Source organism: Drosophila willistoni (assembly GCF_018902025.1).
Source record: "Drosophila willistoni isolate 14030-0811.24 chromosome XR unlocalized genomic scaffold, UCI_dwil_1.1 Seg143, whole genome shotgun sequence".
Taxonomy (NCBI): Eukaryota; Metazoa; Arthropoda; class Insecta; order Diptera; family Drosophilidae; genus Drosophila; species Drosophila willistoni.
Window position 1 is genome coordinate 1595615 of NW_025814056.1, and position 72089 is coordinate 1667703.

General features: G+C 37.5%; 3 protein-coding genes across 4 annotated transcripts; 2 read left to right on the forward strand and 1 right to left on the reverse strand.

The window, feature by feature from the left end:
- The first annotated feature begins 3167 nt into the window (after positions 1-3167).
- LOC6646480 (zwei Ig domain protein zig-8) lies at positions 3168-46650 on the forward strand. 2 transcript variants are annotated; one of them, XM_002069052.4, is made up of 7 exons: positions 3168-3344; positions 36191-36405; positions 40177-40387; positions 42108-42245; positions 44095-44222; positions 45258-45426; positions 45837-46650. In XM_002069052.4, the coding sequence occupies exons 1-7, from the start codon at positions 3305-3307 to the stop codon at positions 46196-46198; spliced, it is 1263 nt and encodes a 420-aa protein (XP_002069088.2). In that variant the 5' UTR covers positions 3168-3304; the 3' UTR covers positions 46199-46650. The 2 variants fall into 2 exon arrangements, with proteins under 2 accessions (XP_002069088.2, XP_023033849.1); XM_023178081.2 differs by lacking the exon at positions 42108-42245.
- On the forward strand, positions 21234-22521 carry LOC124460646 (antigen 5 like allergen Cul n 1-like). The gene is made up of 3 exons (XM_047011891.1): positions 21234-21413; positions 21470-21885; positions 21947-22521. Exons 1-3 carry the CDS (start codon positions 21273-21275, stop codon positions 22176-22178), a joined length of 789 nt encoding a protein of 262 aa, XP_046867847.1. The 5' UTR covers positions 21234-21272; the 3' UTR covers positions 22179-22521.
- Positions 42921-43855, reverse strand: LOC6646481. The gene is made up of 2 exons (XM_002069053.3): positions 43708-43855; positions 42921-43622 (listed from the first exon to the last, which is right to left on the reverse strand). Exons 1-2 carry the CDS (start codon positions 43837-43839, stop codon positions 43008-43010), a joined length of 747 nt encoding a protein of 248 aa, XP_002069089.2. The 5' UTR covers positions 43840-43855; the 3' UTR covers positions 42921-43007.
- Positions 46651-72089: the final 25439 nt, after the last annotated feature.

Below are 72089 nucleotides of genomic sequence, written 5' to 3' on the forward strand. Positions count from 1 at the left end.
ATAATGGCAGGCGTTTGCGTTTGCCAAAGGGGCAAAAGTAGAGCTTAAGCGTTGAGCAACAAAGTGCAGACGTTTACAATTACACACACATATACATACAGACATACCACACACACACATACACGGAGGGTAAAAAAATGTGTTAGGGGGTCTTACTTCAAGCCAAAGCAGCAATTACAAGGCAGCCCAGAAGCCACCACACAACAAAACATACAAAAAGACAGAGAGAAAGTCAGAAAAAGATGGAGAAGGACAGAGAGAGACAGAGACAGAGCACAAAGAAGTTGAGTGCGTTAACACTTTTCAGAGACTTGGCAGAGACGACGACGACCAGGGCGATGTTGCTGACGTTGGCAGGAGTCCTGCTAAGCCCAACTACCTCTCGCATTTCCCCTTTCCCAAGTCTGCTCCTCAATCTGGCCATCCATCTATCCAAGCAAGCTCCAAGCCTCCCCTTCGGCTCTCTAATTCCATTAAGGAAGCAACAGTGACAAGTGAAGGACCCAGGAGGAAGACTTCTGTTCCTGATTGAAGCCAGCAAAACTCTGCCATTCTCGTTGTCACTCTCAGTCAATGTACCTTTGAGTTGAGTTGCCACCTTCTCCATGACTGCTGTTGTCCACTTCCTGTTTGTTAATTAGTTGCCATCTAAAGAAAATTTGCAATTAATTAAATTTTAATTAATTTTACACGCCATGATGAAAATAAACATGAACCAGAACCCCTCTGCACACACACACACACACACACACACACACACATTTATTGAGATATCCCAATTGGCGTGTGAAAAACGACATTGCTTGAACAACTGTTTAACAAATTGTATTTCATGGCAAGTGAAAGTTTTGTACTGAGAAAGTTGTGAGAAAGTTTTGTTCGTTGGAATTTTTCTTTTTGATTGATTTGATGCCAAACGGCCATCAAGTGTGCTGTCCCCCCTGTCTTGTCTCTCCTGCATAAGTAAATGAAAATGTGTATGAAAATAAATAGTTTTAATATGACGGATAGACAGGCCAGTCAGCTAGAACTTTGGCTAAAAAAAACTCCCTAACTCGACTCGATATATGTATGTATATTGTTGTGTCTTGAGGCGTGACCAGGACCTCGATCCCATAAAAAGAAGCAACGCCCTTCTCTCAACAACCACACCAATCCAACCCATACTTCACTTAATTTCATATCATGCCCTACCCCCATCTATTTTTCTCATTTCCGTGGCCATAGAGAGAGAGAGAGAGAGGGAGAGAAGTTCTATTTTTTGGGGAAAAACGAGATTTATTTTTGGGCACAAACCCAACCACACACACACACACACACACACACACACACACACACATGCGTGCCTTATGAATTATGCAGGGATACAGTTTATGTATGGCTTTCAGTTTTGGTTTCAAGTTTATGTATTAACAATTATTAATTATATGGGAAACAATCGACCCGAGGATAAAATTATGTTCTTCCCATCGCTTTTTGAATTTTTAGTTGGTTTTGTTTTTGTAAGTTTCTTTTTTATTTCCAATGGGTATTTCAAGAAAAAAAGGCTCGTTCTATACACAACTTTGAGTGTATATAAATTTCAAGAAATCCTAAAAAAAGGGTCATCATTTATAACCACAAAATACTTATTGATATTTAATTTATAATGAAAAATTACATACGAGAATATTTTTTTTTTGGTATTTACAATCTGAAATGTTTTGCAAAAACTGAACATCACCAAGCTAAAATACTTTATTCACTCTATTTCAGTTTCAACCAACGTCTCCGCTTTTTGCTAAAATCTTTTTCTTCTTACAAATTTGTGAATTCTTTCGTTTGATTTAAACTTGAATTGAGACAATCAGACCTGTTCTTATTTAATGAGTCATCTTCAAATGCATTGTTTTCTAACTTGTTGTTCTCAATTCCAAGTGGAATGTCAATCTTTTTCTTTTCGGAAGCTCGTTTTGAAACATTTTTGTTTCGCCCATAAAAAGGCATTCGAAATTCATATGTGAATCATTTTTAAACTAATTTGAATTTCTAGTTCTGGCAAATGAATTTAGTTTTCAATTTTCACATCGAATTGGTTAATCATTTGTCGGGATTCATAATAAGTGGTAAAAGCCATAATTTTATGACTAATGAATTTACATTAAAATTTGAAATTACTTTTCATTCCACTGACTTAAAGGCAAACAAAGCCAAATTAATTCAAAACATTTAAGGATTGCATAAACTTTATTTAATAAAGCACTTTTAATGAACCGATTGTTTATACGTGCCTATTCACAAGTATTTAATATCACTTTTATAGTTTTTTTTCAATTGTGCTGTATTTTAATTTGAATTCAGCATTAATTTCAGTTGAAACTATTTGCTGAAAATTAAATATCAGCAGTTAATCTCTGTTTATTAGATGAAAATGTTGTAAAAACCCATCAGACTGACAAAATTTAATCAATTAAAGTTGACAAAAAAATTTCAACAGAGACAAGGAGAGAGAGAGTGAGATACAGGGAGAATACCTTAAAAGCTTTAGCTGACACTCAAACCTGTGAGTGTATCTATACATATATATATATATATATATGTATATGTGTACATATGTATATATGCATATTTATATATAAATTTTCGGTAGGTCACTGGGAATCAAATAACACAAAATAAAAAAATTAAAAACGCGTTGAAAAAGGCAGCAACAAACTGACAGAAATGAAAAACAAAAATATTATTCCGGTCGTAGGTTCATCCGAAATGACAACAGCAAAATAAACCAAAGGAGAAACTTTTGCAAAAAAAGAAAAGCGTAGCAAACAACAGCAGCAACAACAAAATAAAATCAGCAACACTAACAGCAACAGCAGCAACATCAATGGCAAACGGCAGCAACAAGGATGAACCCAAAAAGGTTAACAAACGAACGTTAAAGGATTAAATTGTCTGACGTTGGAATTAAGTGTTTTAAATGTCATTGCAAGAGTTTAATTCATGTTGAATGAGTAAAGAGAGCGACAGCAAGAACGTAACAGAGGGAGAGAGAGAGAGAGACAGACAGACAGAGTGTCAGAGAGAGAGAGAGAGAGTGGGGGAGAACAAAACAAATTGCAATCATTCTTGTTGCTGTTGTGTGCTAATAATATTATCCTTTACAGAGACTGCAACAACAACAACACACAAAAAAGTGAAAGTGCAAGAACAACAACAACAACAGAAAAAAACGCAGCGAAAACCAATACCAATAAGTAGAATAACAACGGGAACAACAACAAAAGCCAAAGGCACACACACACACACAAAAGCAAGGGTCATCACAATGCTGACCCTTTGGACAGCGTTGCTCTGCTGCATGACGGGTAAGTAGTACATAGTTCTAGTTCCGCTCCCTGTCCCTGGCTTCTTCCCACCGACCATCCCACTACAATCCATTTCCAGTTAAAGCAGTTTTAAGCGATTATCAGTGGCATGCAGGCATCGAAGACCCCAACACTCACTCACATGGCCAAACTCGCAAACGACCCTGAAAGTTATTATTGTTATTGTTGCTGCTGGCGGGCAACGAGCTTGCTACTGCTGTCCCACGGAGAATGAATCCTTTTAAAAACATTTGTGGCCCGGGCGGCGAAAATCCTGATTTATGCTTGCCTGCTGCGTTGTCCTTGCATTTTGTTCTGTATGCTGGCGACATGGCCAATGCCAACCGCAGCATGAGCAGAACAAGGCAAACAACAAATGCGGTTGCTCCACCCCCACCCCACAGGCCAACCACTCGCCCCTTCATTCACTCTCGACTAGTGTCGCCTAAGGGCATATCGCATAACAGCAACGCAATGCTCTTTCACTCTCTATTGAGAGTGGGGGCCATGTCGTTGCACTTTAAATTTTTTAAGCGTTCTAAAACACACAAGCACACACAAATTGTTCGCTCTCCTCCTCTTCAAACTTCTTCACTCCCATCCACCTTTTTTAACCCTGAACCGCTCCTCCCATGGCTCTACACATAATTATGCATAATTGAAAAGTGTAATTATGCCTCAGTCTTGTTCTGATCTCGACTTTATGAGGCGCAACTGTAAGCTCAATCAAGCGAAGCAACAGAGCCAACAACAAACAACCAGCCAAACGAACCAACCAACCATCCACCCACTCACAATAGGTGGAGCAGAGGGCGTTGGGAGCCACCTCAAGCACAATGTTTATGGCTTGCAAGTCCTTTTAATTGCCGCAGCGGCATGGAGGCAGGCAGAAGCACTAGACGACGGGAAGCTCCTTCAAGGCGCTCGAGGAGACGAAGCAAAGAAAATGCCGTCGTCCCCGATGAGTGAATGAATGACTGACTGAATGAATGGCAGCTATTGCTATAGTCAAAGTGTCCTTGGCTGCTTTTTGTACAATTTTTCATGTTTACAATGAGCACAAGTGAAAGTACAAATGCAAATCGGAACTTGAATTTCTTAAACCTAAAAATTCAATAAACTCATTAATTAAACTAAAGTTCAAGCAAAAAAAAAAAAAGAAAATCAGATAATGAAGTACTTTAAGCCGTGAACAAGAGACACAATTATACAAGTTAACTTTGTCTCAATTTGTTTATAAACTTATCGGACATTTAAAATTAAATTTACAATAGAAACACAAGATAATGAGTGAGATACGGAATGAAAAAAGGGCAGCATAATTAAAGCTCTTAATACTCTTACAATTTATATACATCTCATTACTTGGACGGATTTAGCAAATCAATACTATGTGTTTTAAATAAATGAACATTTTTCGATAAAAAAAAAACCGAAAAAGCTGAAAACTATTTGTAATTTCTACATTTTAGGCGTCCAGACCCACCGGGACTGGCCTCTGGTTCGTCCGTGGAAGTGGTTAACTAAAAGGTTAAGAAAAATAAGAAGAGTAACTACATATCTTAGGCAAGGTTGCTGCAATGTTTTATTTTGTTTTGTTTGCTTCTGTTTGTTAGAGGAAACATTTAATACTTATACCAGGTCACAGCACATCATGTCGGTTTGATGGAGTTTTTCTACTGTTGTGTAATAATCAGCTCTAGTTCTTGAGATCTTGAATTTTGACGAATAACAAAATAATATTAAAGCTTTTTAGCCACTTTTCTATATTTTTTGGGTTGAATGGAGAAAAAATCGTCCTATCTTCCAAAATATCGCTTATTTTTCTAATAGAACTTGAAATCAATTTTTTCTTTTAAATTTTTTGACTTTAGTTTATATTGTCGACGAAATTTATTGTTTTTTATAGAAAATTTTTCGGCAAATGACATATTTTGATTAAATATGATTTACAAAACTATCTAACAAATTGATCTGAAAAACGCTACATTATTACTTATCTTTTCGAAATGAAATTTCGTTTTAAAACAGATGAATTGATTTTAATTTATAAGGCAATGATGAAAATCTTCATTTGGTCATGTGATTTTTAATGATGTACAAAGAAAAACACACATAAAAAGGATCAATAGAGTTTTCATTCTAAGGCCTTATGGCTATGTATGTTTAGATTTCGTTTCTATATATATGCCCTGTGCTGTAGTTTGCCTCGTGTGATAAAGAAGATTTTTACATGGCCATAAAAGCCGCTAGCTCACTATAGAGTATAATTCCTGGTAGAAAATTTACTACAAGTCGTTGAAGTTGCTACTTTTTTGTGCCTACTTTAGAGTCGCGGCTTATCCTTGCGACTATTCACAGTTTTGCGAAGCTCATTTCAATAGCAAAATAAAATTTTCGATTTTGAGTAAAGATTTTGATGTAGTCAATAGTTGGGTATTATGGTGTATTCAAAAGTGAACCCAAATAAACAATCAATAAACCAGCGGCTTCACACACAATCCCACCTCGAGTCCTTTAACCCCGCACACTACTCGCTCCGTCTAAGTGCTGTGTCCTACTACTTATTTTTAACTTTGAGTGTTTCTGTTTCTGTTTTTTTTTTGTTTTTACAAACTCACTTTTGTCGCATATTGTCCTTTTTGCATTGTTTTGCCTTGTGCCCTTCTGTGTGTGCCCCTCTTGCTTGTGTGTGTGTGTGTGTGTGTGTGTCTTGGTGCCATGTGTTTTTATTGCATTAATTTTTATGGTCGCTTACTTTTGTTCATGTTGTATTTCTGTTTTGCTGCTTTTGTTTTACTTTGCGTATGCCCCAAAGTAATAAAGTGAATTGGTTTTCTCAAATAATTTCCATTTTAAATCCAGTCAGCAAATCCGGCACACAGTCAAGCGACATTTTGGGTTTTCCTTTTCGCGTTGCCATTTTCCTTCTGGTTGCTGCTGGTCGGTGGGCCGTTTTGGGGTGGTGGGTGGTCTTCTTGGCTGGGCTTCTTAGCAGAAAGTGGCTTCATTTTCTGGCATAAAATTGTTTATAAAGTTTGCCTGAGATTTGTTGCCTAAAGTGGCAAGTGGCATTTGCAATTGTTATTGTTCTTTCGTTTTTTTTTGTATTATTTTCTACTGTTTTTGTGCTTATCCTCTTCTTCTTCTTCTTGTTCGGCTGCTACTCCTTGCTCTTGTTAGTCTTTGCTATATCTCATTGTGTGCGTGGGTGAGTGTGTGTGTGTTTGTGCGTGTTCTGCCTTTTCTGATTATCCTTCCGCCATTTGTATCGAATGCGGCTTGAGCTGTCACTTGTCAAAGAGGCCTCAAAAATTTAATTGAAATTTAGTGTAAACACAATGACAGCCAGTCGATTATCCTGCTTCTAACACACGCACTCACACAAACACACAATCGATATATACATATTTCCGCGAATAAATCCTTTGGCGCGCAAATCCTGTCAACTTTGGCTTGGCTTTCCAATTTGCCAGCCAGCAAACCAGCATATATAGATTCCGGCTTTTGTGTATGTCAGAAACTTGAAGAGCCAAAGAGCCAACTTCATCCCCTCCCCCACTCGCCACTCCCCGAAAAACACAGCAAACATTTCACACGTGTCACTGAGCAGTAGCTGGCAGCAGCAACAGCAGCAGCAGCAGCAGCAGCAGCAGCAGTGAGTTGTTCCCTGTCAAGATGGTACAAGCATATAGCCTCAGCTCCAGTTACAGTTTCATACTCTTTCTCATACCCCTCATATATTCCCTGGGCCCTGCTCTAGATCCATCTATATACTACTTAACTGAACTGCGCGACTGTCAAGGCAACGAACAACAACAAAGTTGTATCAACATATTGCCCAGAAATCCTTGCTCTCTCACTCGCACCCGAACCGACCGAGAATACAAAAAAAAAAGAAAAAAACACTTCTAAGCAAATTCAAATTGTTTACCTATTTGCTTTGTGCATATGGAAATGAAATGGCAAACATGAAAACTGCCAACTGAAGAAAAGGAAAGAAAAATTACGTTGACATACCGAAAATACCGAAATGTAAATGTGCAAAGCAAAGCAAAGAAACGCAACTCACAAAATAAACAGATGCCATCAGCGATTTGCCTGCCGATTTGCACAGCCTCTTCCCTCCCCCCTCCCGCCTCTTCGCCCTTCACTCAGTGAAGGTTTCGTATAGCTTTGTCTAGCAGTGTCCTTTCCCTTGCAATGATTGATGGAGCGTTTCAAGTTGCTGGTGGAGCAACAGTTAAATGCAATGATTTGTTGCCACGAGCCATTGCAAGTCAGCCACACGATATTCTCTTCCATAGCTCCACTTTACTCTTCTTTCTTTCCTTCTTTTCTCCTTTCGCGTTGCCTGTAATTGCTAACCACAAATTGCTTGAATCGTATCAATTAAAATTCTTTTTTTATAATAAGCTGGCAGTTCTTTTTTCTCTCTTTTTTCTTATGTAATTTATCTATTCAGCAATTAGCTAATGAACTTGGCAACTTAGATAAGTTACCAACATACACACACACACACAGTGACCCATAAAATGTCATTTTAGGATAGGGGAAAAATTTAGTGAAACTATTTTATAGCATTCTTTGTTCATGGAAGATATTCAAATATTTTAAGTTTCGTGCTCAGAGGCAAGCACAGAAATAGTATTCTTGGAAGTAGACTAAAATAATTTGTTATTTCTATTTTTGGAAAATGTTTCCAAATAAATTTCTTTTCTATAGGCCATAGACAAAACAAATGCTTATAACACAAGTCATTAATTATTTTCTTGAGTTATTGTTTGACTTTGTTTTAATTTTGAATATTAAGTAAGAGAGCAAAGCAAGTAAAAAAGTAATTAGATAACACCAAATATTGTGATCGTTACCAAATGAAAGTGATGCGGGTAAGATTTTATCGCCTTAATAAAGCATTAATCAATCAACAATATCTCGCAAGTCCCTGAAAAATAAAAGCCTAATGTCGTTGTAAAGGACATCCCGGCTATTTTAGCGGATAGCGATAAAGCATGGCTACTTGATGTCAAAGTTTAAATGTTATATTTGTATGAAAGACACATAAAGTTTGTGAAGTAAATATATTCATATTCTAATATGTACATCATATAAGTTTTTTATTTCTAGCAAAAATCGCATTAATCAATCCATTTTCTTGTTAAATGTAACACCAACATTGCACATTTCGGTGCAGATTTAGTTTAAAGTATCCAAAATTAAATATTAAGTTCATAATATAAAGGGAATGCATTATTTAAAACCCCTTTTAATTTTTAAAGGTACACCCTTATGTACATACATACATATTTTTGAGTAAAAAATCTTTGCATTTAATACTTTTTTGACTTTTATTATTCTTCCTTTATTCGTTTTTATTTATTGCCACAAATTGTCCCATGACAACTAACTATCCTATGACTCGAACTATTTTGACGTACACAATTAGAAAGAAAATCGAATCGAAGAGTGTTCAATTCTCATAGGTCTTGGTAAATAAATCCTGCAAGATTAAAGTCTATGATTGGAATTGGGCAATATATAGACGATTCTTTGTTAAAAAAGTTTTTTGAAACCACTTTTACTACTTAGAGATTAATTCAGTAAGGAAAAATGCAAATCATCCACTAATTGTAAATCTTGATATTCGGTTTTGGCACTTGATTGAAAGTCAATCGTATACATTTTATCATACTGTTCCCCCCCTTTTGGACTATATTGTTAAAGTCAACAGAATGAAAATAGGACTATATCATGTTACTTCTTCCTGTGCCACAAAGGGGCACAGTTGATATGTGAGAAACTCGTTCAACTATAAAAGATCGCTCGACACCTCGGAATCGGGGCAAGGGGCCTCCTGTGTAAAGGAATTGTAAAGTGGGCTAGAAACAAGAGTCTCCTCCTTTTTTTTTGTTGTCTATTTTGTTGAGGGGAATGTCAGTTCATTTGAATTGTTTTTTCCCCCATTTGCCCTCTTTTGCTTTCTTTGCCAGGCTTTCTGCATGGTTTAGGACAAAGAGGAATGGGAAAGGGTTAGGGGAGCGAGGGGATTGCCTATTTTGGCTGGCAACATTTTCAATTTCCCTGTTCATTTCTTTATTTTGCTTATCAAAAAATAAAAAAAAGGGCGGCGAGGGGAGGGAAAAAAGGGTGGCGAAAGGAAAAAACAGCGCATTGAAATAAATACAAAAAGAAGACATAACAGAGACCAAAAAAAAGGGCATGAACAAATTGTTTACGGATGTGTTTGTGTCCTCCTTCTAATCTTTGTTATTGGTGTTGTTGTTGTTTTTTCCTTATTTTTGTTGTTGTGTTGTAAAACGAAGAAGGAAGAAGATGTATATAAGGGAAAAGTAAAAAGGGAAGAAACCCCGAAACGAAAAAGGATGTAACAAAAATTCATAACAAAGTACATTTCATGGCATTGCGAGCAAGTCCAATGTAAAAGTGTGTGTATGTGTGTGTGTGGCTTGTGTATGTGTGCAAAAAGGAAATTCACTTGACTTTTGGCTATGATTTTCTTTCGTTCTTTCTTTCTTTATTTTTGTTCTGTTGTTTTTTTTTTTTGGTTTTTCATTGTTGTAGGTTCTAGCTTCTGTTGCCGTTATTTATTGTTGTTGTTGTTGTTGTTGTTGGTGCTGTTTTTAGTTCTCCTAAGGTTGCCGCCCGTTCACCCTTCTCTATCCAAGGGCATAAATAAGCTGGGGAGACTAGCTGCAGTTGTCGCCGCTTGGGTGACTTCACTGCAATTTTGTTTGGATGTTGGCCATAGACAAGTCTCTCTTTCTCTCTCTCTGTCTCTGTCTTCCACCACCCTTCCCGCTGGATGTGTGTGTATGTACGTGTGTCACTTATTTATGGCTATTTGTCATAGAAGAAGCCAACATAGGCATACTATATGAGTGGGAAAATGTTGACAAAGCCGTAAGTCGAGCAGCCAAAATCGAACTCGAACTCGAGCATAATCAGGCTTTCATGTGATTATGATTTAAGCCGAAATTCTTCGCTTACTTACAGTAGACACACACACACTCATACAAGTTTAGTCGATATTTTTTTTCATTTGCAGTGTGTTTTTGCCTCTCTCTCTCTCTCTCTCTTTTGGTTTCTCTGCTTTAGTCAGTTTTATTATTCCGCTAAATTGATTTTGAATTTAGTTCAATGTTTATGGTCAAATGGGTGCATTTTTGTGTCACCAATCGCCAATGGGAACAATATACACAGTTAGAGAAAGAAAGTGGGGGGCGGCTGTCGGGGAGGTTGGAATGGGGATAGAATCACATAGACATGGCTCAGAGGCTTCGCATTATCTTGTCGAGGCCAAGCCAGGAGGCCAGTTCAGTCCTGCCCTGTCCTGTGTCCTAGCAAAAGGTGAGGCTACAATTTTTGCTTTTGTCTACCTTATAAATCATTTGTGCGGCGATGCGTAAGCAGCCTACCCATAGGAGCTTAACGCCGCACTTTCCCTTGCCCTCCCTTCTTTTGCCAAGCTTTTCTCACCCTCTCTACATATATGTATGGCGAACGGGGGTTGGGGGGATAAGCCTCTGGGCAATTCATAGAGATGCCAAAGGCCGAAAATAAATATATACTATAAGGTAGGTAGATTGGGGTCTAACCCACTCCCCTTTACCGAAAATGAGTAAACGAAACGAGGTAAAAATGAAAAGCGGCGCCCAGAAAGTAATCCCCAATCGATTTTCGAACCCATTCAATGAGTTTCCGGTCGCCATTTTGTGACTTCACTTGAAGGCGCAACCTTTTTTTTTTTTTGCATATGTTTAGAACTTATGGGGGGAAGAGACGCAGACGCGATGAAGGAGGAGGCAAGAGGTATGGAAAGAGTCTAAGGCGAAAGCATCACCCTCAACGAAAGGTATATAAATTTTTTATTTATTTCATATCCATTAAGTTCAAAGCAAAATGTGTCGGGATGACAGGCAGCGTCTAATGTATTGGGCCCGGTCTGGGGTTTGGGGACCGTTCCTAAAACACACACACACACACATACTCAGACAAAGGCAAAGACTGGGATCTTGCCCCGGGTCCTATCAACGTGGCAATGTTTTGCCTTTGCCTTTGCCTTTGCTTTTGCTTTCGGTTTCTCATGGCTTGTTATTGCCCCGAATGGCAGCCAGAGTTGCCAGCGTTTGGCAGTGTTGAAATTTCAATTACTCAAGCAAATGATAAATGAACTTGTAGCCGCAAATTTTCTCGCTCCCATCTCCTCATTTGGCCAACAAACACCCACACACATACATCCATGCAACAAAAAACCAAAATCCATTATGAAGACACTTTGTTCTATGCCGCCCACAAAACTAAGTGTGTGGGCGTGGCCATATGTGCAAGCGGAAATGATGGCAACAACAAAAAAAAAATACGGTGAAAAAAGGAAGCAACAACTAAACTAGAGAGAAACTTTTGCAAGTTTTCTGTTGACAGTTTGTCTAAGAGAAGGAGAAGGGAGTGAGAGGTGGACGCATAGGGGACTTGAAAGCGGCCAAAATAGTCGTAAGTATGCAAAAGGCTTTGGGTCAAACCCACCAGATAGGTGGGGGGAAGGGTGGCAGGACTTTTACTCAAGCAAGTTGCTTTAAATGTTATTTGTTGGCGAAAAGTTGTCGTGACTTGGCAGCTTTTAGTGTCAGCAACAGCATAAGCATGAGCAGTATAGCAGGAGAATCTGGGTGGGGCGGGGGGTTAGCAATGGGGGGGCCCGTGTGGCATGCGCTTAATTAACAGTTGAAATATGTGAAGAGCGGGCGATTTTCAAAAATTAAGTTAATTAAGTAAGCTCAACACTGGCATGTCAACTGGTTATATTTACAACATGCACACGCACACACACACAGCCACATACTCCATTACACATATACACACATAGCCACATAACAACTCACACACTGAAACATCCACCTTGCAACATGAGCAGTAGGTGAATTGAACTGATTTCCGCTTTGGTGCCTCTATAATATTATCAATAGGTTCTTTAATCTGTCCAGTTGTCTGGCTCTGTACATATATCTGTCCTGCCACCTCACTCAGTCAGTCAGTCAGTCAGCCAGCCAGTCAGTCACACGATTACTTTCGTTTCGTTTCGTTTCATTTCGTTTCATCCATCTGTTCAGTCAGCCACTATAAACTTGCTTCGACATCAACTTAATTGCATTTCATTCATTGCTAAACAGTATCAGGATCGGGAGCAACTAAGTTGCTGGCTTAAGTGGCAAGGAGCAGAGAAGGGGAGACAAGATGACGGTGGAATCGGCATCGGCATCGGCATCGGCATCGGCATCGGCATCGGCATCGGTATTTGTGGCAAATGGTGTGAAGTTTTATTTCACTTCACTGCTGCCATTCGCTCGCCATGCGGGTGCTAAAGAAAAATGGCAAACGAAACAGAGAAAAAAAACTAGACTGAAAAAAGTGAAAAAACCAGCAGTAGCAGCAACAAGGAAGAACAAAAAAAAGTAAGGAACCAAAACCAAAATGCAATGCCAAGTGGTTGGAGAAAGCGTGAGAAGGGGTAAAAGTGCTTGAGAGTCAGGCACGAAGTCCGGGAAACTGCCACTCAGCATAGCAGAATCATTCACACAATGGGTTCAATGAGAGAAAATGGAGCAGCACAATATAAATTGTTGCCTTGCCATAAGTCTTTGTTCACACACACAAGCACCCACACCAATACTTTCATTATGTTTAAAATGACGAGATGAGGGTATGTCCCAAAAAAAAAAAAAAAAGAATGTATATACATATATATATAAGGACATCCGAATGGGAAATGCTTCTCTGGTTCACACTAGTTTCTTTTTCAAATCAATATGGATTCTACATAAGAGGATTTATTGAAATATTTAAGTGTCCATCCTTCATTCCATTTAACAAAATAAGATAAAATTATGTTTAAATTAACTTACAATTTACAGGAAATGTAAGTCAGATTAATATGCCAGCAGTTTTTGTGGTTCTCTTTAATTTTTGCTTATGTTATTACTTTTCCAATGCAGTTGCTTGTTCTCGACATGATTACCCAATGAAATGATTAGGGCTCTTCCTGCTTAAATTGCACCCACTGTAAGCTTGTCTAGCTTTTAAACCATTTGCCTCCATCCTACCAAATGGCATTGCCTTTTGGCATGCGGTGGCTTTGTTGGCTTCGCTGGAATGGAGACGTCACCGTCGTCGCATCGCACCGAATGAAACGTAACGGAATAGCACTGAACAGAAACGGAAATGCTAGAGCGTGTAGAGACGTCTAGTATGGAGAGTATGGAGGCAGATGAGTAGGGACGGATGAATGAGGGTGGCGAAAAAAAGAAACAGTAAACTTTTTTAATTGAATTGTATGGTGCACAGCTTCAATTGCAGGCAGACGAACGGGGCAGATGGAAAATGGCATAGAGTTTTTGCTCGATTTTTGGGTTTATCCTCTGCCTGTGATTCTGATTTCAACTTTGTTTTTTTTTCCCCCCTTCTTCGCTGAGTTGGCTTGCTGTTTGCTGATAGCTGTCAAGAGTGTGAGTAAAGTTTGAGAAAAAGAAAAGAAATTTGCTGCCAGTGTGTCTGTTTTTAGCGTTTTTGGTGTTTGGCACGTTTTTGGCGTTTTATCTTCTTCTAGCTTCCAAACACGGAACTTCAAACTCCGCTCTCTCTCTCTTCTTGCCTCATCGTCATCCCATTTGGATGACTAAATGCGCGTGCTTAGATCCAAACATGTAATGTAAACACTTACGACCGCACAGCTGCTGCCGTTGGGTTGGTTTTGGTCTTGTTTTACTGCTGGTTCTAGCTTTGGTTCTGTTTCTGTTTCAGTTGGTTGCCTGGCTCTCCCTTTATGGCTTTTATTAACACAAATATTAATTTTTGCGGCGCTGCATGTGGCAGCAGCAACATCGTACCAACCTTGTTTACACTGACGCCATCAGCAACACCATTGCCAACCAAGGCAACCCATTTCGGAAACGCAAAAAAACACAATCCTCCCTCCATTCACCCATCCATCCATCCATCCATCTATCCATCCATCCATCCATCCATCTCGGCCCCAGTTGTTAATGTTTCTGTTGCTGTTGCTTGTATATCATTAAAGTTGCCAAGGCGTTTGTTCATCTCACACCCAGTACACGCAACGCTCACACACTTCAATTTGCATGAACAAAGCTTTTGAGTTTGTCCTCCAAAAAATTATTTACCCTACCTAAACTCCCGACCTCCCTATCTACCTAGCTTCTCTTACCTTTTTGTCCAGGACTATGGCTTAATTTTTTTTTGTTGTTTCTTTTTTTTGTTGTCTCTTCCTCTGGTTTTTGTGGTCGCCCTTTGAATAACTTAACAAAGAATATTTTGAAACTCATCATAAAACCGACAATGAAGGATGGGAATGCATTTTCACTGGCCACTCAATGCTTGTTGTTGTTAGTCATCTCACTCAACGGACAAACGATCCAACCGAACGAACACTGACTGGCACTGAAAATGGCAACTTGTTTGCACCTGACCCAATTCAACGCTGATTTCACTGAACAAGTGAATGTAGCAGGTGAAGGTGAAAGAGAAGTGGGCCCTGAAATTATCATGGTACAGCACTCGATTGAACAAACAAAGTAAGAGAAGTTAGTGCCCATAAAAGTTTGGCGCTGATCTCCGTTACGGAGATTTAAAATTATTCAATATACCTACATATAGAACTATTGTAGATTCTTTTACGGAATAGATTGATTGACTTTGATTAATTTTAAATGTATGATAATGGACTAAAACATTGACATACACAAAAATTGAATAGGGAAAATACGAATGTTAACTTGAAATTCACGCTGAAAGTTGATTCCATTTCCTTTTTTTCACTTTTTGTTTTTGCTGTGTTCTGGCGATTTCATTGCCGTCCAGCTCTTGGCCGAGCTGTATACTCTGAGTTCCGTTGGGGTAAATAGCAGAAACAGAAACAGGTACAGCAATTCTCATTCGAGCATAGCTTGTGTAGAGAATGAAGAGAGAGAGAGAGAAAGTATCGAGTACTGAAAATTCTTTGGCTTGCCATCGAAGGATTGGCAAATATTTTCTTAATTAGTTCGCTACACATGGGTAACAACAACAACAACAACAACACAAACTCGAAAGATCCTGACCAACCTCACCCCTTTGGCTGGGGGCAATTTTCAGTGTTCTGGTCAAGTTGTCAAGTGTGAAAAATTGCAGCTCAAATTGCAGTACAAAATGGCTTCAAGTGCTCGTTAAAAGTCACGCAGCACGCAGGGGGTTAAAAAACAAAGAAAAACAAAAAAAAAAAAAACGTTTTAAATTTATGCGTATGAAAACAGAAATTATATTAATTACAACTGCAGAACACGAAATTGCGAAATTGCAACAAAAGTCAACAACGGCACCGGCGAAGGCAAAAAACAAGCGCTTTGAGGACGGTTCGTCACTTGACTTTTCGACCCCTTGTTGAGAGTTTTCCCTTCCATCCATTTATTTTCATTGTGGCATGCAAACCAAAAACAAAAAAATGCAGAAAATTTGCATATCAAAAGTGCGTCTCGGGTTGCCACTGTGTGGCACACACACAAACACACTCTTTGTGTGTGCTCATGGTCTCCCACCACTTGCCATCACATCTCATCAGAATTGTTGCAAGAGCGTTTTGGGGCTTAGCTCAGAGCTCAGAGCTCTTTCCATAAGCGTTAAAAATTTCGCAATCAACATAACAATTAAGCGACAACGAAGCGAACGAAAGAGTCCCCAAAAAAAAAATGGTCCCCAACTTGTAATATGACTTTGTTTACATAGAGGAACAATCTCTTTGTATGAATTTTTGTTCTTTTATAGTTCATTTAAATTTAAAGCTCACACAGCTAATTATGTGGCGTGTTTTTGCTTTTCAGCGGGGTGTTTAATGTCGACAAAAGAAATGATCATCATTTTTGCCACACATGCCACCGCTGTGGAAGATTGGTGGGTAGGGGAATTGGGGCAGAGAGCAGGGGAAAGTAATGTGCCATGGTTGGGTAACGGTAACTAAGGGACCCTAACATTGTCTGGGCGTCTGGTTGCCTTCCGTCTAAATAAGATAAGCAACAAAAGCGAATGTCAAAGCGTATTTAATGAGACACCGCACCCGTCCTCCCGTGGCACCTCCTCGTTTTTTTGCCCCCTCCCCCCCTTCACCACCTTTGTGGTTGTGATATTCTGCGAAAATCAGAAAATCAGTTGGCAAGAAATCACAATTCGAGTGACAGAGAGTAAAGATTCAGTTTTTATGTTCGTTGGTAGGAGAAACCGCCGCGGCAACATCGACATCGACAACGACATGATGTTGGCAATGTTTGTTGTCTGTTTGCCGAGGGGTGAGAGAAATGTGGAGAAATTGGGGGATTTGTGCTCTTTTTGTTGTTTCGTTTTTACGGCGGGGCGAGGAGAGAAATTGTTGTGGGACTGTCGGATTGACGACAAACAAGGCGAGAGCAAGCAGCTTGAAGCATATGCCGCGATGCGTGTCAGCGGCTGTCTGTTTCTGGTGTTGCATATCGAGCATGCCACAAGACGGAAGAAGGAGCAAGGAAGCAGAGAGTGGGAGGACTTGCTCCATGCTAAGTTGACAGCGAGGGTGAATTCTCTTAAGCAATGAGAGACAATGAGCGGCATGTGGTAACAAAGTGGGGCACAGAGGAAACACAAGTAAAACCAAAGTGTCGTGTCTTGTCTAGGTTGAGAACTTCTTTGCCTGTGGTCTGTTTCACTCTCGCGCTCTCGCTCTCTCTCACTCTCACTCTCTACCTGTGTGTGTGTGTGTTGTCTAAGTAGATAATGTCATCAATATGCCTGACAACATTTGACAAAATTGTGACCTTGAACTGTTGAGCGTTGATTGGCTTGGCTAAATACATATGTACATAATATAAAAGCTAAGCCCTCAAGTGAAGAATACACATTATTAACAAAAACCAGAGGGCCGGGGCTAACTTCGACCGCGTTAAAGTTTGTATACCCTTGCAACTTCATTGGTAACTATTTTCCTTACCTACAGCGAATCAAAGTCATCAAAGTGGAAAAACGTTTTATGTAAAAAGGCGAAACAACGGCCTTCAATCTTAGCATAGGAAATAACAAACTTATTAATCAAAGTTACTGTTTTCGACCGATCGTTTCTATGGGAGCTATAGGATATAGTCACCCGATCTTGATCAAATTTGGCACATTAATATTAAATTTCACGATAATAGCTCAGAAAATAAAAAAGTTATTGAGAAAAGTCACTGTTCGCGACCAGACCGACGGACGGGCGGACAGACGGACGGGCAGACAGACGGACGGACATGGCTATTTGAATTCGTCTCGTCGTGCTCATCGTGCTTCCTTCTATGCGTTGCATACTTCTGACCAAATTGAATATACCCATTTTGCAAGGGTATAAAAATGAAGAAGGAAAAGAACGGAATGGAATGTTTTGAGGTTTGAAGTTGGTAGCTGTGTGAAGCATTTCTAATTGAAAATTTTACATCAATGTCTGAAACCTCTTATTAAAACAAATTCCACACATTTTATTTATACAAAATTTTATATGTACATTCTTTCATTAATTTGCAATAGACACAAAAAAAAACAAACCAGCTGACAGCAATTAACTGGCCGTTCATGTGTAGATTTTCATTTAATTTAATCAATTTATTTGCATTTGAAAATCTTGGCGATTTCAATTCGATTCGATATGTACAAATGTACATGTATGTATATTGATTAAATTTAAATTTTACCTATAAATAAATGAAAAACATTTGTGGAAGTTGACATTTCCTAGAAAATTCAAGTGGTCTGGCTAACAGTTAAGTTGGCTTCTTCTCTTTTCCGGTTAGCCATGATTGTATGTAAGCCTTTTCAAGTGGTCCTCTCGCTCAACGGCTTGATTCATTGCAGCAGCAACCGCAAGAGTTTTTCATTAGTGCGAGTGCCGCACAGCTGCAGGCGCACTGACACACACACACACACACACACACACACATACCCGAAACACGTTCCATGCATTGCAGAACGTGCCAAAACGCATTGCATAAGCACAGGCGGACAACAAAAATAAATAAGGTACAAAAGAATGAAGAAAAAGAGAGTTGAGAATATTTTTGCTGCGGCTTACCCTACGTTGTGTCGTCGTCGTTGGCAAACAAATCTCAGTTCCAACACACACACACACACATGCAGTCGGAGACTGAGGGAGATAGAGAGAAGGAGAGTCAAGTCTCACACATAAATGACATTGAAATTGCATTGAGTTTAGCAATCAACTCACGACTCAGCATAGCCCAGTCCAAGCTGGAGTTCCTTCTGGTAGAGTTCCTTCGATATCCTTCTTCTCCCTTCATATTTCCCCTGGTACATTTCTACTTGGCATTGCGCATACGACGCGTAGCACTTGTCGTGCTCATCGACTGCCATTTGGCAGCTGGGCGTGTGTTAATAATGCGTGACATAAACTGAAGCTGGGGTACCATGCTTTCCCTTTCCCTTTCCCTTTTCCTCTCTCATGTCCTCTGCTTCTATCTGTGGATCTCCTCGTGGGTCGGAGAGTCCATTCAATGTGACAAACGAATTGAGTTGAGCACTTTAAGTGACAGTTGCAAAACTTTTGACTGACTTTGACTGCTACTACAGTGCAAATGACATTGTCATTGTTTTATTGACATAGCAACACAGTAACACAATTTAACACCCATACAGACAGAGAGAGAGAGCATACAAGAACATATAGATAAATGCAAACTCACTGACACACATGGCACACATTTATGTCTTTTATATTTAAATTTTTCTTTTTGCTTAAAATATGCAAATAAATGTTTCAGAACATCTCACACTTCCTTTGCGCTCTTACGCCCCTTTTTACACTCTTAAGTGAGTGCAAATGTGTGAGAATTTTAATTTCCTGCTGCGGTAGCAAGCAAGTGTATACACATACACAGATACACACTCATATACATACATATGTATGTGCATATTATATACATATGTGTGAGGCGCCATACTAAGCACCGCCAATCAAAAGAAAACCAAAGTCGAAGGACGAACAACTTTTTTATGTTCCTTTTTTATTTTTGGCCTGGCCCTTTGAGGAAATTGAATAAAATTGAAATTGATTTTAGTCAAGTTTGAAACTTGGCCAAGACAGAGAGAGAGAGAGAGCGAGGTAGAGAGTGGTAGGGAGAAACACCATCCATATAGCCTTTGTTTAGTTTTTAATATTTAAATAGAAAAGACACAAGCAGACTTATATATATGTATTTAATTGACATTTTGAAGAGTGAACTGGAAATCGTGAACCTCTGTGAAGGAGGAGGAACTCCTTCTATTGCTGCTGCTGCATGTCGCCATCTTAATCCTGGGCAAAATAATTACAAACTGCAATTATTAGCCTCGAAGTTGCAGCGTAGAAAATGCGCTGCCAAAGCAAATCCAATTAAGTGAAAAGCAAGTGTAAGCCGAGGCTTTGCCTTAGCATCTTATCCTCATTCCCTGGAGCAGCACTTCAGTGCCTCCTCTTCCTCTACCTGCCACCTGCCTCCTGTCACCTTTCCTTTATTTCTTCTTTTTACCCCGGCAAGTAGTTAATGAGCGTTAAATGGAGAAAGTTTTGGTTAGGACCAAAGCAAAATTGTAGTGGAAAAGAAAGCTGGGTAGTTAAGTATGGGGAAAAATTGTACAAGGCAAGCAGCTTGCATCAGGTGAAACGGCAGCAGCATCTGCTCCATCTTAACTTGGTTTTATTTAACTTTGGCTACCATTTTATTTGTTCTTTTTTCGACGCCGCCCCCGCCCTCACTCACTTGCCCTTTAAGCATGAAATGAAATTGGCAAGAAGAGCAATAATAATATAAATAATAATGGGTAAATGTGTCTAAAGTAGGAAAATGTCTTTTTATCCCCTCAACTTCCTCTCATATCTGAAAGTACAGGCTTAGAGGGAAGGAGAGTTTTTGATCTGTTCTTGGACTTGGCTTACTTTCCTCTGCAAAATAGGCAAGAGAATGAGTTATGTGGCGTGGGGCGGGGAAATGCAGAAGAAAGAGAATTCAACAATTTCGTCCATTAAAATATTTGCTTTGCTTCTACTGCCCTCGTTATATATGTATTTTTTTTGTGCCATGTAATAATGAAAGTGAAAAACTGTTGCCTGGCAAAACGAACATTTGCAGCCACCGAGAAAAACTATTTCAATTGAGGTAGAAAATGAACGACAAGGACATGCCAGCATTTTCTTCATGTTTTTCTCTTCCCTTTCTGTCTCTCTCTCTCTCTCTCTTTCTCACTCTCGTTCTCTATCTCCTTTCTGTCTCTGCCTTTTGTGTCTTTCCATTGCAATTGCAAGCAGCCGCCAGAGATTCTTGTTCCTTTTCCATCTCTCTCTTGTTTTTGTTCACTTTCTCTTGTTTTGTGTGTGTGTGTGTGTGTGTGTGTGTGTGTGTGTGTGTTTGCAGTTTAAATTGCTCTATGAAAGGAATTTTTCACATTTAAGCATTTCTCTTTTTCAGTTTTGTTTTTGGTTTTTATTCGTGCCGCTTTGTGTTTGCTTGTAGAATGTGTCAAGTGTGGCAAGTCGAGGTTGCCCAAACCCGATAACTATAGTAAAAGAAAAAGAGTAGGCAGATACCAAGTTGTGTACCTTTTTTGCCATTGATAGCCTTCCATAAGCAAGTGTCATCCTCATGAGGCTCAACAACTGTGTTGCCAGTTGCCGTTTGATGTGTTTGCATTTGGATTATATGAAGATCCATTGTCGAAGCAACAGCTGTGAAAGTCGTTCGATTAAAAGCCATTTGTCATAGCAATAAAAAGCAAAGCCAAAGCAAACTATAAAAGACCGACTCAAATGCATGTAAAGCCACAGTCAAAGGAAATACAAAAAAAGAAAAAAAAGAAAAAAAACCTACCAAAGACATGGTAGAATCTACTCTGTTCTGGGCCATATACTTCATTTATACGTTACTTGGCCCTATTGAAGCTCTAGATGGCGGGAACTATTGTCTCTCTGAATTGTGTCCCAGATTCAAGAGGCACATTGCCTGCAGGCATAAAGGAGTAAGTAATATTAAATATGATGAAGCCAGATAGTGACATTCTATTATTTCACTTAGCAAATGGCTAAACTTTGCCCCAATGATACCCAATTAATTGATATGTCCTACTATCGCAATCTCATAGTGAATGAGCACAATGAATTGCGTAATCTATTGGCTTCGGGTCAGATGAAACAGCTGCCCAGTCCCGATCGTCTGGCCACTATGCAGTGGCACGAAGAACTCGAAAAACTGGCCACTCTTAATGTGAAACAATGTTTATTCAATTATGATCAATGTCATAATACTCTAGAGTTTCGTAATTCTGGACAAAACTTAATCATGCTTAATATTAGCACACTGGACGATTCTCCTTCGTCTCGTCCAACAAATGAGACTCTAATCAAGTATTCAATTCATTCTTGGTGGAATCAATGGAGGAATGTCACCTGGCAACATGTTGAGAAATTTCCCAAGGATAAACATTTGACCAAGTGGGTAATTTGGTTATTTTTGATAATTTATTCCATTTACTTTTCTTCCCCTCCCATTTAGTTCTTTACGCCATTTCGCTGTTATGGCCAGGGATAATAGCACTTATTTAGGTTGCGCTGCCACACGTTGGCTCAAACAGAATGTTCATCATTTCTTATTCGCCTGCAATTATGCCAGCAATTTTATAGTCGACAAACCTATCTACAAGCTGAAGACCATCAATTGCCAGATTGGCTATGATAAGAAATATCAAGGACTTTGCAAGGCTGGCGAACAATATGACAAAAGTTAAGTCCATTAAAGATCAACGCCAACTTCAAAAACCACATGCAGCAGATCTGTCACAAGACAATATTTACCGTATACACATATATCATTTTCTATAATAAAGAGCTAACCCTAAAAATAATCTTCCACTGGGGGCTGATGGAGAGGAATGAGTGACTGCCTCACAGTCTATTTAACATGTTGATTTGTGCCACAATGCGCGACGGTCATATATCATCACTTGAAAGCCGCGTTATGCCAGCCACCTGCATGACAGCCATAGGCATAAGCATAAGCATAAGCATAAGCATCCTCCCCCATCTTGGTCATCATTATCATCATAATAATAATCAGCTGCTAAAATATGATACGTGTTGTTTATTTGGCTCCAACGAGAGTCACACCAACGACGCCAACGACGGCAACGACAACGACAACGACAACGACAAGTTGGCATCTAATTTTAACGTCAATATACAAAATGTAAAAACGTGTCTTCATCATCAGCTAGCTAGTCGTAATACCAAGTAGATAGACGGACGCACACACACACACACATAGACACACATTTTTCTAAGTGCCTATTAATAATGCCGTGAAAAGTCCGTTCACGCTACTACGTCCGTTCTACGAGTTTGTTTTGTCGTATCGTTGCCTCGTACTTTGAGATGAATTTTTTTGTTCCTCCGCCTTCTCTGCTGTATTTTTAGTGTCCATCGTTAGCATCTCACCTACTTGCCTTTGCCTGACTGACTGCCTGCTTTTAATATGCCGTTATGTCGTCAAATCTTGGGCTCATTAAAGACAAAAACCAAAATAAACATTAGCGACACCAACCCCAAGACAGAGAGAGAGGAGAAAGATGAAACATAGAGGGCTTTACCTTAATTTTTTTTTGTCACATTTTCCTCATTTGAAAATGTTTTTAATTAATCGACGTCTTAATGCTTGCTAGTCACATCAATTATGACATAATTAAATTCATTTAAAAATCACTGCAAAGATAAGTAATCTTTTATATATGATTGAAACGAATAGGAATATCTACTACAACTTAAAAACGGATAATAATAAATATATATGCGCATCTGCCATTTGTTATCCCTTTCCACAGAAATTGTATATTCACTTAAAGTTACTGAACTAAACAAAGCTATCTACAAAAGTTTCAAGATCGATCTCGTAAATCGAATAGCTCAATAAAAACCAAGCCTATAATCTCAGGCAAGTTTTAAAAAATAAAGACAAACGATTAAGGCAATTATTGTTACGTTTTAATTTTATTTCATTATTGGTTAGAAATTTTTCAAGTATTTTTGCACAAAATGAAAAGTAAGCCGAAGCTCTCTGTAAATATTTATGTGTTTATGAAAAGTCATAAATCTTTGGGACTGAAAATTATTTCGTTTATGATATTATAAATGCAACATTATAAAATATCATTAAATAAATTTAATTTATGCAAAAACCTTTTTTATTTTGTTTTGTTTTGTCTTTGTTGTTTTTGTTATTATGTGGCTAATTATGTTGTGAAATTCTGTTGTTTATTTAGTGAATAGAAAATGGTCTGTTGCCAATCTACCTCATTAAAAGCATGTAAAACCATTGCCAGCATATTTTGTGAGGCTCATAAAAACTACATATAACATTTTATGGGAACAACGAGCCTCATATGTATTTATGTATAAACACATATACATACATACATATATGAATTATGAGACGAGCTATGGGCCGAATAGCGGTGAGAGAGGTAGAGGAAGAGGGAGAGTGTTGGATGTGTTAAATATTTTTACCCAGTAAAAATTCTATAAGCCCAAATGAAATTTTGAAATTAAATGTCATTTAACAAATTTTAATACACTATAAATCATTTGGTCTATTCGTTTAGCAAATGGTATAGACTAGTCTCTTATTTTGTTTCTTTTTAATACGCTTGCCGAAAAGGATATATTATTTTGGCCAGAAGTGTGCAACGCATAGTATATATATTCTTGATGAGCACGACGAGACGAGCTCATATAGCCAAATTCATAGGATCATCATTAAGTTAGTTAAAATATTAATAAAAACGCATAAAGGGTACAAAATCTTCGTTTAGATTGGGGCAGAAATACGCATTCTGAATTTGAATTAACTCTACATGATGCCTCTGTTTAGACTTTGTTTTCACTGAATGCCTTACGCAATTTATTGTTGGCATAATGCGATCGTTTTGCTGCTGCCAAACTGTCTGTCAGTCAGACAGTCAGTCAGTCAATCAGTGAGTCACTGGGGCGCATATAAAATACAAAATTAATGTTAAAATTATGAGCGAAACAAAATATGGCATTGGCTTTTTGTCTTTTGTATTTGTTTATATGTACATACATGTGCTTATGGGCAAATTTAAACAAGTTAATATAATATTAGTTGGAAATGAGCATAAATTATGGAAGCGTGCCGGGAACAATAAAAGCAAGAGCATAAGCATGCATGATTTAGTGTTGGCCATTTTCATGTTTAATGAGCACTCAAATGTGTCAACAGGCTAAATGAAAATATATATTTAATTATAATTCATAGAACGGACCAAAACACACATACACGCACTCGCACTCGCACACACATACACACACACACACACACAGATAAAAGTGGCCATAACGAAAATGAAAAGTGAGCCATCATAAGTTTTTCTGCTCTCTCTCTCTCGTTTTGAGACGAAAAATTGTTTGAAGTTGTTCGCTGTGGCATGCAAAGTGGCTTTGCCCATCGAAACGGCCAAGGCTAAGGCTATGGTCTTGGTCTTGGTCCCAGTCTTGGTCTCGGACACGGACTTGGACTTGGACACATGGGCATCTGCTCAAGAAATGGAAAAAAAAAGGAACCAAAACAGAAGAAAGCTAAACAGAACAGAAAGGCAATCAAAAGTTTCTGCCAAAGAAAGCAACAAAAACTTTTGATTTATGCAATTTGCGCTTAAAATACAAATCCATTTGATGACATTTTGTTGTTGTTTTGGCATGGTGAACAAATTTGCAAACAAGTCCAATAAAAGAGAGAGGACGAAAGAGGCTTTGATTTATTTATCATTCGGCACAAAAAGGCGCAGAGGAGTGTTTTTTGTAGTGTAGAATTGTTGCGGGGATGGCTAGGGGATAGAATATGGAATTCCCCGAATGCTGCCGCCACATTAAAGCGGCCGCAAATGTTTTCAGGGAACTGGGACCCAAAACAAATGTCATACATGAAGCCATAATAAATGGCCCGCCAAGCGAAAAGTTAGGCCCAAGCATTTCGCTTGTGGGGTAGGTTGGTATGTATATAGGGTTAAGGATTGCCTTTATTCTCCCTTCTTTCTTATGCTCTCCTTTAGCCATTGTCAAGTTTTTGGCAATGCAAATGACCGACAAATTTGCCAAACATTTGGAGAATATAACTAAGTAGTTTTTTTTTTTTTCTCATATACATGACCACAATCATCGTAATAATAGTTACAGGGCTGGATTATGAACGGAAAGAGTAACTAGACAAAGTATTCGAAACTTCTGCAACTACTCGAAAAGAAAAACAACTAAAAAATACAATTCTTAAAAATATAAAAGGTTTCTATTACAAACTATTCTATTCCTGCTCGAACTTTTTTAACCTGTAACATTAGAAAAATGTTGTTTGCTTAACGAAGGATTTGAAGGTTATATGATGAAGAGTCCAACGAGTTGAAAATGAGTCGGCAATAGGGATTAATGAAAATTAATGAAAATAATTAATTATGCGCAAATAAGAGTGGCTAAGCACTTTTCGGCTCTGCGTTTCGCCGTTTGCCTTTGTGATGGAAAAAGTAAAGGTAAAATATACATCATGTAAATTTAAGGGAAACATATCAAAAGAGTCTACCTTAATAGCAACAAATGCTCTGTGCCTTAGATTGCTTTGCTATTAATTAAAAGCAATAGTTTTGGGGGCAAGATAGTCCGTCCCTGTTAAAGAACATTCATATAACATGTAACTGGCATTCGAGGCACACAAATTTCATAGAATTTATGCGTGTTTGCTTATGGCTAGGAAAATAAAATAGAAGTAGAAGAACAGCAAAAGAAGATCCCATTGGCATTGCCGGCTCATTTATTTTATAGTCCCGTCGCTTTAAGTTATTTTTCTTCATTATTTTTTATAGTACTCGGGCCAAAGAGCAGGCTCAGTCTCAGTTAGACGCTGAGTCCAGAACTTGGAATTTGGTGGCTAGAGGGATGGGAGAGGTATACGCATGGTAGTGGTAGGGGGGACGAGGTTCTATGTAGACCCAGAAGAAATGCCGACGGCATTTGGCAATCAGCGCAAATGTTTCGTTTGTTTGCCCATATAATTTATACATGCACAAAATGTCAAATAGTCGTCATTGGTCCTTGCCTATGATGATGGTTGCTGTTGTTGTTGTTGTTGTAGTGATGTTTGTTGTTGTCGCCTAATCTGGCCATCACACATACGGCATGTGGTACGGTCCGCAGTTCATTTCTGTGGCTTAACGCTACAGTTCATTAGCGACCCGAAAACTTGGTTTATTAATCCTCAACGGAGATGGCAGTAGAAAGACAAAAGGCAAAGCTAAACCAAAAACCAAAAAGAAAGAAAGGGAAAGGTAGTTATCATTAGGTCGCCACTGTTTAGTTTTTTCCTTTTTTTCTTTCCTCTTCCGCTCGGCATAAACAGCAAATTAAGTTTTACTGTTTCATTTATTTTTGGCATTTCATCCGAGTATGTGTGGGTGTGCGTGTGTGTGTGTTTACTTTTATGGCCGGGCTTTGGTAAGCCGTCGAGTTGTTGTTTTTGTGTAATTTTAGTTTGTGTCCTATTGGCATTTGATTGTTTGTAATGAGCTGCTAGTGGGCAATGCTCAAGGGCAAGTGCAGTTTGCTTCCAGTGTATGAATAAAACATTGATATAATCAGATTGATAACATTATACGGCAAGGGTCATAAGGGTCATAGCACTTGTAAGTGCTTGAATCCCAGCCAAAAAGACACAATCCCATTTATTCTAATAGGCATTATTTGCCACTTGTCAGCGTCTTGATCCAACCGAGAATAGAGAATATAAAAAAGATTATCACAATATTGTTATATAATGACTCACATGAATAGATATTCCAAGATATTGCCGTACCATAAGAATCTATGGAAAACTAATTGTGTTCATTAAAAAGTACCCTAAACAGAAAAGCTGTGAATATGTAGGCCAGTTTGATTAATTTATCTACTCAATTGATTAATTTCTTTTTTATTATTTTCACTTTTTTGGGTTTCATTGAATAGATTTTCTTTTGAGTCGAATTTTGTGAGAGAAAATCATTCGATTCGAAATTGCACATAATTTTTGTAGCATACTTTTTTGGAATTTACCATTTTGTATCTCAAACATTTGTATAGCATACTTTTTTGGGCTTTTAATAAGTACAATTGTATATATATTATCTGAACACATTTATTGCTTAGTTTAAAGAAAGGCCATCAAAAGTGGTCACAAGTATTAGCTTTTTCGTTTCGCTTAGATCCCAAATGGTTTATCTATATAATCCAACTGTAGCAAAACCAATTGGCTGATTCTTTGTACAAGTCCCATATTGAATGTTAGTGGAAATTTATCCCAATATAATACATGTTAAATACATCGACATCGCAATAAATCCATCCAGTTTAAGTGTTCTGACAACATTTTTAACCTGATGACGACTACGTACATGGCAGTTGTCATTATTGTCTTGTTACAATAGTTAGGTATCAGCTATCTGCTATAAGCTATGTCTGTATGACAATCAATTCATTTTCATCACATTTCCATGTAAAATCCATTTTCACTGCATTCGACGACTTGTTGTTTGTGTTGTTCTTGTTCTTGTAGCACTTGCCGAGCCAATTGTGCGGCAAACATAATTCAATTAACGCCTGGTCAATGGATTCATAACAAACACACACACATACTGGGAGAGTGTATGTCTGATTGAGTGGATTGAGCTGGGAGGTGGCAGAGTGGTGGGTGGTGTTGATGGGTGGTAGTGGGAAGTGGCGCCATGCAAATGGCCGTAAAGTGGCCGTTTTACAATTTTGCAATTTACCCCGCAACCCAACATCAAACAGAAACAAATCTCTCCAACAACTTTGCTTTTCGTTTGATGTGTGAATTGCGCAAATATTTCACTCCGTCTCTCTTTCTGTCTCTCTCTTTGTTTCTGTTCCTATGTGAAAAATAAAAAAAAATATACATATATATCAAAATTATTTCTTGTTCGTTGTCGTTTTCCATAAAAAATTTATTATATATGTACATACATATATGTAGCAGTTTTTGGATACTTTTATGGACACTTGTTCAAATTGAAAACAACAAACAAAGAACAATTTTTTTATATAAAAATAATACGATTAGCGGCAATGGCCTTGGGTTTTTCCCAGAATCACCATGCAACTCCTGTCCCCTTCTCCAACAAATTGATTTTTTGTTTGTGCTCTTTTTTTGCTGCCACCATTAAAATTTATTAGCCGCTTATGCAATGCGATTGAAGTTTAATTGAAAGCAAAATCATTTAAAAAATAATTGACAGTTGATGGTTTTGGTCTACTTTTTGATATATGTATAACTGTATTTGTATTATTTTTAACTTTGTTTTTGGTGATTATAATGATGACGATGATAATGATGATGATGATGATGGCTGTGGCATGTCAAGCAAATATTTAATTTTAATTTATGACTATTTAATAGCCATCTCATACTCCAGCAACCCAAACACTAGTTTGCCATCGAGTCAAGTCTCATGCCACCTGATGACTGTTGTGGCTCTTCGTTTTCATGCACGAATAATTGCAAAATCTAATTAGCATTTCTGCTGCTGCTGCTGCTGCTGCTGCTGCTGTTACCGTTGCTGTTGCTTTTGCCACGCCCACTAGATGGCATGGCTGAAATAATAATTGCTTAAATAAACACGACGACAAATGTACATTAATAAACACCAGAAACACGATGAAAAATAAGGAAAAAAACCAAATAGAACAAATTGAAACTGAAAGAGAAATAGAAATGTGTGGCAACTTTAAAGTCCCTTTACCATTCCCTCTTCCCTCCCTCTCCTGGGTGTGTGTGGCACATGCAATGAAGCGCACACGAAGTGCGAGCTCAGCCAACTTAACAAGAAGGCGTATACAATTGGGGGTGTGGGCGAGCCTCAACAGTTGCTTCCGTTTCCGTTAGGTGAAAGCCAAAGCCAAAGTATATTTGCATGTTATACTGCTGGTCATCGACTTTAGACAATGCGTGTCCTCCTCTCTTTCTGCAGTTGGTTAACATGGCCAATTATGCATTTTTAATCGGACGACAATGTTCCTGGAAAATGTTTATCCTATTGATTTTTTTCCCCCCGCCCCCTGTTACCCATCTACCAACCATACGAACCATACCAACCATCCCAACCACAATCCCCCATTTGACATACTTGATATGTGAATATGTATCTCTGATTCGACCCCGAAGCCATGCAACTGCATTATCATGTATTCGTATCTATTTTAATAAGCAAAATCAAATTGTAAAGAAATGATTCGGTTTTCGGTATAAATGGGGTTTATTCGATTCGATTCTCTGATTCGATGTCGTCGTCGTCAACATTTGCATATAAATGCAAGTTGGATTAAAATCAAACACACCGAGCACAACATGCCACAAACTTACATACATTCTAACGATTTGCTTAACAATATTTTACTGCTCAAGACAGCGAGCCATTGTTGTAACCTGAAGTTGAGGGGGATGGTGGAGGGGATTTGGAAGAAGGAAAGTCAGATGAGATGGCAGCTTACACAACTTCAATTACAATTTGATTTGCAAATGACACAGGAAACATGGCAAAGATATTGAAGTTGAAAAGTTGAAGAGGCAAACCAAGAGAGTTGAGAGTTTCTGCTAGCAAGAAAAAGAGGAAGGAGTTAGAAGTAAAGAGGAGAAACAGAAAGGAGATTGACATGAATTGAGAGGCACACATAACGAAAATGTGAGAAAAAGAAAATGTTAAAAGTTTCAAGAGGTTTTTTGGTGCCTCTTATGAAAGGTTTTAATGCCTGGGCCAGCAAAATTCAATAAGAGAGACCATTCAAGTATATTTAAGTCCAGTCGTTGGTGTTTTTTTCTCCTTCTTTTTTGGTTTTTTAAACCCATTTTTATGCCCAGTTGGCAATAAAATGTTATAAAAAGGCGGCGGGCACATAAATAAAAAATTCGTTGGCAAAAATTGGGTTAAAAATTAACTACACCAAATTTAAATCAACTGCACAACAACAACAACAGAAAGGGAAACGAAAGGGATCTGCTCCAGATTCAACTTCTGCTCCTGCTACTGGCTGTCAGCGAGTCCTGCGGCCTTCGGGAGTCATAAAAAATCGACTCGCTGGGCAGCTCGATGGGGCTGACTGGCTGGCGGCTGCCTGCCTGCCTGCCTGCTAGCCGTAAATAAAGCCCCACAAACATTAATAACTCCCATTGGGTGTGTTAACAAGCAATGACCAAACGGGGTTGAGCCGTACCAGGCCTGGCTCAGATCCATAGCCACGGGTATGGGCATTGGCATGGGTATGGATTTTGGATACGTTTTTGTTATTGTTGTTGTCGTTGTTCCCGATGTGCATAAATTGCAGTAAAAATGGTTGCTTACCGCTTACCTGGGCCGTGCTGTTCTGTGCTGTCTATGAAAAACGATGTGCAACAAAAGCAACAACAAGGAAGCTCAGTGAAAACAAGCGAAAAAAAATTATAATAAAAATTGCGCATACGCCTGGTGGAGCCCCACAGGCTAATGGAACTGAATGGCAAATGGTGTAAGAGGAAAGGGTGGTTGTAGGGGTAAATGTAATGCATGTAAAACAATCATTTTGACAGACACTGGCCGAGGTAAGCAGTCAGGTAGGAAGGCAGACGGGCAGCCAGACAGACAGACAGCTTTCCGCAGTGTTTATGTTGCCATCTCTTCTTGACGTCGCTCACTCTCGCTTTATTCACCTGACTGCCTTTTGATTATTATGCACTTTGATACTTATCTTTAATTGAGGTAAGAATTTTGCATGACGGCAAAAAAAAAAAAAAAGAAACAGCTGCCAAAAGCCTTAAACTTTTCATCTATTTTTTGCTCCACAAGCAGCAACCGTTAAACAATTATTAATTCCATCAGAAGCTTGCTCATAATTATTTATAAGTTTGCCCACAACTTTTATATAAATTAGCCAGAAAATGAAAGAAAACAAAAAAACGAGAATACAACAAAACTTTTACTTTAAACTCTTGCGTAATGGAAACCGTTTTAATGATGGTAACACTTTCGTGACTTCTGCCCACAAATGTAGTCTCAAAAGTTTATTTATATCTCTTCTCTGATTGCTAACTTATTTATATTCATCGAATACATTTCTTACAATAATAGCTTAAACTAAACATTAACTTTGAGGTTGCTAAGCAACAAATCAACTGTCTTTCTAAAATGATTTGGCTTTTGATTGTAAATATGTGAATTCTTGTTTCTAAAGGCCTTAAATAGGATGTATATATTTACAAGAGATATCGATTACATACATTTATATGTGAAGTGAAAAGTTTTTTCAAAGTGCTTCATTTGCATAGTTATTCGCTGCTTGGTAATCGAAATGAGAATAAATCTTCAATTTTTGATTGCAGTCACAATGGCTCGCTTTAATCACAATTCGGGAAAGATGTATGGATCGTTTTATTGCATAACCCTTTTTGTTTATTATATTTAAATATTATTTACTGTAATATTCGTGTAAAGAGTATTTTATTGTTGGTGCCATTAATTTTTCCCCTCTTTATGGCCAAATTGTTTACACTCACTTGGGTTCAGCGTTTACTTTTTGCTTTTGTGGTTGATGTGCGTTTGCTTTTTAAATATTTAAGACCATTAAACATACAACCGCATATACACACATCCACACACACACACACACACACCGAAACATACACACTCCGAACTTACCCACACATGGACACCACTAAGCGTTTTATAGCCTTTGCCATTGTTGCCAGTGAGAGAGTAAGAGAGAGAAAGAGAAAAGCGGACACTAAGTGCTCAGCCACATACGAATGTATGCACATACATATATATATATATATAGTCACTCAGTTCTGTGGCCGATTCCCAAACCCTTTGTTATATCTTCGTTCCCATAATCACAATTGTCTGCCACTCTGAATGTATGTATGTCCGTGTGTTTGTGTGTGTACCTAGCCCAAGTCCAGGGCCAATTGTTTTGTCGTAAAGGAGCGTCTGCTGCGGATGCCAAAGCTAATTTTGCGTAAAATGAGCCAGCAGCAAACTGAAGCCGAAGCTCAAGCTTGCACTCAAATGATTCATTATGGTCGCCCCAAAGGACACACAAAGCCAATGAGAGAAACTTGCAGTGCATGGCCACATATGCAAATGAACAATGAGCACATGGTGAGAGGAAACGCAAAACCCTCTGGCCCATCGATGGCAATGTTCGGATGTGGTCTGGTACTTGCAAATGGTGGGCGGAGGGTAAAGGGCGGCAAGGGGGTATGGGTTAGCGCCAAGCGAATCAATCATAAATTGTCAACAGCCAACCACTCATCTCTGCCCTCGATCGTTGGGCTCGTTGGGTTCGTTGGCCGTGGCGTATGCGTAATATTTTCCCATTATGCCCCTGGGCACGTGTGATACAGCAAAATTCTTAATTGACTTATAGCCAGAATTAATTTGCATTACTTACGTACGATATATTGATGAATATTTATAGTGTTCCCACTCAACCAACTACTACTCTCGATATGTATGTGTTTCTGTGTGTGTGTGTGGGTTTTGTTGTTTCTTCTGTCAAATTAATTACCTTGACCTTGATGGACTTGTTTTGATTGCTTTACCTTGGCTACGATAAAATAAAGTAAAATATATTTGCCTACTTTTGTGCGTTTTTGTTTTTTTAAATTGCTTCTATGAATAACTAAATGAGTTTTATTTTCTTGCTTGCTAACGAGTCCATTGATGGTTGCCACACACCAACAAGCACCCACACACACACACACACACACACACACATAAAGAGACAATCAGTACATTGCTCAGTGGCTGTTATTTGCCCACATAGAGAAAGAAGAGTGTCAGTGAGTGAGTGAGTGAGTGAGTAAGTGAGAGAGAGTGAATGAAAATCCCTTCACCTTTCGTTTTATATTTATACCCTTGCAAAAAGGGTATATTAATTTTGGTCAGAAGTGTGCAACGCATAGAAGGAAGCATCTCCGACCATATAAAGTATATATATTCTTGATCAGCACGACGAGACGAGTTCAAATAGCCATGTCCGTCCGTCCGTCCGTCCGTCCGTCCGTCCGTCCGTCCGTCCGTCTGGATCAACGCAAACTCCTCCTAGACCGTAAAAGCTACAGAGCTGAAATTTTGCATGTGGGCTTGTATATACTGCAGGCGTTGTATATCTCGGATTCAGCCGGATCGGACCACTATATCATATAGCTCCCATACAAACGCCAAAGTCACGAACAGTGACTTTTCTTAATAACTTCGTTATTTTTTGAGGTATTGTCGTGAAATTTAATTTTGATGAGTTAATTACACATATAAACGACTATGCAAAATTTGATCAAGATCGGGTGACTATATCATATAGCTCCCATAGGAACGATCTTTCGAAAACAGTGACTTTTGTCAATTACTTCGTTACTTTTGAAGCAATTGTCATAAAAATTTATATATCTCAGTTTAGCATAACTATTAATGACTGTGCCAAATTTGATTAAGATCGGGCGACTATATCATATAGCTCCCATAGGAACAATCGGTGGTGAACAGTGACTTTGATCAATAACTTCGTTATTTCCTAAGCCGTTCTTTCGCAAATATTAGACCTTTTACTCAAAAAACTTGCAAGGGTATACAAACTTTGACGCGGTCAAAGTTAGCCCCGGCCCTCTGGTTTTTTTTTCCGTTTTCCTTGTTCCACCTGGCTGGTATTTGCAGTTTTATATAAAAGCAATACGCATATGCCTGAGCATGCCAATGCCGACGCTGCTATTTGCATTCACTTCGCTGCAGTGTTTGTTCATCCACTCGACTCTTTACCATTCCTTTTCACCGCCTACCCTCCCTGTATATGTCTCTCTGTCTCTGTCTGTCTGCCAGAGTGTCCCTCTCTGGCTCTTTCAATGGCTCGCTAGCACATTTTAATCCTGTCAAAGGCGCTTGTAGTGCTTCAGGCCCAGAACTCTTAAAGTTTTATGGAATTTACTAGCAGCCAGTCACATATACACAGTGAGAAGATGGAGAAATGCTTGGATTCTGAGCCCACTCACAAGTCTGTCTTACTATTTGGTTTTGCCTCCAGCTCGTTTGGCTAAACGACACTTGGCTGCTTGAATAAACAAGCTGTGAAGATAGGCAAAAAAAAAAAGGATTGTAAATTTGATTGGCATCTTGGTCCGACCAAAACCCAGCAGATAGATGGAAAATACAGAAAATTGCTCAACTTCCATTTCCACTTCACTATCTTCAACTTCATCTATCATACAGCTTCGTCTATTCTAGTTTCGTCTCTCGCTCTAGTCTTTTTCACTAAACTTATTGAGCTAACTGAAAGGTTTGAATAATGCAATTTGCTATGCAACATACAGACTCATACACACAGCATGGAGTCTAGAATTTATATTTATTCATAATTTAATAAAAATCCAAAGTAGAATTCTATTTGAAAGTTAGTTTCTGTGTAGAAGAGAAAACTTTGTTAGCCATTTAGCATTTGTTATTTGTTGTTATCCTTGTTCCTTGTTGGCCATTATTTAGAGCTTTCGCTCTAAAAAATCAGCCACTCCTTAACTCTCACAGCCCCCTTGATTCATTTGAAAACGTGGCCCAACTTTATGAGCCTCGCAATTTGGCAGCAACGGCACAGAGAACTCCCATTCACTTACTTAGTTTCTAGATGTAGCTTTTATTTTTTGTAGGCGGAAATGAAATTTGCAGTTATACAGTTTTTACAATTTTGTTTGTTTGTTGTTTTGTTTCCTAGCTTAAACATTATTAGACTTCAAAACCCCCAAACCCTCTGACAGTTTATAAAATGGCACTTTTAGGACGCACACACACACGCATACACCCACAGAGTGAGAGAGAAAGAGAGAGGGGGATTGGTTGGCATCTATAAAAGCTTTGCTTTTTTCCCATTTTACAAAATGCCATGACGAAGTCATAGAAAGTCGTCGTCGCGTCGAGTAATTAGAAAATTAGCCCCTACCAACGGTCCATAAATGAAATGCACAACAACTGCAACAACAGCAACAGCAGAAGCAGCCACTTCACACGGGCCCACCCAAACCCACAGGCTTGCTGAACCAGCCAGGCATATGCCAGGCTGCCACTTAAGCCACCCCAAAACATCTTTCCAACTTTAACCCCGCACATACATACAAACATACATATATGTTTGTGTATATGTATAAGTATATGGGGCACAATGAGTTTGTCATTTGCAACATTTTTAGTTGCACGGCAAAAATAAAACTAAACGAAAAACTAACAAAAAAGAGTCAGTTTGCCATTTGTTATATAAACGTGCCACTTGCTGCTTGCCACCTGGCCACACACACTCATATACCCACACACACTCATCTAACGCCATATGTGTCACTGGCTTGTGTCATCGTTTTAATTAAACTACCTAAAACATGTTAAGGTGCAGTTTGTTGGCATTTTCATTTTTCTTCCTGCATGTATGTATGTGTGTGAGTAGTTTCTTTATAGTTGTTTTTTTTTTCGTGAGGGTTGAGTTGAAAAGGAAGCCAGTGTTACAACGATGATGATGTCCTTGGGTTCTTTGGGGTTTTCCCTTCTTATGGCCACACATTAATAGGCAATTTATAAAACAAGTTCTTCAAGCACAATGGAGAAGGACAAGGAAATGTCTGTGTTTATATATTTTTCATTTAGGTACGTTATTCTAATCCCATTCTTTTTTCTATTTTTTGTGCTGTTTGCAGGCCTAACATTGTGCTACCAGCGGCAATCTGTGAATAACAACAATCACAATAATGCGGAGGCAAAGCCCACACACTTGCCACCATCGTCGCATTATCCGCATGGCCACAAATGGAATGAGCCATATTTTGATCTAACAATGCCAAGGAATATAACATCGCTTGTGGGCAAATCCGCATACTTGGGCTGTCGCGTCAAGCATCTGGGCAACAAGACGGTGAGTATGAGGCCAGTTAGCCGGAAGGAGAACCAGAAGCCCACAAAAAGAAGTTAAGTCTAGGCAAATAAACGAGCAAATCTAGAATCCAATCTAGGTGTCTAGCCTTATCTGCTTCTCTCTCTCTCGCTCTCTCCCTCTGTATCTCTCTTTCATAGAGTCTGAGATAGCTCTGGCTTTTCATTTTGGTTGCTGTCATTATTTTTATCATTTCCATTTCCTGGGGGCGTCTGTTTTAATAATGTTTATTTTTATTTGCATTTAATAAACACACACAAACAAGTGTGGACATCAGTGCTGCCAAATTTTTGTCAGAAAATAGCTGTTTCTAAGTAAGAGAAAATTCGAAACTCCATTAATAAATTGCTAAAAAAAAGAATAAAAAAAAGTTTTAATTATAGTAGAAAGATATTGAATAACTGTAAGTCCGTCTAGCTATTAAACTGTTCCAGAAATCATATTACTGTAAATTCAGCCTTTTTTTTTTTGAGTAATATTTCATTAAGGTTTCATTATTTTCACTCAAAAATGTATGGACATTTGGCAGCATGATCCAAATTATAATTGTTTCAAACATTGTTAGATCGCAACTTTTAAGGTCTGATAACTTGACAAAAACAGTTGGTAAATATATCAAAGAAGAAGTACCGACGTAATTGAGAGTCAAAGTGAATTTTTGGTAGTGTTTATTCACAAAAGATGCTACAAAATTTGCCTAATATCTGTCTATAACTAACTAGTTATGAAAAAAAAATTATTTGAAGAGTGAAAAAAATAAATAAAAAAAATATGGTAAATATTTACCATAGCTACTCGGGCCCAAAACGCGATTAAACTACATAAATTTTGTATCAAACAAAAGAGAAAAATTCCACGAGCACGACCTCAGGTGCGCCTTGGCGATTTATTATGTAGTTTTTGTGCAATTAACAAGAGAAAAATCATGTTTTTAGCGGGATTATAGCTAAAAGTAGCTTTTTCCGGCTAAAAGAAGCTGTCAAATTTTGAGATAGTGTTGCCAGATGCCAAATATCGGATACTCGAATACGCGCGCTTTTTGAAACTTGTGTTCACACTATTTCAACAATCAAAAATATTTTTGAGTTTACATTATTTCTTGATTTAAGAGAACAAATATAGTTCAGAATACAATATTCGGCTGCCAGAGCAGCGGAATATTCCTTAATTTTATAATTAAAAGTACAATATTTAGCTGCCAGGGCGGTCAAACAACGCGCCAAATAAAAAATAGCATTTTCCAACACTGAAATCTAGCTTTAGCCGATTTTTTCACTTTTCAACACTGAAATCTCGAGTAGCTTAAGAAAATATACCATCGATATTACTTAAGTTTAAAGTGTTTTCGATGGGTTCCAGATGACAACTCTGTTTCTCTTTTCTTTCCATCAAGCTAGCAAAGAAAGACGTATCAACAAAACAAATTATTTTCTTGATATAAAGTGCACTTCAACATCTGTTTTTTTTCCAGTAAAATAAAATGTTGCCAAAAAGTCTGAAATATGTTAAAGTTTTTACATAACAAAATTGTTTGGTATCGTGGGACTCTTAAATTTGTTGACTTGAATTTTGAATCTGCCATGTGGGTGCAAAAGGATTGGGAAAATTATATGCCTCGCACTTTTTATCTTCAAAACGGGCGAAAAGGTGCCATGCATATTTTTTAAATTCCAAAAATGTTGGCTTTTTGAAATCTTCAAATCTTTCCCGCTGCTTAAAAAAAGCTAGAATTAATGAAAAACACCAAATTGTCAGTCCTGATGGGCAATATGCTGTAGCCCCCAGCCCTTGAGATACACAAACATACACACAATATTTTTATATACATACATATGTATACATATATGTATTTAGTTAGATTATTAAGATAGACATTGGGAACGATGTGGCACACATGGCTGCTTATTAAATTTGCTGGCAGTTTATTATGTAATACGTGATGCAGAAACAATAACTAAAACCAAAAGGTCACAAGTGCTGAGATATAGCAAGACAAAATGGCTAAAAGAGTGAGTGGGAGAATAGTCCAACACATGTTGCCCATGTTTCTCATTCTGTTGCTGCTGCTGCTGCTGCTGTTTCTACTGACCGCCATCTCTTAGTCTTAGTCTTTCCAAGTTATTACTATAGTTTTATTACGTCACTTGAGTTTCTTTTTGGCTTTATCCCATTTCCAATTAACATCTCGTTTTACCCCAAGCTCCAAACAAAAGCCTATCTCTCTCACACTCACTCACTCAGCTACTTGAAGTTACTTTTTTTTTGCCCAAATTATGCCCGAAAGCGAGTCCTTAACAAAAGCAAGAGTATTGCATTTCAGCAATCAAATTAAATTGGTTGCCATAACGAAGAGTCCTTTGCACTGCAATATGCCGCAGTGGATGGAAAGTACAGCCCGAAAGAACGATGGCCGACCGACTGACAGCCGCCATTAAACGTAAATTCATTGTCATTTGTTGCTGCTCCTCGTCGTCGTCTGTTCGAGAGTTTTTATCTCGTGTTTTTTCTGTAGTGTTTTCAAAAGTTCGTACAGATCTCGCATTACATATCAGAACTAGCCAAGGATGCAGACACAATGCGGAAATATTTTGCACGCATTTGCCCATTTTTGGTGAGAAACTTTGCAGGTGCTGCCTAGCCAGACAGCCAGTCAGTCAGTCAGCCAACCATCTAGCCCGTTCTGGAAATGGAAGTTGATTACGTTAAGCGATTTAGTATTGAGAGTGTGAAGGCTCCACGCCCATCCCCCCACCACACTGTACAGGGGTTATGGATATAAAAAAGGGAGTTTGGGGGTCATAGATTTCCACATAACCAAATCTGCTTCCGCAATCAGTAAACTACACACACTCATAGACAGAGAGAGAGAGAGAGAGATAGAGAAAGAGGAGACGGAAATGGTGTTCTCTAGTTAACTGGCGGCTCAGTTTTTGGCCAACGGTAAATTTATGTTGCCAGTGCGGCAAAAACTCGGGTTGCAAAAAGTTTGATTCCTCTTCTTTATTTTTTTTTTGTCGATTTTTTCTGTTATTTTGCTTTTTGGGTTTTATTCTTTTTTTTTTGTTGTTGCTGCTGTTATTGCAGAATTAGACAGACGGCAAACTGAAACTGCACACAGATGGATGCCTGGCACAGTTGGTTGCCTCTGACGCCGAGTCTCCATGTCTGTCTGGCTATATGTATGTCGGTTTGTCTGTCTATGGGTCTGACTGTGTGTGAGTGTGTGTATATTGGTTAGACAGTTAGCCGCATAAACAAGACGCCCAAAAAAAGAAAGAAAAAACTTGCCAAAAGGCGACAGACGTTTGCGGGGCATGGGTCGAGCTAGCTAAAACTGTATAAAATGTAGTGGGCAATGTCGAGTGAATGTCGAGCTGTGGCAGGTCAGTGGTGGGAGACCCAGAGACGGAGACGGACACAAAGACGGAGTCCCGTTTGAAGAGCCAAACGAGAAAGGAAGTATCATTTTCCGGGTCTGTCATGCGTTGCGCACACTAATTTCAAGTTATTTAAAATTTAGATTGTGAGTTGCATAAATTTTTATACTTCGGGGACCCAAAAAAAAAGAAGCAAAACTGGACTCAGTTTCTTCCTCTCTCTCTCTTCCTTGTTTTCTTTTTTTTTTTTGTTATTTACTCTTTTATTATCATTCATTAGTTAAATTCTGTTTAATATAGCAATCAAAATGCAAATATGCGGTTTGAACTTTGACTGAAGCGTTAATTAATGAATATCTATGCTTATGTATTTCAGGTGGCCTGGATACGACATCGTGATCTCCATATATTGACTGTGGGCACTTATACATATACAACGGATCAACGTTTCCAGACCTCATATCATCGTGATATCGATGAGTGGACATTGCAAATCAAATGGGCCCAACAACGTGATGCCGGAGTCTATGAATGTCAAATATCGACACAGCCCGTGCGCAGTTATTCGGTTAACTTGAATATTGTGGGTGAGTATGCCAGACAGATAGATAGTCAGTGGGACGGAGAGAGAGAGAGAGACAGAGAGCAGCAGCTCGGGGAATTGTGTCAGTGTGTGTATGGTATACATATATATATTGTAATACAAGTACGGATGTATAAGTAATATGTCCTTGACGAGCTATCCCTCATCCATCCATCTATCCATCCATCCATTCATCCATCCATCAGTATGGTGTGTGTGCTGTGTGTGTGTGTGCTGTGGGGACCTCCGTTGCATATTTCAGTTGCCACAGCGTAATATTTCGCCTACGGAGTGAGATTCTTTATTATTTTTATTTTTTTTTTTCTTCCCCCTCTCTCTCTCTCTCTCTCTCGCTCGCTCTCTTTTGCATTATTTGCATATTCATGCAATTTGCAAAAGTGTAAATTATGCATACTTCACAATCTTGCAACAATAATATCAGCAACAACAACAAAAACAACAACAACGGGCAACATAGGGAACAAAGGCAACAGCTGACAGGATAAAATAACAGGATATAGACCGCGAGCATTGTTTTTTTATTTCTCTACTGTAGTAGAATGTGGTAAACGAAGTGGGAGAACCGAGTTGGCGCTTAGCCTTCTGGCCGCAACAAATAACAGATATCGGCATATATATATTTTTCAAAATTGATATAGACAAACCACATTTTCTATAGGTGATAGCGAATTCAACCGACAACAATAAACTATTTGCAATCAATTTCATTTTTAATGCCACCAAAAAAACAACATTCTACGCAATTCGCAATGGCAATGAATCAAATCCAATATTTTTGTTTGAATCAAAAATGTTTCCAACGAAGGGCTTTAAAATGCATACATACATATATGATATAGCTATACCAAAGTGTGTGTGGGTGTTGTAACAAGAGGCTTATATTTAGTTTTCTCATAAAAATATAATTAAAAACAAAGCATAGTCTGCAGTGTTATTTTATTAATCTTTTGCAATTGTTTTAGATTTAGTTTCTCAAAAGAAACCAATCCAAGAAACACTCTTAGTTTTAAAGGTGCTCCTTACCAAAAAAAAAAAAAAAAGATGAAACAAAAATCTCAAAAGACTTAAAATCTTTAATATAGACAAACAGTTTTACACCATAAGATATGCAATAAGCCGTTTGTTAATTCACAATTTTAACCATACTAAGGGGCAAAGTTCCTTCATTTCATTGCCCTAGATCTATATGAATTATTTGAAATAAACACCAACACGAAGTCATCATTGAAAATGTGTACTCGGTCTGCTAAACAAGACCACGACATATTAATTGCTAGATAGGTTTCCATTTCCAGTGAATTAAATAATTGGATATGCCTGGTTCTATTCCCATGGGAGACTCTCTGCCATTTTAGGCCAAGTCAGGCCCGGCCAGGCCACAGACTAATGGCCAGACATACGTACATACATACACAAAACATGACCATAAAGCATTCGGTGTGTTTTTGTTTTGACAATTATTTTTAATATACGAAAGGTTACTTTTAATTATCATTGGTTTGTAATTTAGTAATTAGTTTGCTTTATTTTTAGAAACGCACCTCGAATTGATTCCATTTACAATTCTAATTTTCCTTTACTTTGATCAACTTTTTTGTTTTCTTATATTTGTTTTTTTATTTTTTCTATTTCTATTTTTGTTTTCATTCGACAACAACTACAACAACAACAACGCCTACAATCAACCCACTCCAACATTTAAGATCTTATCGATGCGGAGACAAGCAGCACAATGCAGCAATATTATAATGACGATGCCTTCTATATAGCCGCCGATAGGGTCTATCAGTCCAGCGATGATGAGTTTGCGGGCATGTTTGGTCCGATACAAACGGTTGCCGGTTTGTCCAAAAAAAATATTTACCTATGAATTAATGCGACAATAACTAACTAACTATTGCATACTTTTACACTAGAAAAATTTAACCACAACTTGCATTAGTTACTGTCAAAAGCTTTAACTTTTGACAGGCACTCTCTACGCTAGATGGGGGAAAAAAGAAATAAAGATGGAGATGCTTGAGCCAACTGCCGACTGTCAGGTTGGCGGTAGGAAAATTGGAGACAGAGACGGACGGACAGACGAACGGACGGACACGGAGATCCAAGTGCTGCCATGCATGCATATTATTTTTTAATATTTTATAACATTTCTCGTGCCAGTTTTTGCACTTGCCACACAGACAGCGGCCGCTACGAGATGTGGATGTGGAGGTGAGCCAGGAAGGGAGGGAGGTAGCTAGAGAGGGCTAGAGAGAGCTAGGTAGTTACGTAGGGAGTCAAGTGCTTGCGCCTTGGGCTCCCACTTTTCTGGCTCATGACGAACAAATTGCTTTCAAACAAGCTTTTACCGACTAACTTTGCCAGCTTCTTACTGGTTACTACATACACACTACATGCACCTAAATTTCCTACTGCCCTCGCCCACTCTCAGTCTACCTGCTGCCTGGCCATTTTATTTTTCATCTCTCCCTTCTCTTATTCAACTAAAGGCGAAACTCAACACCAAACAAATGTTTTAGTTGCTCAAGTGGCTGCTGCGGCATTTAATTACACTTGTTATTTATATAAATATAGTTTGTTTGTTTTTTTTTTTTTGTGAACTAGTTATTTAACGGTATTGTCTTACATAAATTGCCATAGCTTTCGCTTTTTCCATTAGAACAATGGGTTACATTGAATGTGCCACGCCTATATAGCTCGTGATCCCATTCGGGACCAGAATTATAATAGCAAATTAAAACAAAACGACTACTACGCAAGTCATAATCCTGGCCAGCTGCACAACCAAGATACGAGGCGTAATCATTGATTATATTACGTATATCGGTTGGAGCGGCATTGGGATCATTTGGCTGAATATCATAGACCTGATGCAACCATTGCTCCGTCATTTGTGTCATCTGCTGGACATTGGAGGTCTCTTTGAATTGACGGGGCTGCCAGTCCATGGCATAGTTCAAAACCGGATGGTCAAAGTCCGTGGTGGCCACGCAGAGATTCGTTAAATCTTTTAAACATCGTTTCACGTGGTATTCGGCCAATAGAGCCAAATATGAATCCCATACAAGTTCTGGCATATGTTGAGCTGGCGCTAGACCCTGAATTGCACCACTGGCCACATCCTCACGGTATTTATTCTGCATTCGTATTAGATACTCATGAAAATATTGCATATTCACCATGCGACGATGCAATAGGCAGCTCTGATGAAATGTCTGAAGGGCAATAATAACAACAATTATGTATAAGAGGCCTGGGTGCAAAGGTAAGGGGGCGGCGGATATAAGCATGATCTCTCACCAAACTGTTATGGCAACCGAGATGACCCACACCGTGGCACGATTCAATGCGACAGAAATCAATGGCCAAGCAACAGCTGCCGGCCATGATGATGAGAATAATATAAACAGTGATTATGTGCACTAAATGCATTTTCACAGCGAACTGAAAGCTGTTTGTCAAACTCAGGTGCTATTTATAGGGCAAAATCAAACTGCTAACTGCGAACAGCTGTAATTGAGTGCCCTGGTATAAGCGAAATCAGTATAATTCGGCGTATTGAGCAATATTCCCTCAATTGATATGAAAATTCTCGAATTTCAGCTGCTCGCTCAAAATGACGGCGAGCTAAACAGTAATTTTAAACCTTTTTGCACTTAATTCCCCTTTCTCTCTTCCCTTTTCTAGTGCCCACAGCCACAATTCTAGGCGGACCCGATCTCTATGTGGACAAAGGCAGTACCATAAATCTTACATGCATCATCAAATTTAGTCCGGAGCCACCTACCCATATCTTTTGGTATCATCAGGATAAGGTAAATGTATACGAATCACAGTTCACAGTTCCCAATCAATTTTCATACAGAGAGTGAGATGGTGGGGAGGGGGGGTTAGCGAATGAAATTTCAAGTACACAAAATGAAAAGAAAACCCAATTTAATGTTTTCCTCTTTGGAAGCCAAATTATCTTGCAATAATTGAGTTTTTTTCGGTATTTCTCTCCTCCTCCTCCGTTCTCTTAGCAGTTAAAAGCACAAAAAAATATATACATATATGAAGAGTGGGGGATGGTACCAATGCAGGATAATCGCAGAGTCTGAGCCATCGTCACCGCCCAGGCAATTGCCGCTGGATAAACGTTTTTAACTTTTATGAGCTCTGGGCTGCTGCTGGCAGCGTGTCTCATGTTCTCGAGTTTCGTTTTTGATACCATGTATCCATAGTGTGAAATGGTATATTAATGTCGCCATAAAGTATACATATATATTCTTGATCCATCTGTCTATCCGCCCGTATACATTTAAACCTGCTTATGTTAATAATATCGAGAAACATAGTATTATCAAAATGGAACTAAAAATAGAGAAATTATGCCTAAAATATTGGCCTGCACCGGCGCTGTGGTGCTGGTGTCCTTATTGGAGTGAGCGAGATAGCGAGAGCGAGCCAATAAACAGAAATTTAAATACATGTATTTGGTTTTATAAATTTAGTTGGTGCATGGTATAGAAAAGTCGGCAAGACGTCATACTTACTTTTTTTTCTCTCATCTCCCATTGGTTCGGTATTTTTTTCCTCTTGGTTGTTTACGCGGCGTATACGCAACGTATTTAATTTTGGCTTTTATGATTATGAGAAAACATGCTTTTGCATTTAGTTCCCCGACTCCGATGCGCCCATTTCCAGAAAACTGGCCCAACATTTTTGTGTGCTCTTTTATGAAGAACTTTTCACGAAAAATAAACCAGCAACAACAAAAACAACAACAATTATAAGCTTAAAAAGAAGAAGAAGCGAATATTTTAATATGCCACTTTAACATTTATGCCCATCCATTCTCTGATTCTCAGGTACTCAGCGAAGAGACTTCGGGTGGACGTTTGAAGTTTAAGACCATTAAATCGGAGGAAACCAAATCCATTTTACTTATTTACGATGCGGATTTATTGCACTCAGGCAAATATTCATGCTATCCATCGAACACAGAGATAGCCAGCATACGCGTTCATGTACTACAGGGTGAGTTCTGTTTCCTGTTTGAGTTTAAGTTGGTAAAGCATTCTCTCTTTTTGAAGAGATGAGTGGGAGGAAAGGGTGACTTAAGGTAGCTCTGACTGACTGACTGGTTTTGGTCTTGGTTTTGCGTTTGCTTTTCCGACATTTTTGTGGCCGTGTCAAGTGGCTTTAAGTGACCATGATGATGATGATGATGAAGATGATGACGTTGATGTTGAATGCCATTTAATTGGCTGCATTTTTGTTTATCTGTGTGTGTTTCAATGGCATCAAATTTACCTTACATCTGGTAGCAAACTGAAATATTATTCGGCTTTTTTCCCCCATTTTAAATTTTTCTTCTTATTTGCTACTGTTTCTGGACCGGAGGCAAATACAATTTGTAACTCATTTATGCTGCATTTCTCCCATAGGCGAACGACCCGAGGCTATGCAAACGAATGCTGCTCCCGCTGCTGTCGCCTTGGCCTGTTGGTCCTGTCACATGGGCCAGGCTACGCAGGCAGTCAAAGTAATTAGCACAATGGTTGCGGCATTTGTATTGTTGGAGGCCTGCTCAACACTGCTGCTCCAGGGTGGCCAAACAGGGCCAGAAACTGCTGGAGGTGGAGGAGACGGCGGCGGTAGAGATGGAGGTGGTGGCCAAATATCAGGTCATAGTAGAAGCCAGACTACTAAAGGGGCTTGTACTGCTGACCAGAATGAGCAAGCGCAAGAGGAGATAACATTGTTGCCCGGCTGGCATGTCAATACAAGTGGGAAGAATACACGGTGATAAATTAATGTTGCACAGTTGGAAGCGCGACAAAAAACGCCACCGCCAATGCGCAGCAGCCAAAGCATCTAAGTGAGTGGAAAATGAAGGCAAACTGCAACAGCAACGCCGGCAACAGCCACAGCAACAGCAACAACAACAACAGCAACGGCAAAAAGAGGGAGAGCGTTTCTGGCATGTAATACCTTAAAAAACTAGCTAATTATGCTAATGATAAGTTGTTGCTATCTACCATTGCTGCAACTTTTCCTGGTCTTTGGTCCCTGGTCCCTGGTCCCTGGTCCTGTTTCTGCTCTTGTTGCTCCTGCTGCTGTTGTTGCTGCTTTTGCTGTCATTTTTAGTATACTCCCTAAGTTGTAGGTAAGTGCGTGTGTAATTAAGTGGGTTGGGATTAGTTAGTTGAGCAGCATTTCTAGTTTTTTTTTTTGGGGTGGGGGGCAATCAAAATGAGAAAAAGAAAACAAAAAAACATAGGTAAATTCCCTGATCAAGAGAAAGAAAAATAAAAGGAAAATGTGTAATCTATAGATACTTATGTATATAATACAAAAAACTACCATAAATTATCTGCCAGCACAAAACGACATTCAAGTTAATCTCTAATCTGGCATATTGAAGTAAATGTGTTGAGAAATTCTCCAAAATAAAAGCATTAGATTTAAGATAATTTATAGAAAGATACAAAATGGTAAGGAGGGGAGGGAGTACACCAAAGGTAGCTACCTCCATCTAATCATCAATGTGAAAGCAAAACATATACCCATCCATCTTCCATAGCAATGAGTGCGTAATCTGATTTTAAATCAAAAATATAATTAACTTATTTTTTAATGGGCAAACCAAATAGACACAAAGCCAAAACTAACCAAACTAGGCTTATGTGGAAACTCTAAGCTGAAATCCAACTGATTTTAGTATGTAAAAGTATTTGAAATTTTTCCACTACACTTGTTAGTTGCTCTGGTTCCTCTTTAATTTCAAAGTTGTCCCTTTCCTTTGCTTGCCTATAAAAGATAAAAATTAAATCTTGGTTATTTTAGATGATTATGTAATTCCAATGTAAATTTCTCGGCAAAGATGCTAACATTTATTAATCTTAATAAAGACTTTTCTACAGGTGAATGACTAAGTTTAGTGAGTTTTTTTTTATTGCAATGGAAGATTAATCGATAATAAATCGAAATAGATATTAATAACTTTTTAAACTGAGAATACTTATTGTTAGAAAATTATTAAAATATTTGTCATTACCAGAAAAATCATCGTTAGGACTTTTGCCTATTTCTGCAATCCAGCAATATCGGAATAGCACTTCATTACTATGGCAAGAGGAATGGGGATCATTCAAGTTAGATTATATGGTTTTGTTTATCCTTGCCGAAAGAGAGCTAGTTAAATAGCAAACTAATTTTGTTTACTACAAAATTTCTGCAAATGTATCACAATTTCTAGACGAATATTGATTGATTTACTGTTATGAATGTCAAATCAATCGAAATAATTGTGTAATTGCTGCAACGGTATACACATAAAGAAAATTGCGGCTTTGTCGTAGTTAATGTAAATAATTTAAATTGTTCTTCTAGTGCTTAAGCGAATTGTAAATAATGCAAAATGTCTAATCTAATCTAATGAGTGGTAATTTTGAATTTATAAGTAGATCAATATGTAGATACATACCACAATCTACATAGAATACCATAGAGACCCGATCGATAGAGAATAACTTGGATAACATTTTCTATATATACATATACATATATTCAACTTTCGTAAAATGTTCCTATGCATAAATAGGCATACAAAAAAAGAAAACAGAACCCTTCCCTGTCAATTTTTTTTTGTTTTTGTTTCGCTTTGCTTTTTAAGCAACTCCTTCTGGAATATACTCAAGTCATGTCATGCTTGAAAGTTTCATTTCCAATTTTAGTATTTTCACCAAAAAGAGTTCATTGATCCCACGATGGCTTCAATAATGACATTTTGCCTGAAACTTGTACATTTCGAGCATGTCCGGTTGCATTTATCCAGACCCAGACGATTCTCGGTTGAGTCCAAGTGAAGGCAAACTAAAGCAAAACTAAACCTAAACTGAAAGTCACTTTTGCGCTGTCAAGAAAAAGTACATATTTGCATTTGCCATTTACCATTTGCCAAGAACGAAAGAAGGCAACTATCGCATATGGAAACGAAAGGCTAGACAAGCACACTCAGTGGGAGTGTGGGAGGGTTCAATTTCCTCTTACCGCTCACTTTGTTTCACATTCTGCCTGACAAAATGTATGGCCAATTGTCCATTTTAATGGCTGGTTGGTTGAACTATTAAAAGTTATGGCATTTAACTGATCAAAATTGTAAATAAACTTGCATATAGAAGGTATGAATAAATTAAAAGTGTATTTAACTATTTATGCGGTACACATACACATACAACACACGATACACACACATACACATACAAAATATATTGTATTTATGCATATTAATAATGAAAATTAAAACTGAACGCAAGCAAAATTCGTCGCGACATTTAAATGAATGTTTAATGGCTAAATAAACCATAAATACATGCAAAAAGACAACAGCAACAACCACAACAACAAAACATAGAGATATATACATATGCATATGTATGCGTGTATATCTATACATATAATATATAAGTAAGTGCATGCTTTTTTTTTTAACTGCCATAAATAGAGCAAAAATTATACGAAATATAATACGAAAATAAAGGTAAACGCAAAATAAATGCAGTTAAGCAGAAAATTATGTGTTTAATATTGTTGTATGTATAAAATATCCATATAAAAATAATAATAAAATAATAAAACCTAATAATATTATTATTAACTAAGTGTATGCATTTTCCAAAACAAAATGTATCTGTGAGTAATTTTTTTTTGTTTTTGGTCGACAATTTTTTGTGTGTTTTTTTGCGCAAAAAAAGAATGGATATAAAATCACAGCAAAAACATTATATATACATATATATAATATATGGGGAAAACTGTTTAAATGTTTAAGTGAGTAGTAAACGCGCTAGCCGAGCAGCGTTAATAAGTTAATATTAGTCTTAACTATATATATACAATATATATGTATATGGAGAATGTCAAAAAAAATAAACAAAGATTTAAATAAAGTTTTTAGTTATACAATAAATAAAATGAAAAACCGAGATAAGTGAACAATGATAAATACATGAACACAGACACACACACAACATACATACATATAGAGAGCAAAGAACAGCAACAAAGTTGTCGAATGAGAAGGGGAATAGAAATGGGAATGGGTATGGAGAGGCAAAGGGGGAATGGAGACCCCTCGCTGAGTGAGCGCTGAAAAGATTTATGCAAATATTTTCCATTGGTATTCATGCATTTACCCTGAGCATTTTAATGGGCTCACACGCACACATACTCACACACCCGCACACATATACACACACACTAAGACACCAACAAATGTTGGAGAGGACCAGACCAACTGGGGATTGCAAGTTTTTCGGTTCCTGCGTAGCCGGGGATTTTCATTTTTCAGCCTAATAAAGCGGCAATGCAAAAGGCAAAGAAAACTGTAAGCTGGGCTTGGCCCTCTCACAAAGGGAAAAAGCACAGAAAAAAAAAAATAAAGAAAAGGAAGAATGAAAAATAAAGAAGAAATAAAGTGGCTGCCTTTGCTGCTGCTGTTCTAGGCCATGTGGCTCTGGCATCCTGTCTCCATTTGCCGGTGGTAAGACATCAAAAACCGTTAACATAAAAGTTTATTATATGACAAGTAAGTATATATATTCTTGTGCTGCATTGTACACACACACACACACAGCGTATTTGTGTGTGCTGTGTGTATGTGTGTGTGTGTGCAAATAATGGTAATATCATGCCAAAAAAGTTTAATAGCGCACAACGCGTCGCCATTGCTCGGCCCGTCAAGGCGAATCGACTGGAAAACGTAAGGAGCGTTACAACACGACAAAGTCGCATAAGACATATGAAGCGTAAAGTTTCTTGTCCCAGCTAAACGGGAATTGTATACGGAGCATAAAAATGAAGGGGGCCAACAAAATTCCAATGCAAATGTCGAATACTCTATCTAGGGATAGATGCCAGCATTTTATCTAATCGAAAGCGGGCCATCAAATTGTATCGATTACCAGCGTCTAGATGTATTAGTAAAAAGTGTAATGAGTCTCTCATAAGAAAATACTATTATCAAAAGTCAATTCATAGTAGATTCAAAAGAGTTTAGTTTGTTTTCGTCCACTTCTACAAAAGTAAATCGAAGTACATTCTACTTATTTTTGAAACAGGAATATCTCTACGGAATCCAAATGTCAATAGTTTTAAGTCCTTTGCGAAAACAACGACTATGTCATTCACATTTAAATTACTTTTCATATTAGGCACTTCAAATGAAATCAATTGACTTGGCATCAAACTTAAGAAACAGTTTAGACTTTAATTAATTTACACAGAAATATCTTACTTCATTTTTTTATTTTTTTAAAACTTGCAAAAACTAACTCAAAAAGGTTGCAATAATTGATGAACTCTCATCAAAGCGTTTTTGTCTAAGTCTAATCAAAATTGGCACAATTTCTACACACCATGTGAGTCTCTGTGTGTGTGTGTGTATATGTATAGATGTATATCAAGGTAACATGTGCCACAGTTTTCGTTTTAGCAATTGGCTTGAGTTGGCAGACGTTACTTTTAATTGCGCATAGCTCAGGTCACATCTGCCAGAGAGACTTGGCATTTTCGAATTTATCTATGTATGTGGGAATGTTGTCCCCAGATGAAAGCTGGAATGCCAGGATCAGTAACAGACATACCTATATATATATATACATGTATATACATGTATGTGTAGGACCAGCTGGGCGTCTGACTCGTTGGCTGGCTGGCTGATTGTCTGTCTTGGCAATCGACAAAAGGCAAAATAAATTATCATCATTGTGACATTTTCATTTGTCAAAGTAATTTTCTTTGTGTCGCATTTTTTCCGCGCCTAAAAGCACCCACTACACCGCATAATACACACAGCACAGCGCACACTTTAAGCACCTTTTTGTTCATTTTTTTTCTCTTTTTTCAAAAACCATAGAGAGAGAGGGAAAAAAATGGCAATTTGGCTTGGAATTTGCGCAAACATTTGGGCAGTCGGGTAGACAGAAGAGTGACACGTCTACTTCTGGGGCTGGTCCTGGTGTTGGTGCTGGTTTTTATGCCTGGTAATGTCCTGGGCATATTCGGGACATTGTTCTTATTATTGCCGCATGTATTTTTAATGCACAACAACAACAACAAATATAACAAGAAAGCGAAAAGAAAGATGTAACGAAAGAGGCAACAGAATGGTGAAAAATAAACAAAATATGATTTGATTTCATCTCATCGGTCTTTTTTTCGACATTCATTCAGTTATTTGCACTTGTCTTGCTCACGAGTTGCAATTTATTGGAGTTGTCTGCCAAGGCCGAGCAAATGTCTCTCATGATGCCCGTTTTTAAGCTGCGCGCATATTGAACATAAATCAGCCAGCGACTTATATGCAAAACAGGCAAACACATACCCAGTCAGTCAGTCGGTCGGTCCGTCAGTCTGTCAGCCAATATGCATGTTGAACGTACATACAAATGTACAAACAAACATACATATATATGTATGTAGTCAGTCCGTCAGGTTTGTCCTCGTTTGTGTTTGTGTGTTTTGTGTACTTGCGTCGCCGAAAATCCACTTCATAATTTATTGACATGGCACTGCAAGGACCAAGGACTTTCGAATGTAGTCCTTCGACTGCCAGATGGAATATTGTACATTATTTTACCAGAGTCTGGGCTCTTTACTTATGTCATTCTCTTTATATGCTGCGTGTGTGTGTGTGTGTGTGTGTAGCAAAGCAGATGCCAATGATTCGAAGACTTCAATTCAAGCGGTTGAGAAAAAGGAAAAATAAGGAATGTTCATTTTCGTTAGTAACATTTCATTCAACTAAGCTTTCTTTAACATACATTTATGTACAAACAAAATAAAAAAAAAAATTGAGATTTCAAAAATAGTTCGAGATTATTTATTTAAAATGTCGTTTCTAAATTTCTAACCTCTTTATACCCTTGCAAAAAGGGTATATTTAAGTGTGCAATGTATCTCATATAGTGGTAAACAGAGACTTTGATCAATAACTTCGATATTTCCTATGCTATGATTGTAGTCCGTTCCTTCGCAAGGATTAGACTTTTTAGATAAAACGTTTTTCCACTTTTAAGGCTATAGGTAACAACTTGTAAGCGTATACAAACTTTGACGCGGTCGGAGTTAGCCCCGACACTTTGGTTTTTGAAATGAAATTTGTTGTTTAAATTTTTCAGAGCTTAAATACTTCAGATCGAAATATCGAGGTGGGCAAACATCAATCTTCCACCAGAAATAACTGAAAGGATACTATAATTTCAATCAATGAAAGTGTAGTAGCAATATAAAGAGGAAGCCATAAAACTATTAAGGACGAAAAGCCACTCAGTTTGTTTCACGGCGTCTTTCTTTTCGGAAATTGAGTTTTCGACAATCTGAATCCACTGAAATCGGCTCCAACGCCAAAGAGAACCGTCTTCAACCGTATTTATATACTTAGTAATTTGCTTTCCGATTGAAACATTATTTTGGAATTATAAGCGAGATAATTAAAATAAGCAAACGTAATGGAAAGCTAGCATCACCTTCCAAATATTGCACAGACTAACTAGATCCATGCTACCTTTTTGGCCTCTTGAATACACGGAGATCGTCTCCAAAGCCAAAGAGAACCGTCCTCAACCGTATTTATATACTTAGTAATTTGCTTTCCGATTGAAACATTATTTTGGAATTATAAGCGAGATAATTAAAATAAGCAATCGAATTGGAAAGTTAGCATCATCTTCCAAATATTCAACAGACTAGATCCATGCTACCTTTTGGCCTCTTTTTTTCGAAGACGGAATTTCGAACGAAGTCAATATATGGTGACTGTTTTTGAATTTTATAGAAATACTAGAAATAAGGAAAATTTAAGAACAGTTTTGTGGTTTTCCTAACTGATTAAAAACCTTTAAACGCATAAAACTCGCTTTAATTGCTTTTGCAATCTCATTAAACAGATATATTGGGGAAATATCGCTTCGGGTAAGAAAAAAAAAAAGAAGTTGAGCTGCTGTTGTTGTCATCTCGATTGCTAACGAGCAACTGATAGAGCCTTACACAAATTGTCAGCAACTTTACTATTAGGTATGGTCCATTGCATTCGTCGATGTCAATCACATTGACTTATCGATAAATTAAAAGACTAAGCACGGGCGCGTGAGGAATTGATTGAATTGATATTCACGACTGACGCATATGAATAATGTGTGGAGAATAAAATCCATCTGATATCAATACATGATATATAGCGATATCTCTACCGAATTCAATTTTTCCCTAACTTCAAATAACATGCGGAATATAGATGTAAGGTAATATAAAATAAAATCCTAACGCAATACACTTTTTTATCAAGATTTATCAGTGTAGGCAGTAAGTGCTGTGGAAATATTAACGGCAAAGGCCTATGGGAAATATTATTATAATATTTTTTATATTATTTTGTAATATGCCAAAAATTACCAACAAACTATTAAGGAAGAAAATCCTTTTGAATGGAATCTGGTATTTTGCTTTCCGTTTAGAAAATCATTTTGAAAATTTAAGAAAGATAAATAAAATAAGCAAACGTAATGAAAAGTTAGCAACGCACATAAATTGACCATCCCCAGTCTGTAGTTTCTCAGATACCGAATTTCCAGCGCAGTCAATATATGTATGGTGACAGCCTTTGTTTTTTTTTTTATTTTTAATATTTTTTAAAATTATTAGGTAGTTTATATAAATAAGGAAAATAATGAAACTGTGGAAACAATTTTGTAGTTTTCCAAGCTGATTAAAACCCTTTAAACGCATAAAACTCGCTTTAATTGCTTTAGTAAACAGATATATTGGGGAAGTATTGTTTCGGGTAAGAAAGAAAACGAAGTTGAGCTGCTGTTGTTCTCATCTCGAGAGCTAACAAGCAACTGAAGCAGCCTCACGCAATTTGTTAGCAAGTTAACTATTTGGCTTACCTTGATAGCAACAACAATTATTTATCGATAAATTATTAATCACGGGTGCTTATGGAATTAATCTAATGGATTAAAAACGATTACTTTGTGAATGTTTACTATTATTGAGGTAAATATTTACTTAAGTTGCTCGGGCCCAAAACTCACTTAAACTACATAAAAAAAGAAAAATTCCACGGGCACGACTTCAGGTGCGCCTTGGCGATATATTTTGTAGTTTTTGTGTAATTAACAAGAGAAAAATGATGTTTTTAGCGGGACTATAGCTAAAAGTAGCTGTTTCCGGCTAAAAGAAGCTGTACAGTTTTGAGATAGTGTTGCCAAATGCCCAATTTCGGACACTCGAAAACGCGGGCTTTTTGAAACTTTTGTTCGCACTATTCTCAACAAACAAAAATATTGTTAAATTTACACTATTGATTCTTGATTTTAGAGAACGAATACCCGAATATTTCTAAATTTTTTAATTTAGATTAAAATATTTGGCTGCCAGGGCGGTCAGGGCGGTTTGCCAACACTGAAATCTAGCGTTAGCCGATTTTTCACTTTTCAATACTGAAATCTCAAGTAGCTTAAGTAAATTATTATTATTTAAGTATAGGATATAGTTATAAACTATCAACCTAACTATATTTTATAAGCACTGGCAATGAAGGCCTTCGGCTTAGACGAAAAATACATCCATACACTAGCCTAGGATTCGAACCCGGATCCTCGTTGTTTAGTTGACTAAATGACTGGGCCACTTAGACAACTCATCTACCGAGGACTGCAGCTTAAGTAAATATTTACCATTATTATTTGCGTACTTTTTATTTTCATTTGTATTTTTTACTCTTTTTCAACACTGAACGTGTTGAACAGTAAGTTTTACTTATCGATAGCATTGCCAGTGTTGCATAATACTTAGAGTTTATTTTCATCAAGTCGCCATGGCGAAATTCGCTCAAAAATCCTTTAAATACTGGGACAACTCATGGGTTTGCTCATTCAATTACTTCCCTCTGCTGGGGTAACAACTGAATCATTTTGTTTCCTTAATATAAGCTGATTTCAATTTGTAACTTCAACAAAAGAACTTCACCCACAAAATTAGTACCGTTATGTTATATTTCGTCGTATTTTCCTTATTATTTAAAATCATTCCATTAAAAGCATTTAAACATTTCCCACCTAAGTCGGAAATATCCACCGGATTTTTGTTTTAAAAACTGGATTAGTTTTGAATATTCCCTATTTAAAAACATTAAAGTATTTATATCCTCAACAACCCAAGAACTTACCCACACAGTTATTGCCGTAAGAAACGCTTCTTATCATATTTTCCCTATTTTAAAAAATGCCATAATAATATGTTGAAAATTCAACTCAATAACCAATGACAGGCGAGAAGGAAAGACAACAAATTTCCTTCTTCGAATTCAAAATAATCACTTATTTTATTTTCCATTGTGTTGTGTATAAATGTAAAATTCTAAAGTCTAGAATGCGACAATTGTTATCTTATTTTCCTTATTTCAAAAAAATTCCGTGATAATATGTTAAGTCGAAATTCAACTCAATGACCAATGACAGGCGAGAAGGAAAACACAACAAATTTCCTTCTTCAAATTCAAAATAATCTCTTATTTTATTTTCCATTGTGTTGTGTATAAATGTAAAATTCTAAAATCTAGAAGGCGACAATTGTTTTGAAAAATACTTACTGCAATGAACCATATTTTCGAAAATTGAAAATTGTTTATACTTTACGCTTAGTTGTTAAAACACTTTTTATCTTATTTTCCTTATTTCAAAAAATTCCGTGATAATATGTTAAGTCGAAATTCAACTCAATAACCAATGACAAGCGAGAAGGAAAAACAACAAATTTCTTTCTTCGAATTCAAAATAATCACTTATTTTATTTTCCATTGTGTTGTGTATAAATGTAAAATTCTAAAGTCTAGAATGCGACAATTGTTATCTTATTTTCCTTATTTCAAAAAATTCCGTGATAATATGTTAAGTCGAAATTCAACTCAATGACCAATGACAGGCGAGAAGGAAAAACAACAAATTTCCTTCTTCGAATTCAAAATAATCACTTATTTTATTTTCCAATGTGTCGTGTATAAATGTAAAATTCTAAAGTCTAGAAGGCGACAATTGTTATCTTATTTTTCTTATTTCAAAAAATTCCGTGATAATATGTTAAGTCGAAATTCAACTCAATAACCAATGACAGGCGAGAAGGAAAAACAACAAATTTCCTTCTTCGAATTCAAAATAATCACTTATTTTATTTTCCATTGTGTTGTGTATAAATGTAAAATTCTAAAGTCTAGAATGCGACAATTGTTATCTTATTTTCCTTATTTCAAAAAATTCCGTGATAATATGTTATGTCGAAATTCAACCCAATGACCAATGACAGGCGAGAAGGAAAACACAACAAATTTCCTTCTTCAAATTCAAAATAATCACTTATTTTATTTTCCAATGTGTTGTGTATAAACGTAAAATTCTAAAATCTAGAATGCGACAATTGTTTTGAAAAATACTTACTGCAATGAACCATATTTTCGAAAATTGAAAATTGTTTATACTTTACGCTTAGTTGTTAAAACACTTTTTATCTTATTTTCCTTATTTCAAAAAATTCCGTGATAATATGTTAAGTCGAAATTCAACTCAATAACCAATGACAGGCGAGAAGGAAAAACAACAAATTTCTTTCTTCGAATTCAAAATAATCACTTATTTTATTTTCCATTGTGTTGTGTATAAATGTAAAATTCTAAAGTCTAGAATGCGACAATTGTTATCTTATTTTCCTTATTTCAAAAAATTCCGTGATAATATGTTAAGTCGAAATTCAACTCAATGACCAATGACAGGCGAGAAGGAAAAACAACAAATTTCCTTCTTCAAATTCAAAATAATCACTTATTTTATTTTCCAATGTGTTGTGTATAAACGTAAAATTCTAAAATCTAGAATGCGACAATTGTTTTGAAAAATACTTACTACAATGAACCATATTTTCGAGGTTTGGAAATCGTTTATACTTTATGCTCAGCCGTTAAAACACTTCTTGTCGTATTTTCCTCATTTAAAAGCATTCCGTGATCGTGCAATTAATATGTTAAATGGAAGATCAGCTCAATGTCTACTGACAGGCGCACAACATTGATTTTCCGTTGACGTGATAGAAATGGCAAATATGTATAGCATACCATAAATTAACTTTGTTTTTTCCTAGGACAATATATTAAAATTTATCATTGGCTTTTATCAGGCTTCATGTCAATTAAATTTAATAGAAATTAAAAACCGCAGTTTCTAATTGTATTTTTTGAACCGATATATTTCGGTTGCACATCGGCAACCGTCTTCAGGGCAAAATATTTAACACGAAACCGCCGTTTGCCATGGAGTTAAGAACTCAGGAGATCACATTAAAATTTATCCATAAACAGTTTTCAATTCAATTCAATGTGCGCTTCATTTCCAGTAATTCATTAAAGCTAATGTTTCAGTAGGGTTAACAGTGTTGTTAGGCATAGGCTTTCCATCTGTGACATTGAAATGTCTGTTCGACTTGTAAAAATAATTGACATGTTATTATAAAGGAAAAATGAAAAACTAGCTTATTTCTAGGATCTAAATACTTAAGGAAGTTAACTTCAATTTAGCGGCTTAGTACTAGAACTAACAAAAATTGCAATGTGGAGTGTGGGTGATAATATGCCCTTAAACGATCAGGTAGATTATTTATTATTTTTTTAAGGATTTTTCACTAGGTGGCCAGAAGAAAACCTTCTCCTCGAACCCTTACCCAACCGTTTCTCTACCGACGCGAGTCTGAAAACATTACAAGGCGGAGTACTAAGTGGCCATTTGGCCACGTTCGTATTACCCAAAAAATGTCCTGAAAAGAGGTGCTGCTCACGCATTGTAATTATAAATTAGTTATTTATTGATTGTTTAATAGTTTTAAGATTTGTCGATTCGTAGAGGCTAGCTGATCTGGCAAAGTATGGTAGATCTAACAAGAGTTTTAGAAGCTTATTTCCGCACACCTGCAATTTACTGATGTGTATAGCAGCACAAATGTCCCAAGTGGAAGAGCCAAACAGTAGGATGGGCATAAACATATTTTTTTAGATTATTCATTTGTTGTGAATTGATAGTTTAGACTTTCGGTTTATTAGTGGGTATAGAAGACAAATTAATTTTGTTAATGGTACGTCCAATGTGGATTTTGAATGTAAGCTTTTTATCAAACGTACAACTCAACAATATTTTCGTTTGCTGAGAATAGTGCGAACAAAAGTTTCAAAAAGCCCGCGTTTTCGAGTGTCCGAAATTTGGCATCTATCTCAAAATTGTACAGCTTCTTTTAGCCGGAAACAGCTACTTTTAGCTATAGTCCCGCTAAAAACATAATTTTTATTTTGTCAATTACACAAAAACTACATAATAAACCGTCAAGGCGCACCTGAGTGCTCGTGGAATTTTTCTCTTTCGTTTGGTACCAAATTCATGTAGTTTAAGTGAGTTTTGGGCCCGAGTAACTTAAGTAAATATTTACCACAAATACTTGCACTCTATTAAGACGTATTAAAAGTAAACGTTAACGTAACATTGGTTTAAAAAGCGTTCTCAAATGTGTATATTTTTATCGATTGCGATCCTAAAAACAATTAACAACCACTGGTTAATTTCCACGTCTGGTTTAAATTTTATTATTATAATTGATGTCCCACAGTAAATAAGTATTGTGTCCAAAATTTATTGATAAAAGTCATTTGATGGGTGAATGAATGCAAAAGCCAATATCATGTAAACTTTACTATTTGTAGTTTATAGATCTTTTAGAAACTATGCATAAAGTGTAGGTATATATCTGGATGCAGGAAATATAAATATATTTTAATTGAATAAAAACAATGTATTAAGCAAAAACTGACTGAAAACTTGACTTAGCATATGTATGTATGTATTTTACATGTTATTCTAATTATCCTAAGCATCAATTATGGTTTCTCTCTCCTGTTTCTCTTGTTCTTCATAAATAGAAATTTCGTGCTTTCCATCTTTTTTGTTTTTGAGTCGAATGATTTGGTATACTGTTAACACATGTAATGAAATTACAGCGGGTATTCGTGCATAGACAAATCTAAGCCAGGCTACCATCGAACCAACCAACCACCCCTATTTAACCCACCCAACCACCATATGTGTGTATGTATATATGTATATCAATTCACTGGTTGTCAATTATTACGGCGCCACTTTTTCGGCAATTTCTCATCGTGCCCTTAAAAATAGCATATTAATTATTTTTCACGGCCCGTCGTGTCGACATTGCGTAGCAAAAAATACAAAAAATTCATTAAACAAGAAACAAAAAAAAAAAAAGATGAGCCAAAAATAAAAAGGAAACAAAAAATGTGCTGTGTGGTTTGGTCGCATAATTAAATTTTGGCGTTGCGGAAATGTTTACAGCATTGGCAAAAGGAGTGAGATCATGTGGAATGGTTTGGCTAAACGAATGTACATATGAGCATCCATATGTACATATGCATGTATGTAGGTCTGTAAGTATGTATGCCTAAGGGCAGTCGTTTTGATTAGGAAATCGGTTTAACTGGGTCCGGGGTCCTGGTCCGTATGTCCTTGCTTATTTGTCTGTTTGCTGTTTTGTTTCTGGTTTTGTTTGTTGGGATTTTTGTTTTCATTTTCATTTGGTCCAAATGTGGTCATGTGAATACAGGGCCGGATTATAGGGATAACTCTTCATTTTAATCGCCTTAAAATTGAAGTAATCTCTAATCCAAGAGTGCCTAGAAAGTTCGGAAAGCGGAAATTGACTACAAAGTTTCCAAACGAAGAACACGTTGGTGGGACGAACTTGGTACTTTTTTCCTTATTTTAGAAGTCTTTTAAAAGCTTTATTCTTCAGATCTATTCAAGTTACCGTCTCCCAGTTAATTAATTAAAAGATGAACTTAACAATTAAATATAATTAGATTTACGTTTTTTTTTGCGCACATTTGATAGGTAAACTTATTAGAAAAAGTGTTTCCTAAGCTCCTTTGATGATTTTTTTTGTTATCTCAAGCACCACAACTGTGGCCAACTAATCCACATTAAGCATTCAGGCAAAAGAGACCGGAAAAGAGAAATAAAGTGGAATCAGAGTATTTTAATTATTGATGATTCTGTTGTCATTAATCCTAATGCGCTCCTATTTCGCATATGAGCATATAATCCTTTTAGCCGAGAATTGCTTTTTGAATATGTTGCAACAATGTTGTTTGTTGCTGTTATTTTTGTTGTTGTTGTTGTTGCTGTCTTCATAAATGGCCCGACCAAGCTACGTAAATTTTACTGCTTACTTTTTGTACTCTTTGTGTTGTCATTTTTGCGGTCAGGCCAACAATCTCCTGCTCATGCCACTCATATGTACGTACATATATATAACGTTCGCATCAACCGGCACCACCCACACTACACTACACCACACCACACCACACCACATCACACCAACCCACTCACGCTTCATCTCTTGTTGGCCCTAATGCAATTTGTCATTTTCAATTTTTGGTTCTGGCTTTTGTCTCAAATGGAATTTTTGGCATTTCATTCTCATAAATTAGTCTTGTCTTGTTTTGTTTGTTTTATTTGTTTATTGTTATTGTTGCTATTGCATTTAAATTTTTGAGAAAATATTACTTTTTGAATTTTATTTATATGCAAATTGTTTATTATATGTGCAAGTATATGTACATATATGTATGTATTTATATGCATAGTGATTGCACTTTTCTGTTTAATCCTTTTTGCGTCTGGCAAATTGCTTCGTTTACTTGACTCTCACTTTTTCTTTGGTCTGCATAAAATGCAATTACTTTCAATATGTTTTTCTACCACTTCCCTTCTCTTTTTCTCTCTGGCCTGGTGTATGTGCATGTATGTGTTTGTGTCACATTTAATGCCATTTAAGTTGGATCCATGGAGCCATGCCTTTGCTGCCCTCTGCTACGCCTCTGGCCTGCATGACAGACAGACAGACAGACGGAGAGAAAGAGGCCCAGTTGCAGGGCACTTTACTTAAACACATTTTTATGGACATTTGCTGGAGATGCGAAGCATGTGGCAAGTATTTTTTCTGCTTCTCCTCTGTCTCACTCACTCTCTCTTAGTCTTTCTCTCTTCACTGGAGCTCCGTTTTCTCTGTTTTTTCCTCAGTCTTATCGCTTTGCTTTTTTTATACCCTTTCAAAAAGTTATGTAATTGTTTAAGATTAGACAACAAATTATTTTTCGAATATAGGCATTAACAATTTTTCCCATTTTCGAGCTATTGAATTTTTAAAGGTCACTATGACTGAATTAACCCTAACTGGTGGTAGGAATATTCCGGAATGGAACTCTTTTCGGAATACCATTTCATTAAACCGTTTTAACAAGCTATTGAAACAACGTCTTTCCGCGTTGACTCCTGTAGGTAAAAAAAAGTAACAAGAAAACTTTCAAGGGTATACGAAATTCGGTACGGCCCGGATGTTATTCCGAGCCTGTGGGTTTTTTTTGTTGTTATTATTTTGTTAAGCGCTTTTTATAGCGTACTTTTCTGCGTTCCGGCATTGAAATTGTGACTTTTCGCACATCCTTGTGACTGCATAATTTGTTGTATGCTGAAATATTCTCATTGCTTCCACTTTCTTTCTCGCATGGTTTTTTATTTTGCATGATTTACTCTGATTTCACTCGCCAGCCCTTCTTTTACTACTGCTTCTTCGCTTGACACTCATCTTCACTCACACATACACACACACAAGCACACAAATATCTATATGTAGATCTATGTACTGGCTGCTTTTGTAGTTTTATCACACACTTGACCCATAAATCAAACATGTGTAAATGTTTTCACTTTATATGCACACTCATACATATCAAATATTTTCGCCGCCTTCTATGCACGCCAGAGTATTAGAGCAGGCAGCAGCAGCAAGGTCCGCACAGTTCGTCTTTTTCTTCTTGTGGTCGTCGGTTCTTGGTCCTCGCCTCCTTTCCTTGCTCGTGCGTGTAAATGAAGTAGAAAAGCGTGTAAAATATGTCACAAATAGCTGGATGCTTGTAATACCCATTTCCAAACCATCATTTTCCCTTTCTCTTCCTCTTTTTCACCCTCCTTTCCTCTTGTTTTTTTTTTTGGTGGGGGGGGGGGGGGTTTGAGGGGGCTGGCTGGCTGTCTGCCAATCCCTTTTGATGAGCGGATGACATTTTGGCGGCTTGTCATTCCATTTTTGTGTGATTTTTTTATTGGCTTAGAGTCCATGCCACAAAAGGATTGCATGTAAAAAGATTCAAGTGTGTAAGCGTTAGCGAGTGTATACATGTATGTGTGGTGTATTCTCTCACCAAAAGAAAATTTACAACACAATCAAAATATTTAAATTCTTCCCCATTTGTTCTCACTCAATCTGCGTTTATATTGAATTCAACATGTGCCAATAGCCTGACGAATTCATGACACAATTGTGCATGAAAATGTGAATTGCATAACTTGATTCTCATAATAACCATCATTAGCATTTCGCTTGCAGCGTTAATTTCATATTTCATTTTATGAGGCAAAAGCGCAAATTTGTTGCTTGCCACAATTTTGGTGTTGGGGTTAAATGCATAAATTCAATTTATTGCTCAACTAAATGAAATTAGCATGACCCTTTCCCCCGTTGCCAATTCAATTCAATCTGTCTCTCTTCCATCTGTGGGATATTTTGTTGCAATTGTTTTCCGCATTAACATTTAAATAGATATGTATTAAAGTATACGATCTTTATCTCATCGATTGTAAATTTTCCACAAATTCATTATTAGTCACTTTATTATTAAATTAAGCCATGACAAATATTTCAGAAGCGTAGCCTTCAGCAAACTAAAATATTTTTTAAAATATTAACATAAAGCTTAAACCTAAAATTCAATCTAACTAAATTTATTCTCCTTGACCTAGGGTTAAATTTAACTGATGTCTGCTTAATTTTATCTGTGTTTTTAAGTCTTTGCTTAAACTAAACTTTGCAACCTGGAAAAATCAATCGAAACGAACAATTCTTTGGTCACAAAAAGAACCATTTGTCCGACAAACCAAATTGTAAAATTTCGGCTGCTGTCCCCAGAGTTAAATCACACAGTTCACCATAAGTTTCAAGAACATTTTGAATGATGTTACCATTGAGGAATCGGGTAAAATACCTGCCGAGGATACCAAAAATGAATGCCTAGACGTCATGCTGATCAACAATATATATGTATGATCGGAGATGCTTCATCCTTAGCGTTGCACACTTCTGAGGGTATATTACCCTTTTTGCAAAGGCATAAATATATATGTACCTATATACATTTAAATATTTAATTTAATTTGACTTTCGTTTACAGACTGCTTAACAATGAAATTAATGCCAGCATAACAAAAAACTTCATCAGCAGATTTCTGAAAGTGTAAACATCAAGAGAATTAATCAAGTAAACAACGCATTTATTTAGAATTTATCTTCGATTTCCCATAAAAGAAAATAAAAGAATTTAGTTTCATTTGAGGGTCGTTTGCAGTTGTGTATAAAGTAAATAAAGTCTATACCAAAAGTTGCTTAAAGTTTCATCAACAGACTTTTTGAGAAAGTGGTATGATTAAACTGTGCCACTCACGACACGTTCTCGGGGAGTTCGGGGAAAAAACCTGCAACAGCACATTTATGTCATATTCATTATAAGGCAACAGACGCTGTCAGGGGCGGCCACTAAAAGTTATGTGCACACCATGATGACGACGATGATGATGTTGATGATGATGAAGATGACCTTCTTGTAAATGCAAGAAGCCGACTGCAATTGAGATTGCATGCCACAGCAAGAGTCAGAGAGTAACTGAAACAGACAGACAGATAGACAGAGAGCAGAGACTGAGATGAAAAATGAATGGCGGTTGAGAGTTTTTGGGGGTTACAACTTTTTCCATTTTCCACTTGAAAGCCTTTAAAAATGTAATTTTTGCCTAATTAGCAACAAACAACGAGTCAACGAAACAACTCGACTGCCAAAGCCTCTTCCTGCAGTAGCATAAGCCGTAGCTCCTGTCTCCTGTCGCCTTGTCTCTTGGCTCTTTTTGTTGGTCTGGGTCACGGTTGTTCATCCAAATCTAATTTGCGCCTTAGCAGCTGCTCTCAGTAGGAGCTATGACCTTGAAACTGAATGCCTTAAGTGGCGGTTTAACTGGAAGGCATTAACGTAGACACAGCGTTGAGGGATTAAGCGGCAACGCCAACAAAAAAAAGGGGCATGCAGAGTGATAGATTGAAAAGGCTGAACTGGCGTCGGCGACAAGCCGTCTTCATTGTTTTTTTTGTTTCTTTTTTTTTTGGTGGGTAGACGGTTCGAAATGAGAATTTCACATTCGCACGTAAGCAAAAGACATTACCCAGGACACTGCTAAGCCACGTCCGGCTTGCTGTAGCATAACCCAACCATACGAAAAAGCCAGTGCCTAGTACCCGCCGCATCCCCTGCCTTTCCCTATCAATCCTGCTGCTGCTCTTGCTGTTGCCTTTTTCTAGTCCCATTATCGTGCTGCGTATAATAAAAGTAAACATTTCTTTCCGCGTGACTAAATACCTTTCACTTGCTGTCGCAGCCACGCCTCCATGCTCTTGCCACTTGACTGGCCCCCTTGCCCGTTACGCCCTCCCCACCGACCCCCTTTTATTAATCGCGTGTCGAGGGTCATGCGTTGGCAATATGAAATAGAAAATTTAGTCGCTCTTTTTTTTATTATTATTATTATTATTTTGTTCTTGTTGTTGCTGGTGTGCTTGTTGTTATTATTGTACAAGCTTTTATTTGTATTCGTTTGTTGTTGTTGTTGTTGTTGGTGGCATTGTTGTTTCTGTTTCTGTGTTTCTGCTTTCTGTTGCTTGTGAGCTAATTAAAAATTATAATTAATTGCATTTGTTGTGCGCACAAGTCACTCGTATGTGTCTGTGTGTGTGTGTGTGTGTGTGAGTCTTAAGGGTGTGCCCAGCATATCTTGGGAAATTCATCTAAGTTCTCTGGCTGTTTGTCCTAGCAGACACATTAAGCTTATTAAATTCGTAGAGCCAGGGCAAACAAAAATGAATGAAAACGAGACCAAGACCGAGAACGAAACCGACAACAAGGACAAGAAACAGAACAAGCGCAAATACTCTCTCACACACACACACACATACACACACACTTATACTAAGGGGGGGAAAAACGCACACATACATGCATTAAGTTATTAAATGCAAAGAAGAACAAAATGTTATTTAACTTTGTAAGCCAAGATGTTAAGCGGCGATTAGTTGATGTTCCCCGTTATGCTAACTGCTTATTAAAAAACATAATTAAAAATATGACCAGGTTGGCAGGGTTGGTAGCCTGCTACCTATAGACTTATGTATATCTGACTGACTGCCATAAGATGTTGTTGTTAATGTTGATGAGATGATGTCCTAGATGGGATCGTGTCCCTTTCCAGCATACTCAGTTGGGCAATCATAAATTTCATACGCACAATTTGTGGCAAGTTTTGGTTGTATCATAACTCATTTTACCTGCCACACATAATTGTACACACATGTACACCCATAGACAGACACACACACACACACTCACATGTATATAAGTGTAGAGGGTGTAATTAATCGGATAAAGAACGATAAATGAATTAATGAGAAATTGAGTAAGCCATTTGAGCACAACTATAGCGAATTAGGCATACACTTTCGTAACTTTGACTCTTTACACATGGCGTATGAATAAAGTTAAACGAATGCAATCTCTTTCGAAGGAGTATATAATTTTCTCTTCATTTTATAATTCAAATTCGTTATAGGCCTAATAGACAAATCTTAACGTTTTAGTTATAGAATATTTGATTTATTGGCTTAGCAATTTCGCACCTTTATTTACAAATAAAGCAGTCAATTATTGATTTACGTCCCACGGTTCGAATGAGTGATAACATTAAATTCCGATTAAAATTCAAAAATACTTAAAAATTAATTAGTATTCAGATCTCATAGGCAATATCATTGATTGTACTTTATTAATATTTATGCCATTTGTTTCTATTTATTTGCCTTTGGGCACATGTCGTATGAGTAATATTCAGATTCGCCATCATTGATTCGACATTTGATTACAATTAAATCATTTTTGTCTCCCCCAATTGTTGACGATTAATCCTTGAAATTGCAAAGTACTCGACGTTATGCTCTAAAAATCTTTCCTGTCAGCATTTAAATAATAAAAAGCAGAAAACCCAAAAAAAAAAACAAAAGAAATAAAATGTCAACGCATTTGATTTATGCCCAGCCAGTTTGCTGATCAATGGCAAATAATAAATTAAATTACTTTAATTATACACATTCACTTGGACAAGCTGGACAGCTGCATTGCTATTATGAGTGGATGGCCCATTAATGAGTGTCCACTTTCCGCTGCAATGAGCAATTGAGGAAAGCTCTAGTTACACACACACACACACATTTAATTGTGTGTATGTATATGTATTTATAAAATATGAGTAACAATTTACAATTGCTTTGCAAATTGAACAACAGATGCCAGTGACAGTTTTTGTTCTCCATTCCCCCTGTATCCATTTGACTGCGATTTCTCATTGCCTTTCAAATATTGACTGAAATATTTCATTCACCTTTATGCAATGAAAGCAAGCGAGGGCCGACCTAAAAACTCATAGGCCTAGACAAAACGACAAATTTCTATCTCAATGGCAAGAGAAAAACTTACTTTTCTTACTCACAAAGGTTATTTTTATTTCCCTGATCAAACTACGAAGCTAAGTCTTCTTGTTCATATCATATACAATAAAGGAAACTGGTTCTAGAGTTATAATTAATATAGCAATATATATTTATATATTATCATCATTGTCATACTTAATATTTATGGGAAAGCATCTTTTCGTTGTGCCAAAAAGAACAAACCTGCTTACAATGATAATTTCCTTTCGCTCTATCTTTGTATATCTCTCGCTTTTTGTGTTAATTATTTCCGTTGAAGAAAATAAGTTTTATTTATGATTTAATGCGGGGAAAATGCTTTCTGTTTCGTATTGTGGCATTTAAATGAATAATGTGAATACATTTGTTAAATGCATAAATTGTATTTTAATTGAAATTTATAGATCAAGGGCATACGACATTAAAGTTATTGAAAGAAATTGCCATTTATCATCAAAGAGCTTGATGAGCTGAGGCTCATGAGGACGAAAAAAGAAACTTAATTTGTTCACTTTTGATTACATTTCACAGCGAATTTATTTTAAATGACATAACATGTTGTCTCCCTCTCTCTCCCTCTCTCTCTCTCTCTCTCTCTCTCTCTCTCTCTCTTTCTATTTCTCTAATTTTAAGGGTATGCTAAATTCTCAATTACAAGGAACAAACGGAAATGCTACAAATTAAATGTTAATTCTATGAAAATCAATAAAAAACTCAGCTTTGTTTATTTTTCATAATTTTATGCGCAATTATAAATTGATTGATGGATAATATAATGATGATATAATTCACATTTGACTCATGAAGTATATTCGGCACTTGTTATATCCTTGTGTGTATGTTCTTTAAGTGTGTAACCTAACTACATATGCCCATAAATTGAAGCAAACTGGGATTTTCTTCTTCTTTCTATTCATTTTTATTTTCCTCTCTCCACCAAGAAAAGAAAGAAATGATGATGATGGGAAGTTTCCCTGAGTTGGCCTATTTGGCAACTAATTGACGTTGATCGACAGTTGCCATTTTTATGTTTGCCTGGAAATTATTTATGGCCACGCCTTTGCCCTGCCTTACCACAACTCAGTTCTGGTCTACTCTGCTCTAGCTGCTTGACTGTGTTGAAGGTTCTGCTGCTTGCCTGGCCAGCTGCTACTCCAGTTACCATTGGCCTGTCTTGCCAATCATTTATTCATTCATTAATTTGTGTTTGTTTTATGTTAATTTATTTATTGCTCATATTTGGTAGGCAGGAGCTAAGCTAATTACGTATGCCAGTTCCCCCATTCTGCTTCATTCAAGCTCGAGCTCTGCTTTTCATGTGCGCATAAATAGCAGTTAAAGAAGAAAATAAAATAACTTGGCCGATATTCAGTTATTCGTTTTGTGACATTTTACAAGTTGCTTTTTGATTGGCGCACGTAATAAATGTAATAATATTTACACTTAATTTGCTTTAATTGTGACACAAAAAATGTGGGAGAGAGAGAGAGAGAGAGAGAGAGAGAATGGGAAAAAGCAAGGTAAAGTCTCAAAAATCCTGAATTCGCATTTGAGTGAGCCTTATGAAATTTAATGCCTGCCAAACTTATCACTTCAACCTGTCGTCCTTACGTCGCATTCTCTCTCCCTCTCTCTCTCTTTCTATGTGTTGTGTTTTAATTAAAACACGTAGCAGCAAAGGTGGAATGATCGAAGGAGATGTGGTAAGGTAAGGGAGTGGAAGAAAGAGGGAAAGGGAGAAAGAAAGGGCATATACATATGCAGCAATTAAAGCCAAATAATGGCAACCAGCAACGCATACAAAATGGAAATGAATGGCGGCCAAAAGGCTAACAAGGCGACAGCGATGACGATGACGATGACGACGACGATGAGGACGAGGATACATACAACGCTTGGCCATTGGCAACGACATTCCGTATACGCCCGGTTGTGCCTTGTTCCATTATTTTCTACTTTTGCATTGTTGCTACGCTCGGGTTTTCCTTTTTTTGTTGTTTTCTGTTTCTGTAGAGAAATTCTTTCTTTTAGCGTTACTTCATCTTTTCCATTTCTTTTATCCCTATTTTCTTTCCTTTTTATTTCTTTCGTGTTCTCTTTTCTTTTGAGTGAAAACACGTGCTAAGGTTGCGCGACAAAAATGTTGCACCAGATGATGATAATGATGGCAAACATATACCTTCCTACATTTGGTACATTCAAGAAAACTTTGGAACAAGACGAAGTGAAATACAAGTGAAGCCAAAATGCCGCTTGATTGTATCTCATTTGCAGTCTCATCTTTCTTAGCCTTGGTTAATTATGTTAATTTATGCAAACAATCAGTGCGCAATAGGCAGACAAGTGACAACAGCAACAAAAGCGAAAGCAAAACCAAAAGCAACAACAGAGCCAACACCAACAATGAGAATGACACTTAGAACAAGCAGAGGGCGTGCCTCGGGCAAATGTGCTCAGATAACACACACACACACACCCAGAGAGAAAGATAGAGATAGAAACAGACACATGGAAAACAATTGACTTGCCCCAACAAAAAGATACAAGATACATACAATTCAGGCCATTGTTTTACAACTGACAACAAAAGCATCAAATTTAACTTCTTTCGTGTGTGTGTGTGTGTGTGTTAAGTGACTTGTTTTACAATGCCAATGATAACACACATACGCACACACACACACACTAATAGCTAAACTCATGCATAGAGAAACAAACATCATGATAAGACAGCAACCAAACTGATGCTGCTGCTACAGTTGCCGCTATCTGCGGCTTGTCTGACATTTTGTAATTGAAATTTTGTTGCAGCCTTCTTTGTGTGTGCGTGTGTGTGTGTGTTTCATGCAGTTTCATGACACCATTCCAAATAGATATATATATAATACCTTTCTATATATGTTTGTTCATAAACATATATACATGTGTATGTATTTTGCCCATTACGCATACGCCATGTTGAGCACTTAAAGAAATTAAACTATTACATGGCAAACGCGTGTCGGCTGAGCGCACAAAAAAAAAACAGAGCAGAAGAGAGAAAAAAAAAATGTGCAAAAATGCCAAAAGCATAATTTCAAAAATTAAAATATGTATATAAAAAGTATGCTGAGGCATGACATTGCCTTCATTAAGCGACGAGTCCAACAGTAGGCAGCATGATTCGGAAACGAGATTGCCACCATATATCTTAATATTAGAATTCTCAAAGTTTTAACCACTTTCAACTGTTGGCAATGTATGAGCTTCTACCGGTTCGAAGGTCAGGGCTTATTAGTTTCTCCCTTGTACAACAAATATTAATAGAAACTGCATAGTTTTACACCACTGAAATCGTTCCCTTAGACTCAAGGATATGGCCCTGCTTATACTTACTATGTTGACTGGTGTAAGTAACAGACATTTTGTTACCTTACTGCTGCCCAGATTTTCAAACAAACATACACATATACATATATATACATATATAAATGTAATATGTATGTACAACAACTTGTTGCCGCTGTCTGTCAATTTTCAAAGCATGTGAACGTGTGGGTGTGAGCAAAATTTCCACTCAAGGTCAGCTCATGGCGCATATTAAAGTGCAAGTTTGTTTTATTTGCTGCCGCAAGTTGCATGAAAAATTGATGAAGCCGGCCGGCAAAAGCTGGCTACACCCAAAAAAAAAAAAGGAAAAAAGAAAATTTCATTGAACCTAATCAGTTTTCAGGCCAAACAAGTTGAGGCCAAACCGAAAGCAAGAAAAGGCAAGGCAAGGCACGTGGCCTAATGTTTCCAATGGTCTGAGGCCACTAATCCCATAAATAATGCAAAGATTTGGGCATTGGGCTGAACTGGCCAGTGGTCAGAGACAGAAAAAGGGAGAGAGAGAGAGAGTCATGGACAGAAGATGGTGGCACGATGAGGCTCAAAGATGTGGCCAATCATTTCAAGGACATAAATTCACGCAAATGTTTCAATCAATTTTGCGCTGCTCGGCACAATACAAATTCAATTTGACCCACAAATTGCTGGCACAGCCCAAAGGACCCATCCCCAATACCACCAGCTTCGGTTCCCACCTCCCTCAAGCGCCTTCTCATTCCGCATGTTTGTTATTGAGCCATCTTTATGCGATTACACAAACAACACAGCAGAGCATAGTAAAGAGAACAAGAGAGAGAGAGAGATAGAGAGAGGGAGTGAGTGAGGGTGAGAGAGACCAGAGACAGGACGGGACGGGACAACTCAGGACAGGACAATATATACACAAAGGACAAGCCAAGCGTCGCACTAAAAAGGGACAGCGCAACGGAAATGTCTAACGATTGAATGAAACGGAAGGCAACAAGGCGAACCCAGAGGGGGCAACGAGGGAAGAAGAACAGGGGGCCAAGAGGATGTCGGTAATAAATGACATGAAAGACAACGAGGCAAATTCCTTTGAGTCGACCATCCATACTCCCATCGACTGACACAACCGAAGCTATAGCTAGGGCGCTTTACAACTGGAACCGGTTGCATTGACTCCTAGTTGTAGTCCTGTCCTGTCACGGCCATAACCGCTTACCTAATGCAAATTGGGTTGAGGACTCATTCGACTTCCATGTGCTTGCAGCAGTTGCTCATTAAAAACTGAACAAATTGAGTTTTCTCTGCTAAACACATCCCCAAATCACCCCAAAAAAAAAATGAAAAAAAAAAAACGAAAAACAACAAAAACAAGAACGAAAAATGAGGAAAAATAACAGTTTACAGTTTGGCAGTAAGCTTAGGTGCAGGAGGGGAATGCCTGTAAACTGAAAGGGATGGAATGGGTTGGGTTGTGCGAGGGGTGGCAGTAGGAATGCCACTTGCAAATGCCTGCCAAGGATTTATAATGTTGTCCTCGTGCTGGGGGCGCTCGAGTTGCCGTTAAGTGCACGCGTTAACCT

What these genes read in the sequence shown, in the direction of transcription:
- LOC6646481 (XM_002069053.3), bottom strand. Translation starts at nt 43,839, where the DNA reads ATGCATTTAGTGCACATAATCACTGTTTATATTATTCTCATCATCATG. An exon ending in TCGGTTGCCATAACAGTTTG is followed by an intron (nt 43,623 to 43,707) that starts GTGAGAGATCAT and finishes ATTGCCCTTCAG; the next exon opens with ACATTTCATCAGAGCTGCCT.
- LOC124460646 (XM_047011891.1), top strand. Translation starts at nt 21,273, where the DNA reads ATGGTAGAATCTACTCTGTTCTGGGCCATATACTTCATTTATACGTTA. An exon ending in TTGCCTGCAGGCATAAAGGA is followed by an intron (nt 21,414 to 21,469) that starts GTAAGTAATATT and finishes TATTTCACTTAG; the next exon opens with CAAATGGCTAAACTTTGCCC. An exon ending in AAGGATAAACATTTGACCAA is followed by an intron (nt 21,886 to 21,946) that starts GTGGGTAATTTG and finishes CCTCCCATTTAG; the next exon opens with TTCTTTACGCCATTTCGCTG.
- LOC6646480 (XM_002069052.4), top strand. Translation starts at nt 3,305, where the DNA reads ATGCTGACCCTTTGGACAGCGTTGCTCTGCTGCATGACGG. An exon ending in GTTGCTCTGCTGCATGACGG is followed by an intron (nt 3,345 to 36,190) that starts GTAAGTAGTACA and finishes TGCTGTTTGCAG; the next exon opens with GCCTAACATTGTGCTACCAG. An exon ending in AGCATCTGGGCAACAAGACG is followed by an intron (nt 36,406 to 40,176) that starts GTGAGTATGAGG and finishes TATGTATTTCAG; the next exon opens with GTGGCCTGGATACGACATCG.